The 72,089-nt window shown below is 33.0% G+C and overlaps 4 protein-coding genes and 1 pseudogene across 5 annotated transcripts in view; 3 read left to right on the forward strand and 2 right to left on the reverse strand.

Annotated features, from left to right (window-relative positions):
* Positions 1–19,922: 19,922 nt before the first annotated feature.
* Positions 19,923–24,016, reverse strand: LOC120143689 (ETO1-like protein 1). Its single transcript, XM_039157944.1, has 5 exons — positions 23,148–24,016; positions 21,336–23,045; positions 20,889–21,180; positions 20,467–20,776; positions 19,923–20,371 (listed from the first exon to the last, which is right to left on the reverse strand). Exons 1-5 carry the CDS (start codon positions 23,276–23,278, stop codon positions 20,151–20,153), a joined length of 2,664 nt encoding a protein of 887 aa, XP_039013875.1. The 5' UTR covers positions 23,279–24,016; the 3' UTR covers positions 19,923–20,150.
* Positions 24,017–34,231: 10,215 nt separating this feature from the next.
* LOC120143690 (sulfate transporter 3.1-like) lies at positions 34,232–38,193 on the forward strand. The gene is made up of 12 exons (XM_039157945.1): positions 34,232–34,640; positions 34,776–34,983; positions 35,586–35,757; positions 36,119–36,184; positions 36,291–36,404; positions 36,527–36,643; positions 36,744–36,870; positions 36,962–37,248; positions 37,346–37,536; positions 37,636–37,721; positions 37,827–37,903; positions 37,989–38,193. Exons 1-12 carry the CDS (start codon positions 34,310–34,312, stop codon positions 38,172–38,174), a joined length of 1,962 nt encoding a protein of 653 aa, XP_039013876.1. The 5' UTR covers positions 34,232–34,309; the 3' UTR covers positions 38,175–38,193.
* A 463-nt stretch (positions 38,194–38,656) lies between these two features.
* Positions 38,657–46,167, reverse strand: LOC120143687 (protein NETWORKED 1D-like). 2 transcript variants are annotated; one of them, XM_039157942.1, is made up of 5 exons: positions 45,916–46,167; positions 45,518–45,592; positions 45,127–45,401; positions 40,638–44,806; positions 38,657–40,156 (listed from the first exon to the last, which is right to left on the reverse strand). In XM_039157942.1, exons 3-5 carry the CDS (start codon positions 45,227–45,229, stop codon positions 38,957–38,959), a joined length of 5,472 nt encoding a protein of 1,823 aa, XP_039013873.1. In that variant the 5' UTR covers positions 45,230–45,401; positions 45,518–45,592; positions 45,916–46,167; the 3' UTR covers positions 38,657–38,956. The 2 variants fall into 2 exon arrangements, with proteins under 2 accessions (XP_039013873.1, XP_039013874.1); XM_039157943.1 differs by lacking the exon at positions 45,518–45,592.
* Positions 46,168–60,301: 14,134 nt separating this feature from the next.
* Positions 60,302–63,059, forward strand: LOC120143692 (annotated as a pseudogene).
* A 7,271-nt stretch (positions 63,060–70,330) lies between these two features.
* Positions 70,331–72,089, forward strand: part of LOC120143691 (F-box/kelch-repeat protein SKIP30-like) — a 2,888-nt gene continuing 1,129 nt past the window's right edge. Inside the window, exons 1-2 of the mRNA XM_039157946.1 lie at positions 70,331–70,465; positions 72,025–72,089. The exon at positions 72,025–72,089 is cut by the window's right edge and continues 1,129 nt beyond it. The gene's annotated coding sequence lies outside the window, so the exon portion shown is untranslated. The remainder of the gene's footprint in view (positions 70,466–72,024) is intronic.

Below are 72,089 nucleotides of genomic sequence, written 5' to 3' on the forward strand. Positions count from 1 at the left end.
TTAAACAAGGTTTTGAAATCATTTAGCCAATTGATTATATTTTAAGCTGCTAAGATCACAAGCAAGAAAAACGTTAGCCATTAGTTTCATAATCAATATTCATAGTTAATATGAAATGGAAAAATTGGTCATATATCTAATCATGAAGTAAATGATACAATAAATTTAATCACACCAAATCGATAAGTTCTAACCATTCATAAATCCAAAACAAATTCAAAGTCAATCAATCCACAAATTTAAACATTCCAAAATATTCAAAATGTTAAAACAATAAGTTTGGAGTTCAAAGCAAAACATAGAATCACATATCAGGATCAGGAGGAGGAAAACGAGCTCGCATAACGGTTATTTCGTGAGTGAGGTCATTAATACGCGCGTTGGTTGCTTCGTTGTTTGTACGCATCTCCCGAAGAATTTCTAATTGTTGATCTCCCATTGTGGATAAGTGGGATTCTATAGAAGTAAAGCGTGAATCCATGGTAGCATATCGGAAATCGAATGTCTCCATAAAGGATTGAAAATATGGAGGCATTTGATGCGTTTGTTGTGCTTGCTCCTCGGGCTGCTCAAGCTCATCTTCGGCTTCATCGATGTCTCGCATTAATTGCTCAAGCTCGAGATCTTCGTCAGCTTTAGGTGGAGCTTGTGAAGAACTAGCTCCCGGAGTATTTGCAGAAGATCGAACCCATTCACCAGTTTCCTTATCCTTAATCCATCACGCTCTCGTTAAGGAAAGAAGGTTAATTTGTTTCTTAAGGGGAAAAACGACATCTAGACCGACTCTAAGCCCAGCTTTGGAAAACAGATTACTCAAAATGCAACCGTAAACAAGAGATGAACAGAGTTTCTTGTTAGGAACAAGATTTATGGCTTCAACAATTTCAGCAAAAATAATCTGAGGTAGGTTAATTTTAATATTGTTTTCGAAACAATGTAACCACCAAAGATCTAAGGCTCTAAGAGTAGAATAACGACCTCTGGATGGTCAAACCACCAAGAAATCATTAGATGAAGAAAACGTTCATGAAGGTCTAAGACACTTGCACTATCCCTTCTTTTATAACGAGATCCTAAAACCTGTTTTTCAGTTGAAATACCATCATTATCTAATCCGAATGTATTGGCTATGTAAGCCGAGTCAATATATAAGAATTTTCTTAGGAGGTAGGAACGAATTCCTATGATTTCGGTTTTAGTTTGGTTTTTAACACAAACGGCATTAGAATAGAAAATATGAACAAGTTGATGGTAAACGATGGGTTCAAGGTCAAAGAGTTTATCAAATTTCTACTCTTGTAAAAGAGGAAGATATTTACAATTGATAGCTAACATAGCTTGACGAGAAAGAATATGTTCTTCCCGGATTTTGTAAGAGTCGAAATATTGATAATACCAAAAACGATGATTTCTAGGACCATGATGATTGAAACATGAATTTTGGATAGTCAAGTTAGGATCAATGGGATTAGGATTAGAAATTGGAATAAGAGGAGGATTTGGAGGTGGATTTGGTTGACGGTGTGAGCGACTAGATGATGACCTAGCACGTTTAGGATTGGACATGGTTTAGGAAATCGGAATAGAATTGATAACCTGCAATTTAGAAAACACATGTATGCAATTCAATCAATCCCAAAACTCAATTGAGTCCTCAATATTTCAAGGTTTTCTAAATCAATCCTAATGGGCAAAGTTTTTGAAAAACTTTTAAAAAATATGGTTTTGAGAAACAATATATGTATAGTTTTCATAACAACAACATAATTTAATCAAAACACAATAATTTGAAAATTAATTTTTTTTAATTTCGAAAATTTAAAAAAAATTGAAAAATTCTTGTGTTTTTGATGAAATTGGTTGTAATATCTAGTTTCTAATCACTAAACAATCAATGCCCGATCTAAAGTTCATCCTAGAACTAATTAAAATAAGTCTTATGTTCAAAATCAATAAAATAGAGAGTTTAGAAAATTTTACCTTGAAGGAAGAGATTGAGTGGATTTTGATGTTGTTTGCACGATTTTAATGATGATTACAAGTTTAGGAGATGATATTTGAAGTGAATTCCGATTAAAATCGACTTTATCAACCAAAGTCTACGTCCACTACCTTAGCTATCCATACTAAGGATTTTCCAACAAATTCACTAATTTGTTCTTTCTTTTGAGGTCAAAGAGATAACCTTACAACTCCCTCAAGAATATACCCCAATTCTTGAGAACACTCTTTTCTCAAAGAGAAATACAAATTTGCAAACTTACAAGAAAAAAACCTCACAAGGCAAATATGTTTGCACAATTCTAGAACAAAGAAAGAACACTCAAGAATAAATACAATTGAGCACAATAAGTGTTCTTGAAAGCAAAATGAATATTGAATGAAAAATAGGCTTGAAATGCTCAAACTTGAGGTTTGATGCTTTCTCTTTGATTCTCTCTTGATTCTAATTGCTTGATGTTTCTTGTTATTGATCAATGGCTTCTAAGCTTGCTTAAATACACCTTGAATCACTTTTGAACGTTGGGGATGATTAGAGAAAATAATATATCCGTTTTAGTGTGAAAAAAATTAATAAAACAGTTTGGAGCGTGGGGGGAATCGGTACCCCCTATGGGGAATCGGTTCCCTAAGTGTAAAATTTAAATATTTCGACCGTTATATAAGGGGGAATCGGTAACCCCTGAGGGGAATCGGTTCCCTCCGAGCATACTGGAATTCTCGGAGCCAAACCATTCAGGGGGGAATCGGTACCCCCTTGGGGGGAATCGGTTCCCTATGAGCAATCTGGAATTTTTGGCTTTGAAATGATTCGAAATACTTTGTAAAATTATTTTGAAATTGTTTTAAGATTAAAACTTAATTTTACACTTGAGTAAGGATTAAAAATGATCTTTAAAAGATTTGGAGTAATGTTTTTATATTTGAATAGTTATATTGAATATACTTAGAAAATCATTTGGAAAAATCTTAAAATTCATTTAACTTAATTTGTTATATCGAAATATCAAAATGTTTTCAACACTAATGTTAGGCTTTTTATTTTTGAAAATTTCATATAGAGTTTTCTTTAAAATTGGCCTAATCATTACTCGATTTACAACATAACAAGCGGTATTTGTGGCTTTCGTCCAAAAATATTTTGGTAAATTATTTTCACAAAGCATGGTTCTAGCCATTTCTTCTAAAGTTCGATTTTTCCTCTCAACATCTCCATTTTGTTTGAGGGGTTCTAGGTGCTGAAAAATTATGGCTAATACCATTAGAATTAAAAAATTCAATAAATCCAAGATTTTCAAATTCAGTTCCATGATTACTTCTAACATTAGTGATAGAGTAACCTTTTTCGTTTTGGATAATTTTTGAAAATGTGATGAAATGTTCTAATGCTTCATCTTTTGTACTTAAAAATATAATCCAAGTATATCTAGAATAGTCATCTACCAAAACAAATGCATATTGTTTTCCATCCAAGCTAGTAATTCTAGTTAGCCCAAAAAGATCTAAATGGATCAATTGTAAAACTCTACTAGTTGATACATCATTAATGGATTTAAAAGAAACTCAATTTTGTTTTCCTTTAGCACAAGCATCACAGATTTTATCATTATCAAATTTAAGCTTAGGCAACCCTCGAACTAAATCACCTTGAATTAGCCGTTGCAAAACACTCATACTAGCATGTCCTAGTCTCCTATGCCATAACAAATCATCATGCTCATCCCTAGCAACTAGGCACAAAATAGTCATATTAATAAAATCTAAATGCATCATGTATATATATATATCCCTATTTTATGACCAACAAGCATAATCGAAAATAGATGCAATGTTAATCATTTTTGCAATCATTTAAAATAAAACATTGTATCTTTTATCAAATTTATTTTTCAAAAGATTATGCTTTTAACCCATTCACATATAAAACATTATGCAATGTTGATTATAGAGATTAAGAGAACATGCATAAAGTTTTTGAAAATGTTATGCATTAAAACTTTATAATATTTAAGCAAAAAATCTATGCATAAACATTAAGAAAAAAATTTCAGGTCAAAATTTTGCAAAACTAAAATTCTTGAAAAATCGATATCAATTGTTAAAGAGATATCAATTACTTTTTAAAAACAATTTTGACCAAAAATTAATATGATGAACTAGAGTTTATAAAACATTACCAAAAATTACCATGTTCATCATACAATATTTTTCAACATACATGAGATAAAACATAATTCAACATTTTAAAACCTCATGCATGCATAAACTAAATGAGCAACCAAATAATAAAAACATTAAGTTTAGAGGTTACTCATTTCCTTTTTATGTGTGGCTTAGAGCATCTTGAATATCATCATCTTTATCACAATTGCTCTCACACACCTACAAGAGACATTTAAGTAGATTTTGGTATCCAAATTGCTTTGGATCCTTGAACATTAGTTTCAATGCCTCTTGTTCCTTTTGGAACCCATACTTGTCTAATTTTAAGTCGTTTTCCTTTCTATAAAGGACAAGTATGTTCCTTATGACCATGATAATGACAATGTGAACATATTGTCATTATTGAACTAGATGAATTATTTAGAATGATCTCTTTTTCTCTTGTTAAACATTCAAGCTTATCTTTCAAATTGAAATTTTCTTTTTCAATACTTTCAAATTTCATTTTTGAGAGTTCTAAATCCTTCTTCAAGATTTCATTTTGATTTTCAAAATCCATTTTCATTTCTAGAAGAAGTTTGTTTAATTTGAAAATTTCTTTTTCAAAGTTTTCAGATTTTATTTTTGAAAGCTCTAACTCCTTTCTCAACATTTCATTTTGATTTTCCAAGTCTGTTTTAGCTTTCAAAAGAAGATCATTTTTAGCAATAAATTTAGAAATCAATTTATTGTATTTGGAGTTCATGGTCTCAAACTCCGAAAATAATTTATCATAAGAATCTTGTAACTCATTAAAAGATTTTGAATTTGATATATTTGAGTAAGAAGATACCTTTGGCTCTGTGAGAGCTAATAGAGACATCCCTTTTATTGGTTCTTCTTCTTCCTTGTTGTTGAAAACATTTTGATATTTCGATATAACAAATTAAGTTAAATGAATTTTAAGATTTTCCAAAATGATTTTCCAAGTATATTCGATATAATTATTCGAATATCAAAACATTACTCAAAATATTTCAAAAATCATTTTTAATCCTTACTTAAGTGTAAAATTAAGTTTTAATCTTAAAACAATTTCAAAATAATCTTTCAAAGTATTTCGAACCATTTCAAAGCCAAAAATTCCAGATTGCTCAGAGGGAACCGATTCCCCCCCAAGGGGGTACCGATTCCCCCCTGAATGGTTTGGCTCCGAGATTTCCAGAATGCTCGGAGGGAACCGATTCCCCCATAGGGGGTACCGATTCCCCCTGTTCAACGGTCGAAATATTTGAATTTTACACTTAGGGAACCGATTCCCTATGAGGGGGAACCGATTCCCCCCACGCTCCAAGCTGTTTTATTAATTGTTTTCACACTAAAACGACTATATTATCTTCATTAATTATCCCCAATGTTCAGAAGTAATTCAAGGTGTATTTAAACAAGTTCTGAAGCCCTTGATCAACAAGAAAATATAGAGAAACAAGAGAGAAAGCATCAAACACCAAGTTTGTGCAAATCAAGCCAATTTTCCTTTCAATATTCATTTTACTTTCAAGAACACCATTTGTGCTCATTTGTAATTATCTTTGAGTGTTCTTTTCTTGTTCTAGAATTGTGCAAACATCTTACCTTGTGAGGTTTTCTTGTAAGTTTGCAAATTTGTAATCTTCTCTTTGGGAAAAAGAGTGTTCTCAAGAGTTGGGGTATACTCTTGAGGGATTTTGTAAGGTTATCTCTTTGGCCTCAAAAGAAAGAACAAATTAGTGAATTTGTTGGAAAATCCTTAGTGTGGATAGCTAAGGTAGTGGACGTAGACTTTGTTTGAGAAAGTCGAACCACTGTAAATCGCTGTGCAATTACTTTCAATTTTTCTGCAAAAACTTCCACGAAATTTTTAATTGCCAATTCACCCCCTCTTGGCCGATTCCGTCGATCGATTAACTCAACAATTGGTATCAGAGCCTAACTCATTTGAAGGTTTAATCGCCTCTTGAGTCGATTCGGGAAGAGTTATATCGATTATTAAAGTCATCAATGGCATCTGCTTCAAACTTCGACTCCGGTCTCGATTCGATGCCCGTCAACAAGCCTCCTTTCTTTAATGGAGCTAACTATGCCTATTGGAAGAATATAATGATGTACTTCATTCAAGCAAGTGACATGGGAGCATGGAATGTTGTAGAAGAATGATACATCAAACCTCTCACTCATCCAAGGTTGTGGAGTGAAGGAGAGACAAGAATGTTCCAACTCAACTCCAAAGCCATCCACATTATTTTTTGTGCTCTTGGACCAGATGAATACGGAAGAGTTTCATCGTGTACAACCGCCAAAGAAATATGGGACAAACTTCAAGTCACACATGAAGGTACAGATGAGGTAAAGAAATCAAAAATTAGTATTCTAACGCATAGCTATGAAAATTTCAGGATGAAACCAAATGAAGACATCAAAGCTATGACAGATAGATTTTCAACGATTGTCAATGGTCTCAAATCATATGGAGAGATCATCTCAAATGAAAAGCTTGTGAGGAAGTTAGTCTACTCCCTCCCAAAATCATGGCAATCAAAGAAGACGGCAATCATCGAGTCTAAGGACCTATCGTCCTTAACTCTTGAAGAACTTATCGGTTCACTCCTTACTCATGAGATGATGCTTGAAGATGAGGTGGACCTTGATAAAGTTGAAGAGACACCAAAGGAAAAGGAGAAGAAGAAAAATATTGGAATTGCTCTCAAATCCACAAAAGATGAGAGTGATTCTAATAATGATGATGATGACGAGGAAATGGCATTGTTTGCCAAACGGTTCAGAAAAATGATGAGACCTTACCAAGGAAGAAAATTCAAACGAAACGAAGGCCTCAAAAATGAACCAAAAGAGAAGGACCCAATCATTTGCTATGAATACAAAAAGCCGGGGCATGTCAAATATGATTGCCCACAATTGAAGAAAAAGGGTCAATCAAAGAATAAGCACAAGGCTCATGTGGCTACATGGAGCGATGAAGAAAGTTCCGATGAAGAGGAACAAGAAGTAGCAAACTTGTGCTTGATGGCATTCGGGGAAGATTCTAAGGTAACCTCTAACTCATCCAATTTTGATGATTTATCTTATGATGAGTTATTTGAGGAGTACAATGGGTTGGCTTCGGATTATGAGAAATTGTTTTTAAAATATAAAAATGATGTTTCAAAATTGAAAAATGAAAACAAACTCATATCTAAAACCAACAACGATCTTGAAAGTAAAATCAAGATTTGCAAATCAAACTAGAGAGTTTGAAAAGAAAAATTTAGATTTGCAAAATTTACTTTCAAAGATCAATGATGATCATCAAAAGAAAATTGATGATCTTAAAACTTCTTTTGATAAAGTTGGAACAAAACATCTTGAAAAATGTGGAAATTCAAAATCCAACTTTGTTAGAAAAAGTTTTAGAAACTACAATCATAGAGGTCCCCAAAGAACCTCTAATGAAAAAATCATTAGAAGTATGTGGGTTCCGAAAGAACTCATTACTACTAAAGATAAAAATATCCTACACAAATGGATACCTAAGGGGACTAGGATTTTGGAAACTAATGAATATGGACCCAAAAGAATTTGGGTACCAAAAATCAAAAATTAATCTATGTTTGTAGGGAAAGGAGCATTGCTACAAGGCACGGGAAACAAATTCAAATTCATGGTACCTTGATAGTGGATGCTCAAGACATATGACCGGAGATAAAAGCCGGTTCATTGAGCTTAACGCCAAAAATGGAGGAGAAGTGACTTTTGGAGACAATTCAAAAGGTCACATTGAAGGTATTGGTACAATAGGTAATACCTCTTCCATACAAATTAAGAATGTTTTATATGTGAATGGATTAAAGCATAATCTATTGAGTATTAGTCAATTATGCGATAAAGGATTCAATGTCTTATTTGAAATTAATGGTTGTAAAGTCATTGACATTGCATCTAATCGGATTATGCTTGTTGGTCATAGAATATGAAACATTTACATGGTGCATTTAGATTCTATTGATATGACTAATTTATGCCTAGTTGCTAAGGATGAGCATGATAGTTGGTTATGGCATAGGAGACTAGGTCATGCTAGTATGAGTGTTTTGCAACGGTTAATTCAATGAGACTTAGTAAGAGGGTTGCCTAAGCATAAATTTGATAATGATAAAATCTGTGATGCATGTGCTAAAGGAAAACAAAAGCGAGTTTCTTTTAAATCTATTAATGATGTATCAACTAGTAGAGTATTACAATTGATCCATTTAGATCTTTTTGGGCCAACTAGAACTACTAGCTTGGGAGGAAAACAATATGCATTTGTCTTGGTAGATGACTATTCTAGATACACTTGGGTTCTATTATTAAGTACTAAAGATGAAGCATTAGAAAATTTCATCACATTTTCGAAAATATTCCAAAATGAAAAAGGTTACTATATTACTAGTGTTAGAAGTGATCATGGAACTGAATTTGAAAATCTTGGATTTATTGAGTTTTGTAATTCTAATGGTATTAGCCATAATTTTTCAGCACCTAGAACCCCTCAACAAAATGGAGTTGTTGAGAGGAAAAATCGAACTTTAGAAGAAATGGCTAGAACCATGCTTTGTGAAAATAATTTGCCAAAATATTTTTGGGCGGAAGCCACAAATACCGCTTGTTATGTTGTAAATCGAGTAATGATTAGGCCAATTTTAAAGAAAACTCCATATGAAATTCTCAAAAATAAAAAGCCTAACATTAGCTATTTTCATCCTTTTGGATGTAAATGTTTTGTTTTAAACAACGGTAAAGAAAACCTTGGCAAATTTGATGCTAAAAGTGATGAAGGAATTTTTCTGGGTTATTCCTTAAATTCTAAAGCTTATCGTGTATTTAATAAAAGAACTTTAGTTGTAGAAGAGTCTATACATTTTGTTTTCGATGATAATCCCCTTCCGAGGAAGGATTCTTCTGTTAATGATGATGTAGGTATTGTACAAGCAAATGACGTTAGACATGACGTTGGAGAATCATCATCAAAGGAAGAAACAAAAGATGAGGAAACTCATGATCCCCTCGAGAATCCAACCAGTGAAGAAAGGGAAGTATCTTTTCCAAGAGAGTACAACTATGTCAAGGATGGTGAAATTATAGGTGATCCATCAAAAGGGGTAACTACTCGATCTTCTCTTAGAAATATCTGTAATTATGTTGCATTTATTTCATGCATAAAGCCTAAGAACATCAAAGAAGCATTAAAAGATGAACATTGGATTATGGCTATGCAAGAAGAATTAAATCAATTTGAGAGAAGTAAAGTATTGACATTAGTTGAAAGGCCTAGTAATAATTCACTGTAGGTACTAGATGGGTTTTTAGAAATAAACTTGATGAAAGTGGTAATATAGTGAGGAATAAGGCTAGACTTGTTGCTCAAGGCTATACTCAAGAAGAGGGCATAGACTATGATGAAACATACGCTCCCGTAGCTAGGATGGAAGCAATTAGAATGTTATTAGCATTTGCATGTTTCAATGAATTTAAATTATATCAAATGGATGTTAAAAGTGCATTTTTAAATGGTTTTATAAAAGAAGAAGTGTACGTGGAACAACCTCTAGGTTTTGAAGATTCAAATTTTCCGGATCATGTTTTAAAATTGGCAAAAGCTCTTTATGGTTTAAAACAACCTCCTAGAGCTTGGTATGAAAGATTGTCAAATTTTTTAATTGAAAAAGGTTTTTTAAAAGGAAAGGTTGACACTACATTGTTTTTAAAGAGAAAAGGTAAAGATTTATTAGTAGTTCAAATTTACGTTGATGATATAATATTTGGTTCTACTAATGATGTTCTTTGCCAAGAATTTTCTAAGCTAATGCAAAGTGAGTTTGAGATGAGCATGATGGGGGAGCTCTCATTTTTCTTGGGACTCCAAATCAAGCAAAGAAAAGATGGCATCTTCATTAATCAAGCTGAGTACGTCAAAGATATGCTCAAGAAGTTTGGACTGGAAAATGGGAAACCTCATAACACTCCAATGAGCTCTTCAACAAAGCTTGACTTAGATGAATGAGGTAAATGTGTAGATGTTAAATTATATAGGTCAATGATTGGCTCTTTGCTTTATCTAACCGCAAGTAGACCATATATTATGTTTAGTGTTTGCTTGTGTGCTAGGTTTAAATCATGTCCTAAAGAATCACATTTACTAGCTGTTAAGAGAATCTTTAGATACCTTAAGGACACTCCTAGTTTAGGACTTTGGTATCCTAGAGACTCTAGCTTTAGCTTGCATGCCTTTTCTGATGCGGATTATGGAGGATGTAAATTAGATAGGAAAAGCACCTCCGGTACTTGCCAATTCCTTGGAAATATGCTGATTTCTTGGTTTTCAAAGAAACAAAATTGTGTGGCATTATCTACCACTGAAGCGGAATACATTTCAGCCGGTAGTTGTTGTGCACAAGTCTTATGGATGAAACAACAACTTTTTGATTATGGAATTGAAGTAGGTACCATTCCTATCAAGTGTGACAATACTAGTGCTATTTGTCTCACTAAAAATCCCATCCAACACTCTAGAACTAAGCACATTGAAATAAGACATCACTTCATTAGAGACCATGTCACTAAGAAAGATGTAGTTCTAGAATATGTTGATACTTTGCATCAATTAGCGGATATCTTTACAAAACCCTTAGAAAAGGAAAGGTTTTGGACACTTAGAAGAGAATTAGGTTTAACTAACCTATCTTCACTTAGTGTTTAAAATAATTTAGCACTTTTAATAAATACTGAAAAATGCTTATAATAATAATAATATTTTATTGCATTCTTGCTATTAGTTAGGGGGAGTTTATGATTCTTAGTGAAAATTAATTTTATGTTCAAATAATGTTTAAAGATTAATTTAATTGTTTGAACATGATTATTTTTCAATATATGAGTTGCCTATACCACTAGAAAAAATTAATTTAGCATTTTATGTGCTTAAAAGTCGGATTTTAGCATTTTGGTGCAGAGGGAATCGATCCCCCCATGAGGGAACCGATTCCCCTTCGAAGGGGAACCGATTCCCCCCACAGGGGAATCGATACCCCCCTGGGGTTCTGTTAAATCGAGCAGAACACCCCCAAAAACCCCAAAACCCTCCTTTTCTTCTTCCGTCGTTCTTCACCTCTAAATCTCTCAAATCTCCATTTTTGCCTCAAATCAACGATATTAATCGGAATTTACTTCAAATATCATCTTCTAAACCTGTTGGAATCATTAAAATCGTGCAAACAACATCAAAATCCCCTCAATCTTCATCTTTCAAGGTAAATTTTTCTAAACTCTCTATTACATTGATTTTGAACATAGGATTAGTTTTAATTAGTTCTAGGTTAAAATAGTGATCAGGCATTGATTGTTTAGTGATTAAAAACTAGATGTTACAACTAATTTCATCAAAAACACAAGAATTTTCCAAATTTTTTTTAAATTTTCGAAATAAAAAAAATGTTAATTTTCAAATTATTGTGTTTTGATTAAATTATGTTGTTGTTATGAAAACTATACATATATTGTTTCTCAAAACCATATTTTTCAAAAGTTTTTCAAAAACTTTGCCCATTAGGATTGATTTAGAGAACCTTGAAATATTGAGGACTCAATTGAGTTTTGGGATTAATTGAATTGCATACATTTGTTTTTAAAATTGCAGGTTATCAATTCTATTCCGATTTCCTAAACCATGTCCAATCCTAAACGTGTTAGGTCTTCATCTAGTCGTTCTAGTCCTCAACCAAATCCTCCTCATATTCCTCAAAATCCTATTCCAAATCTTGATCCTAACTTGACTATCCAAAATTCTTGTTTCAATCAACCGGGTCCTAAAGATTATCGTTATTGGTTTTACCAATATTTTGACTCGTATAAGATTAGGGAAGAACGTATCCCATCTCTTCAAACTATGGTTGATATTAACTTTAAATATCTCCCTATCTTGCACGAATGGAAATTTGATAAACTTTTCGAACTTGAACCCATTGTCTATCATCAACTTGTTCGTATCTTCTACTGTAATGCTGTTTGTATCAAAAATCGTGACAAAACCAAAACCATAGGAGTACGTTCCTACCTCCTAGGTCAATATTTCCATCTTGATCCGGATTACATAGCCAATGCCTTAGGCTTGGATAATGAAGGTTTATCAAACGAAAAACAAGTTTTAGGGTCACGATATAAACGGAATGATAGTGCAAGTGTTCTAGATCTCCATGAGCGTTTTCTTCATCTCATGATCACTTGGTGGTTTCGACCATCCGGGGGTCGTTATTCTACTCTTAGAGCTTTAGACCTTTGGTGGTTGCATTGTTTTGAACACAACATAAAAATAAACCTTTCCGAGATTATCTTTGCTGAGATCGTTGAAACCGTTAACCTAGTGCCAAATAAGAAACTTTGTTCTTCACTAGTTTACGGTTGTATCCTTAGTAATCTCTTTTCTAAAGCCGAGCTTCGAGTTGGTCTAGATACCGCTTTTCCTCTTAAGAAACAAATCAATCTTCTTTCTTTAACAAGAGCGGGATGGGTCAAAAATAAAGAAATCGGTGAATGGGTTCGATCTTCTACAACTACTCCGGGAGCTAGTTCTTCACAAGCTCCACCCGAAGCTGACGAAGATCCAGAGTTTGACCAATTAATGAGAGATATCGATGAAGCTGAAGATGAGCCTGAACAACCCGAGGAGCACGCACAACAATCGACTCAAATGCCTCCATATTTTCAATCATTTATGGAGACATTTGATTTCCGATATGCGACAATGGATTCGCTCTTTTCCTCTATAGAGTCTCATTTATCCACAATGGGAGCTCAACAATTAGAGATTCTTCGGGAGATGCGTGCAAACAATGAAGCAACCAACGCTCGTATTAATGAACTCACTCACGAAATGGCTGCTATGCGAGCCCGTTTTCCTCCTACAGATCCGGATGCTTGTTTTTGTGTTTAGCTTAAAAACTTTGAACAAAATGAATATTGTTTCAACATTTTGAATTGTTTGATTTTGTGGATTGTTGGATTTTGGATTTATGGATGGTGTGAACTTATATGTTGGTGTGTTCTATTCGTTATTGCATCATTTACATCATTATTAGCAATATGACCAATTTTGCCATATCACATTATTTATGAATATTGATTACGGAACTAATGGCTAACGTTTCTCTTAATTGTGATCTTAGCAGCTTATGCATACATATACCTAATCAATTGGCTTAATATTCTTCACATTTATTTGAATCTTTTTGATTTAACAAAAAGGGGGAGAAGTGTGTTTTAAGTTTTAAGTGCGTTTTTAAAATGATAAATGGGAGAAGTGTTAAAGTAAGGGGGAGTAATTTCAAAACTTGATTTCAAAATCTTAAAATTACTAAAATGTTTTGTTATATCAAAAAGGGGGAGATTGTTGAAAACATTTTGATATTTCGATATAACAAATTAAGTTAAATGAATTTTAAGATTTTCCAAAATGATTTTCCAAGTATATTCGATATAATTATTCGAATATCAAAACATTACTCAAAATATTTCAAAAATCATTTTTAATCCTTACTTAAGTGTAAAATTAAGTTTTAATCTTAAAACAATTTCAAAATAATCTTTCAAAGTATTTCGAACCATTTCAAAGCCAAAAATTCCAGATTGCTCAGAGGGAATCGATTCCCCCCCAATGGGGTACCGATTCCCCCCTGAATGGTTTGGCTCCGAGATTTCCAGAATGCTCGGAGGGAACCGATTCCCCCATAGGGGGTACCGATTCCCCCCTGTTCAACGGTCGAAATATTTGAATTTTACACTTAGGGAACCGATTCCCTATGAGGGGGAACCGATTCCCCCCACGCTCCAAGCTATTTTATTAATTGTTTTCACACTAAAACGGCTATATTATCTTCATTAATTATCCCCAACGTTCAGAAGTGATTCAAGGTGTATTTAAACAAGTTCTGAAGCCCTTGATCAACAAGAAAATATATAGAAACAAGAGAGAAAGCATCAAACACCAAGTTTGTGCAAATCAAGCCAATTTTCCTTTCAATATTCATTTTGCTTTCAAGAACACCATTTGTGCTCATTTGTAATTATCTTTGAGTGTTCTTTTCTTGTTCTAGAATTGTGCAAACATCTTACCTTGTGAGGTTTTCTTGTAAGTTTGCAAATTTGTAATCTTCTCTTTGGGAAAAAGAGTGTTCTCAAGAGTTGGGGTATACTCTTGAGGGATTTTGTAAGGTTATCTCTTTGGCCTCAAAAGAAAGAACAAAATAGTGAATTTGTTGGAAAATCCTTAGTGTGGATAGCTAAGGTAGTGGACGTAGACTTTGTTTGAGAAAGTCGAACCACTGTAAATCACTGTGCAATTACTTTCAATTTTTCTGCAAAAGCTTCCACGAAATTTTTAATTGCCAATTCACCCCCCTCTTGGCCGATTCCGTCGATCGATTAACTCAACACTTGTCTCTATAGATCTCCTCAAGCTTATGCCACATTTCCTTGGCACTTGAACACGAAGAAACTCCTTTATATACATTAGGATCAATTGCACAACATAACATGTGCATAGCCTTTGAGTTTTGTTGAGCTTCCTTTCATTCTTGAACACTCCACTTCTTTGCCTTCTTAGTAGGAGAGGAATATCCTTTCTTGATTATCATCCAAGCTTCCATATCAAATGCTTTGATGAATATCATCATACACATCTTCCAATGACGATAATTTTTCCATTGAAGTGTAGAGGCACGTCAATAGGTCTGGATTCTTCCATGGAGAATGAACCGGAAGTAGACGCCATCTTTATCGATTTAACTCTTCCCGGATTGACTCAAGAGGTGATTAAACCTTCAAATGAGTGAGGCTCTGATACCAATTGTTGAGTTAATCGATTGACGGAATTGGCCAAGAGGGGGGTGAATTGGCAATTAAAAATTTGGTGGAAGCTTTTGCAGAAAATTGAAAGTAATTACACAATGATTTAGAGTGGTACGACTTTCTCAATCAAAGTCTACGTCCACTACCTTAGCTATCCACACTAAGGATTTTCCAACAAATTCACTAATTTGTTCTTTTTTTTGAGGCCAAAGAGATAACCTTACAACACCCTCAAGAATATACCCCAATTCTTGATAACACTCTTTCCCAAAGAGAAGATTACAAATTTGCAAACTTACAAGGAAAACCTCACAAGGTAAGATGTTTGCACAATTCTAGAACAAGAAAAGAACACTCACAAATAATTACAAATGAGCACAAATGGTGTTCTTTGAAAGCAAAATGAATTTTGAAAGGAAAATTGGCTTGATTTGCATAAACTTGGTGTTTGATGCTTTCACTCTTGTTTCTCTATGATTTCTTATTGATCAAAGGCTTCAGAACTTGTTTAAATACACCTTGAATCACTTCTGAACGTTGGGGATGATTAGTGAAGATCATATAGCCGTTTTAGTGTGAAAATAATTAATAAAACAGCTTGGAGCGTGGGGGGAATCGGTACCCCCTATGGGGAATCGATTCCCTAAGTGTAAAATTCAAATATTTCGACCGTTATACAAGGGGGGAATCGGTACCCCCTGGGGGGGAATCGGTTTCCTCCGAGCATTCTGGATTTCTCGGAGCCAAACCATTCAGGGGGGAATCGGTACCCCCTTGGGGGAGAATCGGTTCCCTCTGAGCAATCTGGAATTTTTGGCTTTGAAATGATTCGAAATACTTTGTAAAATTATTTTGAAATTGTTTTAAGATTAAAACTTAATTTTACACTTGAGTAAGGATTAAAAATGATCTTTAAAAGATTTGGAGTAATGTTTTGATATTCGAATAGTTATATCGAATATACTTAGAAAATCATTTGGAAAATCTTAAAATTCATTTAACTTAATTTTTTATACCGAAATATCAAAATGTTTTCAACATTATCGCTTATTCCAATTACACTACTAAATTTTAAATTCCTTACATTTCAATCATTGACCCGATGTTTAGGGTATTACAATATTGTTGGTGCTTATGTGATGATTGCACTGAAGTGCATTATATGTTTCTGTTTCAGTTATGATTGGCACTGAAGTGCCTAGTGCGTGTTTTTCAGTTCTACTCGCGTACCATATATTCCCATAAATATGCATTGAGCTATAAAAATAAATATGAAATTTTTGAATGACGTTTCAGTTAATAGAAATCATGATATTATTATTTTATCAGACAATATGAAAATGAAATGAAAAGTTCTGAAAAATGTACGAATGACTAAGATATGAATTGTTTATGTTATTTGATATTGATTTACATGATTTTTGATGAACTCATGAGAGGATGATTTTCAAGTTTTAAGGAAAAATCAACTTGATCAGCTCGGTTCTAAAGTTTTAATGTTTTTATTTAAATTACAATTTCATGTTATAATACTTTATGAAATTTATATTTTATATCATTTTAGTTATGTAGTTGCTTCACTAAGTTTTACGTAGCGCGTGATGGTTTTCATGCATAGGTTCGAATACAATAGAAGACGTGAAGTGAGAAGTTTGCCAGCATCTTATTGGAATCAAACCTACCGAAAATATCAATAAGACATCCTAACTTTGACTTATTAGTGGCATGTACATTATAATCATTGGGTTGCTTTATCAGATTTATTTTATAAAAGGTATGTAATAATAATTTATAACTCTTTTAATTTTGGATAATTTTAGCTATAATCGAATTTATGAATGAATATTATAAATAAATTTTAAAAAAAGTTTTAAATCAAGCAATATTAGGCATATGTATATAGATATGAAACAACATGAAACTGCCTAATTGCTACATAAAAATCAGCTTTGTTTGGAACAATAAATTATTATTTTATGACTATGCATACTAAAGAAATTACAAATTTTAAATTGTAAGAAAAAGATATTTTAAACCGCAACAAAATTTTAAGCATTTATGTTCAACAAATATCTATTAAGCTAATGTGACATCTTTAGTTCGTATTATGAGACATATATGGGCTATGGGTATTGCAATTACAACCACAACTGTAAACTGAACATATAATAAGAATATTTTTCTAAATACAAGAAAACTAGCCACTTAAGATCACACAAAGACCTTACAAGGAAAAGTTTAAAAAACCTAACCAAATAAACTCGAACAAGAGATAAATACAAATAGATTTGACTGCATCGAAAAATGAACCACAAAAGGAAATAAAGCTAATGAAAGACCACCGACATATTGCAAATCAGAATCGAGTAATGTGAAAATACTATTCACGAACTCAAATCGTATATCCAAATTCAATATGTGGGTCCAAAGCAGGGAATATCATAATGATAACAAATAAACACCATCTTGATCAGTCGTAGAGATGTCAAATCCAACCCCAAAAAAGATTAAATGAAAACAACGACCAAAGAACCGAAAATGTGCCATAGAGGCGGAGAAAACGTGCTATAAAGACATAAGAATACATGCTAAAAAGGCAAAATTATTAAGAATAAAAAAATAAGAAAAAACAAAGATACGCTATAATAAAGCAAAGGAAAAACAATTAATACTGGAGTTCGGTAATAGTACCAAGACTAGTGCCGTCGCCGATCATAAAGATAAAGATAAAGAAATAGCTACGAAGGAAGAAAGAAAAAATATGATATAATTTATTAAATTTATAAAATATTATATATATATATATATATATATATATATATATATATATATATATACATTAAATAAAAATAATTGTTAAATAATAAAAATGTAGAATACACAAAGAAACCAATATTTTAAAAGTTGTTAGTTGAAGTAAATTAATAGTGTTGTGAAAATAAATTTATGTTGATTGTTCATATTTTATCTTAAACTCAAACTGTAAATAAGCTCTTAAAAAATAAAACAATAATTATTTTGTATGCATAATGATTTAAGTCTTAAAATTCATTTTGATCTTGAACTATATTCATTTTCTATTTTAGTACCTAAGCTATTAGTTTTATCTTATTTCACCCCAAAATAACATTCAATAAAACATATTACATGTCATGTTCTTATTAGTAGCATTTTTAATTTAGGGTAAACCAAAGTGAAAGTGATAATTTAGATGCTAAAGTAGGATAAAAAACTAGGTACCAAAATAAAATAAATGTATAGTTGAAAGATCAAAGAATGAGATAATTTTACTCTTAATGAATATTGAACCCACAATCTAGAGAGAGAAGAAATGTTAACCAAGAGTTTTTGACCATATACTCTAAAGATTGTCGACGGATATTAAATTATTTTTAACTACACATAATAATAGTTGATTCCAGTGTAAGACTAATCTAACTTTTGAATGATTGAAAAATTGGTACATTTATTGGGGTCTCAATCAAAACCATTCCCTATATTTGGTTGCTATGTTTTTCCTTAACTTGCAATGCTTTGTTGTACTCTTATTAACAATTCCTTTTTTTTTAATTTAAAAATCTTAAATGGATAATTATTGAATTACAATTATATATATAATTTAGAAAATATAAACTCAAAAAGTAAAATAATTAATTCTTATAATTATAATATTATCTCATCATGGATTTAAATGATATTCCATTCCTTAACAATATATATGGTATAAACATTTTAAGCATACATAACTATAAAATTAAATAATAAAATACATGAAAACAAAAGCAAAGCCTTCAATAAAGAAATTTACAAATCAGAATTTTAAGAATAATACAAAGAATAAATTAATAACTTACAAAATCATAGATGAATTTCTCAACCTTTCATATTTGTTTTCTCGAATTTTTGCTCTTGATGGGTATTAAACCAACAATCTAGGAATAATAAATGTGTCAGCTTAGAACTTTTAACCACTTACTCTATAGATTATTGACAAGTATATTTAAAGTTGAAAAAGTAAATTAATATTAATAACTTTTATGTCCACAAAATATTTATTTATTGGATATATTTTTTAATAAAACACACATAATGCATCAACTATTAATAGTGTTAGAAACTATAAGAAAAAAAACAAAGAATTGCAGGATTAGGAGGCATGTTGAGCAAGGGCATGCACAGCGATATTTGCCGATCGACGAAGATAGGACACATCAATAAGAGAATGTGCATCCAAAAGACGTCGTGCTTCAACAAAAGTAAACCGGGCTACTGAAAGATCTAAGCAGCGATGCTACAATTGTCTAACAAGGTGGTTTATTTGATCAGTTCAAATAGAGTTGATGATAATATTTGATTATGGTAATTATTTGCGATTAATTTCTTTTAATTTGGATGGAGAGTCGGTAATTTTAATAGAAGTAAGATGTCAAGGATGGTGATCGTCTATGACCTTGGAGAGAAGAAAAAATCAAAAGAATAGGTGTTTGAGAGAGAGATTCCCTTAAGTTCTATATGAGGAGTTTATATAATGACTGTTAGTGTTAGCATAGATATATATGACTATTTGTAGATTGAATGATTGATATGATCTAATAATACGAGATGTCTGTATCTTATACAAGATTATGAAGGCAAATATATGGAGAGGAATGAGATAAGCCTTTTTCTTTAAATATTATTATTTTTTAAATAAAAGGGTGAACTTGCACAAAATCTGTACTTCAGTTCTTGGTTAAGAACTCCTAATATAGAGTCAGAGTCATGTATGAATAAACTTAAAAACAATATATTCCTACTAGAACTTGGAAATTAAAATTATACTCCTAAATGCACATTTGCATACTGATAGCCTAATCCCTCAGTAATCCACCAACGCCATGGCATCTGATTATTTGGCTGAAGATGAGTAACAAGGCACTGAACAAACTTCATAACCAAAAATTCTTACAGGGTAAATTTCAAAGTTTACTTATGGATGATGACGATAGTATCATTCAGTTCAAAATCTCTTCCCCCCCTCATTTATCCGAAGTAATTTCCATTTTTTCCCTTTAACATTCTTAACCCAAAAGAGAGAGAGAAAAAAAGATTTATGGTTCATGGCTGTTGACACGGCTGTGCAGTTCCAACATTTCTTGATGGTTAGGGTCAACAGAGAGAGCAGCTCGACAATCTCGGAGGGCCCCGAACACATCGCCAACATGCTCGTGGAAGGCAGCTCGTAGGTGTAGAAGATGAAGATCTGCTTTAAATGCGATTGCCCTAGACAGTTCGGCAATGGCTTCCTTCTCCTTGTGGTTATCCATTAACACTGTTCGTTCAACACAACCGAATTAGTATCATCATCTCAAGGGGGAAAAATACTAACAGCAGTATAATATACTATATATACATATATGTTCTGACCTGCAGCTCGATACCGGTAAGGATATACCCGGAGTGGATCTAGTCGAGTGACCATCTCCAGATCTGCCTTTGTGAGGTCACGATCACAGTACTCGGACCTTTTCTCATACGCTGATGCATTATTCTTAGCTTTTTCGATCAGTTTGGTCATTTCGACATATGCGGCAGCCTTATCGTTTTTTAGAAAATGGACACGTGCAAGACCTTGATGGGCTCTAGTGTGACGGATTTTGAGGGCATTGATGTAGCAATCAGCTGCTGAGTCTAATTTCCCACAATCAACAAAGACACTTCCAAGATTGTTAAGAGCCTGAGAAAAACAGAACTCAAACCAAGATTAGACATGCTGGAAAGTTAAATTTCCCGTTTTTTCAACACCAAAATTAGAACCGTGGACCATGAAGATTAAGAGGAAACCTTACTTGACCTTTCCGAAGATTATCCGAGGGACATTTCAAGGCATTTTCAAGCAGTGAAATAACTGTTGAAGAACAAGATAAATCGAGACTAGAGTCAGCCAATGCATAAGCTTTAAGGAAGAAGGCCTCGAAAGATCTACTAATTTTGATAGACTCTTCTGCCTTCCGAAGCCCTTCCTCAGAGTGACCAGTATCATATAGGATCCATCCCTCGTAAACCAGACGTTCATGCTCACTGGATGCACGTTCACGAGCTAATTCTAAACTTCGCATAGCCGCATCTGGACAGTTCAACCTGATCAAATAAAGGCATAAGTTCTTGCGAGTCATATAAGCAATGGGAACAATGAATGCTATAGGATGAACGAGCGGGAGTCGGGAGCATACATATTAGTCAGCAAGAAAATGGATGTTATAAAATGGGGAAAGAAAAAGAAAAGCAAAGCATACCTGAGGAGAAGTAATGATTGTCTGAAGTATAAAACACCTTTTGCCCCACCCGATTCAAGCATTTGGTAGATTACAGAGAGTGATCCGATATCATCAACAGAAGACCACCTATCATACAACTGCATCCAACAATCTGCAGTTGTCCAATTCCCAACATGCTCACGCACAAGCGTACGGAGCTGGGATGCTGCCACTCGTCCCTCAAACATTCTGTAATCTGGGGAAAGTGTTAGGATTGCCTGAACATCACGAATGGCTGCTTTGTAATCCTCAATAGCTAAATAGAGACAAAATCGGAGTTCCAAGCATTCCAATGCAAGTTTAAACCCAAGAACCCTGTTGATCTCAGCGAGAGCAGCTTGGACATTCTGTTTCATCATAAGAGAAGCAGCTCGATACCGGTAGGGGTATGTGAGAGTTGGGTCCAGTTCAGTTGCTTTCTCAAGGTCTTCCCACCTCTTATCACCTTCACAGTATAATGATCTTTCCTGATACATCCACCCTAGTGGGTTAACGGAAGAAATCACAGAGCTGAGCTTCTCATAAGACCAAAGTTTATGACCCTTAATGTAACCGAGTCTAGCCAAACCCGCAATAGAGTAAACATGTCCTAAACTTACAGCTCTCTCAAAAAGACTTTCGGCTTCATCATACTCTTTCCTCAGAAGCCTTGCACATCCCAACTGATGAAAAGCTAGCAATCTCTCTCTGTCAGTTCCAGCTGACTTAATCAACTGTTCTAGGAAACAAACAGTTTTATCAGATTGAGGATCTAGGTTCATAGCTACTTCACTTAATAAACAATACAATGGAAATGAGGCCTGTCCAACCATGATTGATCTCTGTTGTATATCGGCATTGCTAAATATTTCGACCACTCGTTCATCATTCAAACAATCAGGCAGTTCGTGCAATAAAACTTGCAAACATGACACAGCCAGGACAGGAGAATTCTGTTCGATGGCATATTCCATGAACTCTACTGCATCATCTTTGGTGCGAACCAAAGATGCAAGTTTCCTATCACAAGCATATTTGAGTCTTTCACAACAAAACTTGTTTGCAAAAACTAGTATTTCCAGCAAAAGATCAGGATGAACTTTGCTCAAACTTCCTGTGATGCTGAACTCAACAATTGTCCTCATACCCAATGGGGATATATTGTTTTTGGATAAATCTATGTCCTCGGAAAACGATTCAGTAAAGTAACCATTCAGCATAGCATGAAAAGGAGCTGAAAGAGAAGCAATTTTCTGCCTATCACAAACGATTTTCTCATCTCCAATCTTAAAGTTCACGTTTTTTGGTCTCTTGTTCCCATTCATCACAACAGTCTCCTGGGGAAAGCCACTCACCTCGACTTGAAGCTGAGAAACATCGACCGGCCCAAACTCTTGGGCACACGTATTGCAAGTTGCAAGCAAGTCAGCAATAAGTTCTTCTCCTTGCTTCTCATACTTCAACCATGCCCCAAATACAAGCCTGTCATGGACAGTGGCAGCCCTCTGCCAAGCCGAGCGGAGGCTTCTCCGCATCAATTTGGTTTCTCCAAGTCCCCTGAAGATCTGGAATTGTAACAAATAAAGAGTTGACCTCTCTTGGGGAGAACATGACTCCAGATCTTCATGAATTTGAGCTAAAACCTCTACATAATCAATAGGTTTAAAGAATGGCAACAATGGTGGCTCGGGAACCTTGATAAATGATTCTCTACAACAATTTCACCAAAACAATCTCAATTCATTTTTTTTTTCCAAAAACAAGAAAGAGAAAAACTATAAAAAAATACAGAAAATGAAAACAAAAACTTACATGGATGAAGAGGTGGTCGGGGAAGAAGATAATTTGGAAAGCTTCCCTCTTTCAACTTGGAGCCAAGACTGAGGATTGACAGCATTAAGCTGTGATTCTTTACATGAATCAGAGGGAAAGAAAGTTCTCATTGGGCATAAGAGATTAAACAAGTCCCAGATCTCCACAATAACCAAATGAGGTCTTCTTAATTTCCTCTCTTTACAAAACTCAAAAAAAAAAACCCAAAGATTTGTTTTTGAAAAAAAAAGTTCCCTTATCAATAATCTCACCACTACTATTTAGCTAAAAGACCCTTCCTTCCTACCTCACCAAGCAAGACATTTAATACAAGCAAACAAAACACCAGAAACAAACAATAATTCACTATATTTTCAATATGGGTATATATTAACAAGCTGGTACAGCCTATATAATTACACAAGCAAGAAATTACGGAAGGAAAAAAAGGATTCTTTTCACTGTAAAAAAATTCAACTAACCCTTGGTGTTAAGACACATACGAAATTAATGCTAAACTAGCCCTTAATCTACGATCTTTATCTAAAAGACAACCAAGCACACAATAAAATCAAAATACCTTAAGAAACACACTCATATGCTAAAGAGACTGGGAGAGAGAGAAAGAGGACGAAGAAAAAAAGGCTGGGGGATGTGTGGTATTTGGAGAAGGCAGAGGGAGATCAAAGTTTGAATCAAAAGTGAAGAGAGAAAAGATGGAAATTCCTGAGTCTCCATTGTTGTCTCCACTTTCCCATGCTGTTTGTAACGTTTTCTTTTGTTTGGTAAAAGGGAAAGTTATATACTTGTTTTTCTTTTTCTTTCTCCCACTCACTTTCCTTACATTGGACACCAGAAATATTACAGCTTGGAAGTGCACCCAAAAAAAAAAGAACGATAAACGCAACTAAGTTTAAATAATTATAATAAAATATTTGAAATGAAAAAGACAGTCACATAGAGAGAGGTGTAGTTGTAACTGAGACAGATAAAATAATTCTAGTTAGGATTATATAGTTGTCCCATGTACATCAACTTTGTCATAAAAATAATTAAATATAAAAATAATATAATTTTGGTACAAAATGTTTAGCTGGAAAAAAAATTACTTATTTTACACACTTTTAACAGAATAAAATACTCTTAAGTGAAAACAGGAATGTTGCACTTTTTAAGGTACGTTTGGTTCAAGGAATGTAATATTATCAGTGATAATAAAAGATTATCAGGAAATATAATTACTGAGAATGTTGTATTTTGTGTTTGGTTGGTTTAGCAAGAATGTAAGATTAACGTGTTTGGTTAAAAGAATAAAATATTATTAGAATGTATATTAGACTAAATTGTCCTTATTATATATTTGTATAATATTACAAGTTGAAAAATATTTATATATTTTCTTTAAAAAATTTAAATTCATAAAATTTATATAATTTTTTTTACAAAATTAAAAATATAAAAAATATTTAATGAAAGGGTAAAATTTTATTTTAACCCATGAACTTCATCTAAAATTTTAATTATAAACTTTTTTTTGTAAATCTAAAATAGTTTAAGGATAAATTTGTAATTTAACCTTTGTAGAATCTTTATTATTCAATGACAGAAGAAATATATTTTTGAAAAAAAAATTAAAGGCATTTCAGTCCAAAACGCCTATAATGTTACAATACCTAAGTGAAGGAAGTTAATGACATTCCCAGTAATATACCCCAAAAAATCCACTATTGGTAATAAAACATTACCGGGAATGATATTCCCGGCCAAACCAAACGGGGGAATGTGGATTCCATTGAATCCCACATTCCCCCATCAAAACGACCCATTTTTGTTTTATTTATTTTTTTATATTAAAACATATGATATGTTTCAAAATTTATATAAAATAAATATCCATTTATTAATACATGTGGAGTCATTTAATTTTTGATAAAAATAAGATTAAATATTTTTAAAAAAAATATTAGCATTCAGTTAGTATAGTGAAATGAACAATGGATTATTTAAGTAAGACTAAAGAACAATCTGAGTTGAGATGGTTATTCCCATATTAACCTTTGTAATACCTAATCTGAATGAATCGATTAGTATATCAATTTTTTTTAAAAAATAATAACATTAACAAGGATTTGAATTATAACATACAGTTATTTTATGTTTAAAACTTTTTTTAAAGTTTTATGATATTTATATTTTATATAAAATTAAACCCTTAATATCAAATAAAATAATCGATTAAACCTTTTATATAGATTATATCATCAACAGGTTACGAAAACAAAATGTAACAATTATCGTGAGCAATATCAATGAAGAGACTTGATTGTTTAAATTTAGTTAGAAAAGTTCAATTTGATATAAAAAATTACAAGAGTTTAACTATTTTCTATTGAAAGCTTCTACGAATAAATATTTTTTTAGAAAAAATAAGGTTTAAATTTAAATTTTTTAAATTAAAAAAGTAAAACAAAAGTCGGGGGAAAATTCAGAGGACTAAATTTGAAAACAAAAAATAGTTACTACTTTTAAGATATTTCATTTTGTGGGACAGACAGGCTTACTAATAATATGGGCCCACGTGGATCATGTCGAACCCAAAAGCCAATTAGTCAAAAGCTTATCTTTCTCCTTCCTCTTTTTCTTCTTTAAACAAACTAATAGCGGCAATCATCACTTAAAAAATAAATACTCTTTAGTATTTTGTTTTTAATTTATGTAGATTAATACATGTTAAAGTGTTCCACCATTGTTGGCTATCCCTTTCATTTGTAAGCAATGAATTTGTCTGCGACATAAAAGGAAAAAATTATGGTATTTTGTTTATGTTTGATTTTATAAATTAATTTCTAGAGAATTTGATATTTTGATATACTGAGATGCATGATCCACGGTATAGAATCAAAAATTTTATAAAATCCAATAAACTATCTGCTAGCATGAAACATGGTATTTTAGTTTAATAAAAGGATAACCATTTAGTTTTTTTTTTTTCTTCAATAAATTTTTTTAAAAAATAATCCGGGTCAAATAATTTAAAAATAAAATTAAAATGAATAAAGAAGTGTAAGCAGAATAAAAGGGATTCGGCGGTGGGTTGGGCCTAAAAATCTCGAGGGAAACGAGAAGGAAAATAGCATGTGAAATGAGCGAAGTGGCCGTCTTTGACAAATGCTGGCACCAACTCATCTTGGTCAGGCACCCACCCACCCTACATCTAACAACATTTTTCATTTGTTTTTTCAACGTCCCACTAGCATAAGGGACAAGCTCAATTATTTAAACGAAATTAATTATAATTTATGAGAATATAATTAATTTATTTAAATAAATAAATTTAATTTCATCAAACCTATATAATTTTTGATTTATTAATTGAATTAATTTAGGCCAAGTAGATTAAATTTTGGTTACATAATTAGAAAGATATAATTTCTTAAATGAATTAAACCGTTAAAAGTTGGTTAAGTAATAGATTAATTGAGTTTGAAAATAAACACGTATTTTTTTTAATTCTCAAATTACTTGCCATCTCACCAAGTAGTTTCAAACATTAAGCCATCCCTAAACCGAACACTCTGCATATCTGAAACCAAATCCAGTTGACAAGACAAAAGCTCCAATCTTAAGTTGACTTGCATCTCTTGGCTCCACTCTACTTGCTAATTATTTGGACAACAATCCTCATGCTCTTACCCATTACTCACTAGCAGTTTTTCACATTAAAATTTCAGGCTATCAATTATATAAAAAAAAAAATCTGTGAGAAGGCACAATTTTTTAAAAGCCATAATTAATGGTGATTTAAACACTGTGTAATAATGATACCCAGCCCAATGTGATGCATTTAAAACCGGGTTTCACCACTTGAGAAACGGTCTGGAAATTTTTTAAATTAGGCTTCACTTTATCAGATGCTCAAGACATCCGAGTATGGTATTTGGATAATCTATTTTAGAAACTAGCATCTTTATACCTCCTATCATTGAATATTATGTACTTTGATCGCAATCTAACATCTACAATAAAAAAACACAAGCATTCTAATTAATGTAGAATTTAAAGGAGGTTAGTGGTTGACAGAGTGTTGCTCTCCTTGAAAATTCTGAATCCGAACAATTGCATTTACAAAGTGAGTTTTATCGGTGGTCAAGAAATATTTAAAATATATATTATATTTTAATCGGTCTAAATTTTTTAAAAAGGAATTTAGAGGATACTTGCAACCCCACATTCCCTTTTCATTCGCATGAACAAATGCCATTTCAACTTTTCCCTTGTCTAGATTTGCACTCCATGTCGCCATGGACCATTATCTTTAATTCCATTTCTTACTTTTCGCCAATATTCCTTCTTTTACCAAAAACCAAGTATATTCTTAATATCTTTTATATATAAAAAAGAGAGTTACTACTTGAATTTAAGGAGAAATTTCAGTTGACATATACTGATGTAAAAAATAAATTATATTTAAATAATTTAAAACATTAAAATATTATAAATATGAAATTTACTTTCTTTATATTATCAATACATGCTATCAAAATATACCTACTGCATTGATCCTCCATGCACCTTGGCAACATATGTCATGAGACAAGAATCCATCAAAAACTGAAGATAATCGTACCAAGTATTTCATCAAAAAAGAATGCTTTTCACTGCAGTTTTCTCTGTGCATAGTTGTGTACAATCGTGACTGGTCTGTTAAAACCGTGAAGCTTTAATTTCATCACATAGATTTGCTTCAAAACATTACATAGCAGTAAACATTAGTCCATTGACTTGAAGGAAAAATACAACTTTTTTGGTTTTGTGTTCCCAGTTGCCTGAATGTGTGGCCAGACAACATAATCACGTTCCATCCCAACTTGAAGGTGAACCCATGGTAAGCTCAACCATTGTATAATCCAACTTAACCATCCCATAAATGCTGAATGAGAAGTGATAACCATATGTAGGGTCAAAATGATCCATTGAAGATCACAAAACAATGAAAGCAGCTGCTAAAAAGTAGGCAAGGCATGTTATGTTAGTGGAATGGGTTCTTCTTTGGAGGGATCACAGAAGATCCTACACCATTACTGGTTTGGACCACATGAATATTCCGATCCATGTATAATGTCTCTTAGATATGATTACCTTAACAGGGATGTATATATGATTTTATGTTCAACGAATAAGTTTATAAAATTTCAGGAGAACAAAAATAGATTATCAATAGAAAATACAAAGAAAATTCTTAAATTATATCATGAAAATTTAAAATTTCCAGGGGACGACTGCCCTACTAGTCCTTTCGGTCTATCCCTGATTATATATATAACCATGAATGTGGGTCACCTGAAAAATGACAAAAACGTTAGCAATATTGCAGACCAAGAGAGGGACATGTATGGGAATGAAGTTGGGGGGAACAAAGAGAAAGTTGTTTTTATTTGGAGTTGGAAATGTGGGCTAGCCATCACACTTTGGGTGATGGGAAAAAGAGGTAACAGGAACATGTGAAATGCGATGTATAGCTATAAGTTGAATGAATAGCAGAAAAGAAGTGGTTGTTTCTTTCATTGCTTTTGTTTTTCAAATTCCAATTTTAACTTTAAGCTCCATTATGTGTAGTCCTTTTCCATTTTGTTCCGTGTTTGTGAATTATTCTAGATCATGGTCCATGGCCATAGATGATCACCTCACCTTTGTTAAAACTTTACAGGCTCCTCCTCCTTGGAACTTACTGAAATTCTAGCCAACTCAAATGTATATCATCCTTTGCTCTCAACTTTTGGTTAAGGAAACAAAGTTTATAGGAATACATGACATTGGGAATAGTTAGGTTTTACTCATTGTTTGTATCTATATATATTATATATAAAGCTTGAGATATGAGGGGATGAATCTCAGCTTTCAAGGCTATGAGAAAAGCTAATCAAATGCTATCGATAAAATCTTGATTCAATGGTAAAATTAAGATATTGAAATTTTTAGATTCAATTTTCATAAATTATTAAAATCATTATCGATCGATGTAGTATCATTTTACGTTTACATACGTATTGCATGTCCGAATAGTTATATTTATCTAACATACATGGATGTATTTATTTTTTAAATGTACACAATTAAAGCGGAATCACAGTTTCACATATACAATCGAACCAAAATTAGAATTTTAATATATATAATTACACAAAATCAAAGTTCACGTATCAAATTTCACATCTCTTTAAAATTTACATCTCATAAATAAATTAAAAAATTACTTTTTAAATATATTTTTTATAAAGAGATGATATTTTACTGTTTAATCACTAATTAATTTTAATTTGTTAGGATATAAATAATAAAAATTATTTTCTTATAATATAATTAATCATGAGATAAATAATAAATGAAGGAGATAATTGTTGTATATTATTGTCTCTATCCAGCTTTGATAAACACAAATGAGGTACTTTATCCTTCAAGATCAAGTCTTGATAAATTATAGTAAATTTCATCGACCTAAGATAAAAACAGCTTTGCATCAATTCTCAAACAATATTAAAGAAAGTAAAATCAAGTCTCCACGGAAAAAATTTCCAAAAATTTATGTAACTCAAAGTTTATCTGTTTATGAGTACAATGACTTGATTATTTGATTCGTCGAAACCAAATGCAAGAGGTAATCGATCTTCTTGTTGAAATATTTGAGGTGTAAGGTGACGAAAACAATGTAAAAATTCCTTTGTTTCTTCACCATCATAAACAGGTCGGGCCTAGCACCAGCAACATCAGAATTAGAATGGGCTACTGTTACCTAATCAACCATGAATTTTGGTTGATGATTTTCATTTATAACCATTTTGTTTTTCTAGCCATAAACATTGTAATCATCATAGTTTTTATATCTAAGAAAACCCACCATTCTGGGGCCAAACCACGTGTTTGGTCTACGCAGAGATGATGACAGAATTGAAGCATGAAGAGTCTTACTCAACTTTTCGCGATTTCCAGTTTTTTTTCCTAATCTTTTTATGCGTCTCTCTCTCTCTCTCTTTCTCTCTGATCAATTATTCAATATCTTCACAGTTTATACAATGATATCTACACCACTCCTTTCGTCCGCAATCCTTGTTCCCAGATTAACTTGGACCTGTGAAGCAGCCAGAGAAGAGAGAAAGCTGAACCACAAATGGAAGTCGGTGCTATATCAGCCTCTACCACAGGGCTAAGTTCCCCACTAGCTACGATGATGATGCTACAACAACACAGAGATATTGAGATCGGTGCAGCATTATAATTGGGTGTCTCTGTCCAAATTTAGTGCCAAATACCTTTTGGTTGACGAAATTATATGTTGCGATGCGAGCTTGCGTCGTACTTTTGGAGTCAACTGTAAACACCCTTCAAAAGGTGTTTTGCAGTTAATTTATAAATATACTTTTCTGAGTAAAGTAAAAATTAAAGTCTCTTGTTGGATTTTTAAGTTACATTTTAGTTTTTTTTAGTGTTGTTTGATATATTTCTTAATACAATAATTTAAAATTTGTGAATTGAAACATATTCAAATGTATTTCGAGATAATTCATTCAGTGATCTTAAAGGTTCGAGATTTCTGTTTCGAATAGCTATGTTCATGTATATATTATCAATAATTAAAAAATATTTCGAATAAATATTATTTTTAATCACCTCAACTATTAAAAAAACTTATTTTGAGACGTTTAAACCTAAACTCTTAAAAATTTGAGAGTGGAAAAATAATTAAACTGAGATCAAAGTAACCTTTAACTAGCAAAAACAAAATTCCATTTGCTGCTGCATGCCTAGTTTTTGTACTGTTTTCATTTCCTCGTTTACAATTTTAGATCCTTCAGCTACTCATTCTGCCATTTTACTCTGTATATCATATAAAAACATATATTTAATTGTTTATATTTTGAGGTTAATTTAGATAAATGTATATGTTATATTTTTTTGAAAGTGGTTTCAACCTTAGATCACGAGTAGTTTGTGTTCAAAACTTCAAATATTTAATTTTTTATCGACTACGATTCTTTATTTAAATCAGAAGAATTAAATCGTCAAAGTCGTCCAAACCCAACTTTTCCTATCAACGTTTTATATTTTTTTTATAAACACTTAAAAACAACACTTTATCTCATCATATTTTAGATATGATATTTTTTAATTTTTTCAAATTAAGATATTTGTTGTTTCATTATGTTTTTTTGGCTAAAAATTAGGGTATCTATAATTGATAACAATTATTAATGTATTTGTACAGTTGGTGTGATAAATGATTATGAAATATGGTTCAGATCAAATCTCATATCATATGATTAAGGCAACATATCTTAAGTTACATAAATTGGTGCCCTTAATGATAAAGGCTATATAGGTTTTAATTAATAAAATAATTAAAATTGTTATCATTAGATAAAAAATTAAATATCTAGAGTAAGTATAAGATAATATATATTTAAATATAACTCTCAATCATTTGACATCAAGCATTGATATTTTTTATTTTTTAATACTCAAACCTAAGACATTAGTGAATAACAACAAATCATATATCACCAAAGTCGTTTATTCGATTTTAATTATTTTCTATACATATTTCACACGTCAATAGCTTATTTTTCCAAGTTATTTGGTTGGATTTTTTAATATTTTTTATGATTTTCTTTTTATTATTTAATGACTACTTTATAATATTTGTTTTAAAGAAAATAATCAATTAATGTAATTAGTTTACCATTTTTTTGTATACTCCTTTTTTTTTTTGGAATTATGAATTCGTTATATTCTCATTATTTATCCAATAAATTTGGTTGGTTTCATTAGTTAAAAAAATATGTACATTTTTAAACATTATCTAATAATAATGTATTAATAATTTTTGTCAATTTAATAGCTATTGAAGATAAAAATAAAAATAATTAATATTTGATGTGCCAATGAGTCATGTAATCATAAAATTTTAAAATTATTTTTCTTAAATTCACTTTTGATAATTTTTCATTATATAATTCGTTAATAACATATAAAACTGTAAATCATTACTACATCAAATATTCATAAAAAAAAAAATATAAAGTAAACAATTCACACTAATAAACACAATAAACTTAGATGAAATAGGAAGGTCTAACATTGCAGACGTAATAATGCGAACGTCATTTGTGGATGAACTTCTTAAGGCTAAGATCAAACCATTCGAAATTGTGTTGGCTTTGTCCTCTTTCATTAAGTTTAGACAAAACAGAATACTCCTGCTCCAGCTATCTTTATCTATTACCGACGTTGTTGCTTGTCATTTCAGCCATCAACTTTGAGTGCCAATGCAGGCTAAATTTGGAACCTTGAAAGTGGGGTTGTTACAATATATGTAAGTCTTAATAGAAAGATTTTATTGAAAATGTTAATATTTTTTAATATTTTTGGTGAAGTGTTAATAAAATATTATTTTTATCGAAAATGTTAATTTTGTTACCTAATTTTCAGTAAAAAAATAATATTTTAGGTAGCGTCTAATATTAACATTTTCGGTAGAAAAAAAATAATGTTTGAACTAGCGCTTGACTGGAAATATTAAACATTTTAAGTAGTACCCAATATTAATATTTTCGGTAGAAAAATAATATTTTATGTAACGCTTTACCGAAAATATTAAAAAACATTAATATTTCTAGTAGTGTCTTTCCTTAATCGTATATTAAGACTGTCGTACATTAGACATTCAATATTATCCATTCATGTCTACAAATTGGTTTATGATTTCGGCTACTAGAAGACAGAGAAACAACAAAAATGGATTAATGTCTTGTAAGAAATAAATTAGCGCCTCTCGAAATATTCAATTTTTAGTTAAACACTTTAATCACACGGCCAAAACAATCTATTGTAAGTAACAGTCTATATGACACGTACTGTTGGGTCTTTTAACAAAAATATACACATATACCAACACAAATTGGAATATTGGATCAAGAAAATTATTTCAATGTTTTCCTTTTTAAAAAAAATTGAAATCAATTTTCTTTCAATTTATGAATACTTTATCGTATTTATCATCAATAATTTTAAATTTGACAAAATAATAAAAAAAATCATAATAAATTTAAAATATTATATGTGTAACTTAAATTTATATCTTAATGTTTAATCTATATTTGTGATCTTATCTGTCTCGACAATATTACTTTGTCTTGTTAACTCTTTCCGCTACATTATTCATGATACATATTAATGAAAACCGTCCACTCCGTACATTTTTTTTATTATATTATCATTTTTTATATATATTTTTCCTGAGTGATTATTTGAAAGTTGTGATTTAAAGAGATGATGATGTATTAATAAAAATATTGAAATGAACGATTTTATTTGATAAAAATTATAAATAAGTTAAAAATTACATAAAACGATTAATCATTAAAAGGAAAAAAATATAAACAAATCATCAATAATTAATAAAATAAAATAAAAATAATCAAAATGTTCTTTACACTTTTCTTATAAAATTAGTTTTCATAAACCATAATCACCGATAGTATTAAGTAACTGCCATTAATTTATGTGTCAATGAAGAATTTGTTTTCCTGTATTATCCAATGACGGTTCAACACGTTGGATAATAAGCCACGTCGCCCATTAGTAGTCTTCCCAACAAAGTAGAATTTTGAAAACCCTCCCCCTTCACGGACAAAACCTGCACGAGGTGAGCAGCCGAAGAATTTATTTTATTAAAAAGATTATAATATACCAATGATAATTGAACTACTCATATTTTTTTTAAAAATATTTTTAAATTAATATATAAATCAGATATTTTCTTTTAATTTAACAATAAACACTTAAACATCTATATAAATATTATATTTAAATTTTTAAAAATAATAACTATTTTTAAACTACATATCAATTGATTCATGTTTAAATATATATTTAATTATATTGAAGGGAAAACACCTTGAAAAGCTGAAGTAGAGAAAGAAGAGAGGGAGTTAACACTGAGGCGGGTCCCTTACCCCACTGAACCGAGTGAATGAATATGCATGATTTCCCTCCTATAAAACCACCCCCAAGGTCTTCCCATTTCCCATGTACCCTCCTTCCACCATCTCCTCTCTCTATCTTCCTTTGAATCTCCTCCACTTAAACTAAACGCAAACATTACTTTGATGGGGAACTCCGATTATGTCTACCCCGACCGCCACTCTCCTCACCAAGTGGCCGTTCCTCCGCCGCAACCGTTTTTCAAGTCATTCAAGAACTCTCTCAAGGAGACGTTCTTCCCGGATGACCCACTCAGGCAATTCAAGAACAAACCACCTTCTCGCAAGTTTTTACTCGGACTTCAATATGTCATGCCCATTCTCGAATGGGGTCCTCGATACAGCTTTGAGTTCTTGAAATCTGACCTCATGTCTGGGATCACCATCGCCAGTCTTGCAATCCCTCAGGGTATTAGCTATGCTAAGCTCGCTAACTTGCCGCCTATTCTCGGCCTTTGTAAGTACTAAAAATATTAGTACTATTTACAACCAACTTAATCAGTCAATGAGATAATTAGTAATTACGTAGTTGTTTAAAAGGTACTGATCAACTTCTTTTTTTTTTTTGGGGGGGGGGGGTTGGAAAATAAAGATTCAAGCTTTATTCCGCCATTGATTTATGCGATGATGGGGAGTTCGAGAGATCTGGCCGTAGGGACTGTTGCAGTTGCATCACTTCTCATGGGCTCTATGTTGGGGAACGGAGTGAATGCTGCTGAGAATCCCACGCTTTATCTTCACCTTGCTTTCACTGCAACTTTTTTCGCCGGCATTCTGCAAGCTTCATTAGGCCTCTTAAGGTATATAAACTGATGACCCCCACCCCACACACGTATATATATAGCTCTCTTCTCCTTCCCCTTCCTTCAGGTTCTGTAAAGGTTTTTGAGGTCGACTTCTGTTAATTAGATTGAAAATTACACTTAAAAAAGAAGTCAAGTATATAGCGTAAAAAACAGCAATTAGTATTTTTGGTTGCAAGGTCTTAATTTGACGAAAAAAAGGATAACAGGAGAACATGTTGTACTATGTCGTCTCGCTGCCGGAACTTGCTGCTGTCTGGATGGATATGTGTTTAAACCTAAACTTCACGAACCTAACATTACTATACCAGTAAGAATTTAGAAAGAAATAAAATATGACTATATATAACAACGAGAATCTACACAGAATACGATTGAACCATTGCTTTCCCAATCCCGATGACAATCGTCATGTATTGTCGGATAGGATTTGACACCCAAAGTGGTACAATTTATTAACGTAGAACAATTCAAAGAAAAGAGAGAAAAAAACCCTTTTCATATATGTATACATAAAAGTAACACAGTAGATATTCTTGATGGTAAAAATGAAAATTTAATTGAATGATTGGTGTTGTATTTTTTGTTTCTTTTTGCAGGCTAGGGTTTATAGTGGACTTTCTTTCGCATGCGACGATAGTAGGGTTCATGGCAGGGGCAGCCACCGTGGTGATATTGCAACAGCTAAAGGGAGTTCTAGGACTCGAGCACTTCACTCGTTCCACCGATATTATCTCCGTCTTGCGCTCCGTCTTCTCCCAAATTCACGAGGTCAGTCTTTATTTTATAAATTTTTATCCGCAGTAAAAAATATATATAATAAAAACACTTATAATTCTATCGTTTTATCCTCTTCTGAAACCTATGATAAGTATCTTTATTGAAAATAAAATAATATTTTTCTATAAAAGTGAGGAAAAGGATTAATGTGCCATGGTTCACGGGTACTTCAATATTTATAATACAATTATAGTCTTATAGACAAATGATTATTGTTATTATTTTTTATATATGCATGTTCACATCCACGGCCTGATATTTTGAGAAAGAGTTGTCTGACAATTCACTCATAATAGTATGTTTGGTGATAATATATAATAGTCTGACAGTCGTAATATCTAATATTTGACAGTGGAGATGGGAGAGTGCTGTGTTGGGCATTGTTTTCCTCTTCTTCCTCCTCATCACCAGATACTTCGTAAGTAAATCTTATTTGTTATTATTATTAAAAAAACACAAATATAGTTTATATAATATATGTTCTAAGATAACACATAATCTTTGGACTCTTCCATGACAAACAGGGCAAACGACGACCCAAGCTATTTTGGATATCAGCAATGGCACCTTTGACATCAGTCATTCTTGGAAGTCTTCTCGTTTATCTCACACATGCCGAAAAACACGGAATTCAAGTGGTAGAAAAACACGGTTTATCTCACAGTCATTCTTGTCATAAAATTTATGTTTTTGTTTTTATTTCGTGGAAGTATGAAGAGCTTCTGACTTTGTTGCAACCTTATTGACGTGACAATGGCAGATAGGGAACTTGAAGAAAGGGTTGAATCCACCGTCGTTTGGGGATTTTGTATTCACCTCTTCGTATTTGTCAACAGCCGTGCAGACCGGCATGGTCACTGGCATCATTGCCCTCACCGTAAGCTACCTTTCTCGGTTCTAACTTTAAATGACATCAATTTCATTAGTTTAAAGACAATACGTAAACTGATTGTACTTGCTGTTTGGTGTTAATACAGGAAGGAATAGCAGTGGGAAGAAGTTTCGCCATGTTCAAGCAGTACCACATTGATGGGAACAAAGAAATGGTAGCTATTGGGACCATGAACATTGTTGGTTCTTGCTTTTCTTGCTATCTCACAACAGGTGAATCTTGCTGCTGGTTTTCCTTTGAAGCACAAAGAAATGGTTTTTGATAATTGGCTAATTGTGGCATTGGTGTTGATATGTTTTTCAGGGCCATTTTCTCGGTCGGCTGTTAACTTCAATGCAGGATGTAAGACGGCAATGTCGAACGTTGTCATGGCCTTTGCAGTTATGGTCACATTGATGTTCCTAACACCACTATTCCATTACACTCCCCTCGTGGTGTTGTCTGCAATAATAATGGCTGCAATGTTTGGCCTCATCGATTACGAGGCTGCAATTCATCTTTGGAAGGTCGATAAATTTGATTTCATGGTGTGTATGGGCGCATACCTCGGTGTCGTTTTAGCAAGCGTGGAGGTTGGGTTAGTCATAGCGGTACGATCATGCATATATCAACAAAAACACAACTGAAAATAAATCTATTTCCTTCACCAATAACAAAATCTTCTAATGAGTCTGTAATAAAATGCAGGTTGCAATATCTGTGCTGAGATTGCTGCTGTTCGTTGCAAGACCGAGGACATTTGTTCTCGGAAACATTCCGAATTCCACCATCTACAGAAACGTTGAGCAATATCCAACTACAAACAGTGTTCCTGGTATTCTTATACTTGAGATTGATGCGCCAATTTACTTTGCTAATGCAAGCTACCTAAGAGAAAGGTACTTGAATTTGATTGTAAAAACTATCTTAAAACTGCACCAAATCCATTTCAAGGTTATCAGTTATCTTAATTTGATCAAATGGATTGATCTTATCAGGATTTCAAGGTGGATTGATGAAGAGGAAGACAGGCTGAAATCTGCAGGGGAAACAGGCCTACAGTATGTTATACTTCATATGAGTGGTGAGTGATTTTATCCATCCAGCAAGAACTGCAGCCATATTATGTCAAAGAACAAAAAAATTATATAGAGAATCTTACGAGGATATTATATTGTTGGTTTCATAGCTGTTGGTAACATTGATACTAGTGGAATAAGCATGCTTGAAGAAGTGAAGAAAACTACCGACAGAAGGGGGCTCAAGGTATTTTCTCCTGCAATTTACTTGGCAACATTGTGTAAAAATTAATGGGAAAAAACTTACCAAATTTATCATTCTACTTGCGTAGCTTGTTTTGGCCAACCCTGGAGCCGAAGTGATGAAGAAACTGAACAAATCTAAGTTCATAGAAACGATAGGGCAAGAATGGATATATTTGACAGTAGGAGAAGCTGTGGAAGCCTGCCATTACAAGCTTCATACATGCAAACCAGACTCCACCAATGAGGAACCGCAGCCATGGAACAACGTCTAAAGCTTAACAGGAACATAATTTTTCTTTTCATGTATTGATTATAATTCACTTCTGTCATCCAAGAATCAGGTTGCAAAGCCATATTAAACTTTAGATGCTTCCATTGGATCCAAAAATAAGTTGTAGAGTGATACATATCATGGCAATGAAGTTTCAAGAAAAATGAGCATCAACGAATGCTGTTGACTACAATGCTACTGTGTAAACAATCAGTATTTTGTTTTCTGAATAAGTTTCTAAACTCGAGCAAAGATTAGAACTATTTGGAAACAAATCAAACGACATTGTTCTTGACACTGTAAATTTCGTGTGGAAGTTTGGAAACTAAAGCCCAATCTGTACGAGTGCTGTAATTTTGTAGAAATTTTGTACCAATTTCCAAGCATGGTAATTCCCAACCTTCCTTGCCAATGAGCTAACACCACCCCACCATGGAATACTTAAATAACTCTTAATGAAATGCACAAAAGATTGAAGCAAACGAAACCAACATATATCGATTTTGAAGAAAATAGTTGGTATTGAAATCCATATTTATGCCAAAGTAAAAACACATATACAGAAGGAAACTTTTAGGCTATAAAAGTGCAGCTTCTTCAATGAGATAGTGCCTGTAATATACAGCAGGAAATCTCTTAAAAAGTAAAAGAAGAAGAATGCTTGTATAAGAAAATAAATATAAGTAAAACACAACTAGTAAGACAGATTTATGGACAATGCAACTTAAGTTAAATTACTGGTAAACTACTTAAAATGTATTGTGCCGATGACGAGTGATAGCCTCATTTTTCTTTAGTTGGGGGTTGCACGCATGAGCAAAAGTGTGATTTCGTCTTCTTCTGACTGGTTTTTACCCCACCATAAAGATAGTCCCGCAATAAAACTCTTCTTTTGTACTCAGAAATTCTGGTTTGTGCTTTGCTTTTTTGTTTATCATCAATATCCAATAAGAGAAACTGTATCTTCTGCACCTCCAACTGCAACCGGCCAATCTTTTCAGACCCCCTTCGAGCTTGTTCTGATATTCTCCGCCTCGTTACATTCAAATTATCATCTGGTTCTAGTGCAGATTTCACATCAAAAGACCAGGAACCATCTTCAACATGTGTTATGAAATTGCGGGTCACATCAAATAGCTTCATGATGGCTTCCTCAGCTTCTTCTAGCTGCTCTTTCACTGTACCATATTCAATTCCTTTCCCCTTATTGCTTGTCTCGGTTATCTCTACCTTCTTCTTCAGGTCCTGCACAGTTATTTGAAGGTTAGCCAACTTTTTTGCATCAGAATCAAGTCTTTGCAAAATCTTCCTCTTGCTTCCGTCGTGGTTGGGCTCTGAAAATCTATTAGAACTCTCTTGATCTACACCCAACTCCTTCACAAGAGATTCTGTAGACGGAGTTCTGCCTTTGCGTGCCTTCACTGTTCCAATTTTTTGGTAGTCAGTTGGTGCAGTGGCCATTTTTTGGGCCTTGCTTACTTCCAAGTCAACATTAGCATCACAGTTGGTAGTTTCCCACGATTCGAACATCTGAGCATCAATCTCTGCAGCGGTTCTCCTACTTAAATTATAGGATGAACACTCAGATATCTGATCAAGTATGATATCTTTTGTCATCATCTCGTTTTCCTCAGATATTTCAGGAGTTGGTCTCTGGACGTTGACATTGTTACTGAGCCGATAGCCAAGTTCTTCCCCTTCTTGTCTAGCATTTATCTGCCTCTTTGCTCTAACACTTTCTCGACTAGAGCTGCTTCCAAATTTTAACTCTTCAATCTGTTTCGTAGCATTCTCTAGTTTGGAATTGAGATTTAAGTTTTCCAGCATTGCAAGCTTTTCCATTTCCAGAACTGCTTCTTCAATAGCTTTAATTCTCATATGGATACCCTGCAAGTCGGAGAAACCATCAGGAACCAGGGCAATTTGACCTTCACTTGTTTGTTGAGAGTTTTCAGCATGCAATTCAGCTCCCAGATCGGCATCCTGTAAAACAAGACAATTGTAAGGCAAAGAATCAAAGCTCAAAACCATTTGAGATCCATGGCACTGTTAACATAAATGATAATTTACCGACAGAACTAGCTTTTATGTCCAACTTATGAAGATCTATATTCTCAACAGAACTAGCTTACACTTTGACAAAGTTCTGACATACTTTCAGTAATGAAAAACTTGGTAAAAGTGCCAAGCATTAATTCAATAAAAATACTAAACAACTTTCTCATGGGAACAAGAAGTTTCAAAAAGTATCATGTTAGTAAACATATACTGGTGCAAACTCGGAAAACTAGGGGCATGAATTTGCTTGTGTAAATAAACCACGAGATGCTCGCATAGGTCAAGGAGGTATATGGTTGGCTTAAAACTTAAGTTGTATATTCAACCAAATAGAATGGAGTCCATATTGCTTTGGTTTATTAAAATTTAAAAAGAAAATATGAAATCATAAGCAAACAAACATTACCTTTAATTCAGTATGATCTGAGGGAAGTTTAGGGTGCAGGAGAGTTCGACTCTCCAAAGATGTCAAGCTGTCCATTAGAGAAACAATTGCAGGAACATATGCTTCCAACTGAGCTTTAAGCCCTTCATTCTCACTTTCCAAGATTCTAACACTTCTTTCCAGCTCTTCTACCTCCATAGCTTTGGAATTTCTTCTACTTTCACGGACATCACACTCCTTACTGAGCTCACGAGCCTTCTCTTCAAAAATTGCTTCACGGACAGCTGAAGTATGTAGCTCACCAAACCATGCAGCAGCCTGAGTTTCCCAAATTTCAACTTCATTTCTTCCCTTTTCTAGTTCAAGGCTCAAACTCTCCTCCGTATGTTTGCTTTCTTCAAGTTCCTCGTTCAATATCAACAGTTCAACCTCAAGTTTCTGATTGACCTGACGAATGCTTTCAGTCTCCTTACTTTGATGATCATAGTCCCCAGAGAGTTTCATAATTTGCTTCTTTTGATCTTCTCCTATCCGCTTGACCTCCTCATATTTAGTCTGCAGATCCTCCAAAACTTTATGAAGTCGGGCTCTCTCCTCTTGAATTGCACCGAGCATTTGTTCTGCTTCCAGTAGTGCAATCTCCTTCTGGCACAGCAAATCCTTTCTCTTTGCAACTTCAGCATTTAACTGATCACCAACAGATCTAACTGAAACCAGTTCATTGTTCAATTTTTTCATGGCATCATTGAGATTTGAGTTTTCCATTTGTATATCTTCAAGCTGCTTCTCCATTATCTTCAATTTTCCCTCGAGATCACTATTGACACATTTGAGTTTACTCAGATTGTCACTGAGATACTTTATATCTTCAAAATTATCAACAATAATATCCTTCAAAATAAGAGAAATGTTACTTTGAGATATCGCTTCAGAAATTACAGCAGAGTTTTCCTCTTCTAGATCATGTTTCTGCTTGTCCAAGTCTAAAACTTCCTTCATCAAAGATCTTTTCTCATTTAGCACCTTGCAGTTGTCTTCCAGTGACGTCTGATATTGCCTTTGCAAGGCTAACAGTTGCCCACGAACACTCATCAATTCAGTCTGCAAACTTTCTTCTCTTTGGCCTCCCTCTACCACTTTTGATCTCAGTACTTCATTCATATCCGCAAGTTTTTCAGCTCTGATCTGCATCTTCAAAAACTGCTCAGACTGAACATTCAACTCCTTGAGCAGTGAATTCTTCACTGCAGCAAGATTTTCAGCCTCTAGTTTCAGTTGCCCGAGCAGTGCAATAAGAACTGAATTCTCAATTATGAATTGCTGATTTTCTTCCAGAGACTTTAGAAGTGAATTTTGCATCTCTTGGAGTCTGCCAAATACACGTTCAAGAACTGATTGGTCTTGACTGATCTTATCATCGTAACCATGGATACCATTAGCATCAAGAGTCCTCAACACCTGATAAAGCCCCACTCTCAGTATGGTAATTTGATCAAATAAGGATTTTATCTCCATCTGCTTTTCACAATTTCCAAGCTCCAATTCAGAGATAAGTTTTTCTGATAATTTGGAGGCTTCCAAGAGTTTCGTACACTCGAGCAATAGGGACAAATTCTGCTCTTCCATATCTTGTGCACATTTCTGCAAGATGAAAACTTCTACTTGAGCATTCATGGCCTTGTCTTGCTCCTCTTCAGATTCTTTCTTCCTGAATAGACTTTCACCTTGCAGAAAATGGATCTGAGATTCCATAGCAGTTTCTCGGGTTTTACTCAACTGCACAAAACTGGCATGTTTTTGCATTTCAGCCCCTAATGACTTTTGCAGCTCTTCCACTTCACGAAGTGTTGATTCTCTCACTTTCTCCAGAACTACATATTTTTCTTCTAGTCCCTTGTATTTTTCCTCTAAATCTTCCAGCCTTTTCTGACTGACATCCAACTGAGAAACCAAACCTTCTCTCTCTGTTATCAGACCAGACTTCTCATCATCAAGCAACATGCAGGAGTTTTCTAAGCTCCTTAATATTTCCCTCGACCCTTCAAGTTCGGCATTAACATCAGAAAGGGTATTCTCCAGAAAGTTATTCTTCTCAGAAAACTTCTCCAGATTCTCTGTTGCAGTCTGTAACTGACAAATGAGTGTGTCCTTCTCAGCAGCAAGGGTGGTTTTCTCTCTCAAAAGTGATTGACAGGTTTCTTCCAACGTCTTTACTCTCCCCCGAACACCTTCTAATTCGACATTCAAATCCGAGAGTGAATTCTCTAAAAGGGCATTCTTCTCAATAAGTTTCTCCATGATTTTCAGCTTCTCCAGGAGGGCCATCTTTTCATCTCTTTCTTTTTCGCAGACATCTTTAAGCTCCATGTTCTCATCCTGCAATTCCTTCACAGAGGATGCAAAGTTTTCTGGATTTAAGCAAACTGACTCCAGCTGCACTGTCATATCCTGGTGTCTTTTGTTTAAGTCATTGAGCTCCTCTTTTAAACAGTAAATTTCTTGCTGAAGAGCGTTTCTTTGGTCCACTCTAAGTTCAACTTCAGCCTCAAGTTTTGCTATAGTCTCCATTAAGCTTAAAATCTCATCTTGCAAATTCTTGATAGACACAGCTGAACTTAAACTGAGTTCGTTCAGGCTCGAATTCTCCTCCTTGACCTTCTGTAGTTCATCCTCCAAACCCTGATTACGAGTTTCAAAGTCCTGTAAAATTTGAGTCCTGTTCTGAAGCTCCATGGCGAGAAATCTGAGTTCTTCCTGAGATTGAGAGTGCAAATGCTGCAGAGTTTGAAATGCTGTTTCAGCCTCCATAAATCTCAGGCGTTCCTCTTGTATGGAGGTCCAAAGTCTCCCCAACTCCTTCTGTTTCTCTGTTAATTCCTGGCTTTGATCCCCCATCTTCTTCACCAAAGACTCCACCTCGGTATGCAGACTCTGATTGGTTTTCTCCAACAGGCTACACCTTACTTCAGCACCTTTTAACTTATCAGCCCCATCATCCAACTCACTTTTGAGCTTTTGAGCCTCCTCCTCCGCACATTTAAGTCTTTTTTCCAGGATATCAAAAATCTCCAAGCACTGCTGGTACTGAAGAGCTGCTGCTTCCTTATCTTTGGTCAGCTCAAGAACTACTTGCTTTAAAGTCACAACTTCACTTTCAGCCTTCTCTGCTCTTTCTGCCATCCTGCTGACACTTTCTTGAGCATTCAATAGTTTTTCTTCCAGATTGCTTATTGCCTCTGAACACTGCTTGTATCGAGCAAGAGCATCCTCCTTTTCAGCTTCTACTCTAGCAAGGTCCTGCTTTAAAGCTTGAGCTTCTGTCTCGGATTTACTAGCTCGCTCACTCAGTTCTCCAGCATCTTTTTGAGCATTAGAAATACTATTCTGGAGATTATTGATCTTCTCCAAGCACTGCTGGTATTGTGCAAGATTAGATTCTCTTTCGGCCTCTAATTTGGTGAGGGCATCCTTCAAAGTCTGAACTTCAGCTTCAGCTTGACTTGCTCGTTCATTAAGCCCCTTGGAATCTTCTTCTGCACGAGAGAATTCTTTCTCTAGATTGGACAATCTCTCCAAGCTCTGTTGGTACTCAAATAGGCCAGCTTCTTTTTCAGCTTCTAATCTCGCAAGAGCATTCTTCAAGGTAAAAATCTCCATCTCAGCTTTACTCACTCGTTCAGACTCAGAAGGGACTCGAACCCTGATGTCAGAAACCTCGTTGTCTTGCAGACTTCTTTCTTTCTCCTCTACATCATGAAAGAAATGTTTAAGACCTTTTCTGACCACTGGAGAGTCAGATTCTTCAGTGAATGCTGCAATCCTCTTGGTAGAAAGTGAAGAGATTCCAACAGCATCCTTCTGCAACTCATCAGGCTCCAAATATGCACGTACAAGTGGTGTTATCTCAGGTGTACGGGGATCTACATCAGTAGCAGAAACTCCCGGTTTGTCATCTGCAAATACCATGGGAACTTGGTTAGGGAACACTTCTGCCATGGTCCGATGAGCCTGACGAATCACCCCGGTTGCATGATCATATCTGTCAGCCAATGCACGGTATGCCCGATAAAACTCTTCTACCAATTTCATTAATTCCGGGCGCTTCTTGTAATACATCTCTGCTCGCCTAGCAAAGGAATCAGCATCTTCTTCAATGAGCTTGATCATTTGCTTGACCTTTGTATCCATATCTGTTCATGCATAAGATATTTCGATGGGTCAAAAAACAGATATACAGAGAAAGAATGAAAATTCCAATGCAGCAATCAAACAAAATTATGAGACCAGAGAAAGAGGAATCTCATTACCACCAGGCAAAATCTTATTGGATTCAATAATCAATTTTGCTCTTTCAAACTCGGTTCGATTAATGAAAGCCACCAAGCAAACTCAATACAGAATCAAATACATTATCAAGCTTCTAAACCAAGTTCCCATACGCATTTTAAAAAATCTTTAACTGTTACTACTCAACTGTTTATAGTTCATCATACCATTATGATCGGATTACCTGTGAGATTCTCCTGGAGCCATTTCGAATTTTTCCGGCTTATGTGGCTGTTCCACCACCATGAGTACATGCCTTTAGAATCGGTACGCTTCACAGTTGCCATGACTTTAGTCCTCAACAATACCGATTCCTGATTCCGGCCACGGATAAGAATTCTTAATTCAGAGAACTCGGTGATGGATCAACCCGAAACAAGTTTCTTCTACTACAAACTACCCACTTTAAGATTGAGAAATTAAAAATCTTGAAACCTCTCAGCCCTCTGTGCTTATTTCCTGATATCAACAAACAAAAAACAAAACAATTCAGTTTTGACATGAAGGAAAAACATTACTTGATCACATGATCAGGAACTTAAAAGGATAAAAAAAAAAGGAGCACAAAAAATAACCTGATCATAATAATCCAACGGTCCAAATACGTCAAGGAGCAGCCTAGTAACCGTACAAAACTACCACAAAGTTGCCTGATCAAAATAACGCATAATTAAAACAGGTGGATTGAAAAAGGTAAGGTAGAATCTGATCAACAAAAAAATGCTTAAAAATAAATTTCAGATACAGAATCAGCTGCATAACATAGAAATCATCGAAAACCATCTGGTCATCATGAAACTAGTTAAATTTTATCAACTTAAGCATAATTCAACAACTAAATTACCTGAAAAAGAACTATAAGAATAATGAAGACTAACAAAAATCATCGACCATAAAAAGAAAGAACAATTTGTATGCACAAAACCATTAAATACATCAAACATGAGTTGTAGAATAGAATAAAAAAGCTTACGATCAATTTTATTCTTTTTGAAGAAAAAATGGTTTCTGGGTTTTGATTATAAGCATCTGTTGATGAACAAAAGAACAACTTTTTCTCTGTTTCAACCCATTTATCGAGTGATAATCCTCTGTTACGACTCAAGCTTCCTTCTTCTTTTTCTGTCGGTTTGGTCTGGCTGGTTTATTATCTGGGTTTTTGGTGCTATATGAGAAGGTTGTCAATGAGGAAAAGGAAAGAAAAGAAGGACAAAAAAGGACGGCGAAGGATAAAGACTACTATAAAGACACGGTAAAATATTAAGCAAATAAATAGAAGACGGAAAAAAAAAGGACTTGGTACTTGTTCACTTTGTAGCTTTTGAAGAAAGAATCGACCATTTTGGTATAAGGAAATGACGACGCTATCCCTTTGTGTTTAAGATTTCTTAATTGTTAGGAGAAAATTATATCACAAATCACTCATTTCTTAGCAAGATTACAAATGAGTCACCTAACTTTTACAAGTTACAAATAAGCCACTTAATTAATAAATATCGTGAAAATGTGAAATCCTTAAAAATTAAAAGGATTTTAAATGATATCGTTAGGAAACATTTTTAATGATTTTCTTATTGATTAAATTATACGTTGTCCAATTATTAGTAAATTTATAAACAACTCATCTAATTTTAAATTAATCGAAAAAGAAAATTCATTTCAATTTTTGGTTTCTCAAAAACTAAGAGTTCATTTTTCGAATGGTGAAGAGATTGTCATCAGTGAGAGGAAGAACCTATCTCAAGACAAAGGACATCTGACAATTGATAATAAAAATCGATGATTTCATGGCTTTTGATAGTGATTCGCAAGAATTTAATCTAATTAATTGAATGAGAAGATTGAAGTGAATGTTATAGTGAAAATTAGAGTTCATTGTCCATCATCATATATGATGGTTGACAGTGATTATCCCATTGACATATGATATGACTGTTACAATTAATTAATGGGGTAGGTGATCAAAACTCTATGAAATGTAACATGTTTAAATGAATAAAATAATTCACAACACAAAGTCATATAATATTTAACGTTAAAGTGACATTTTTGTAATAATCGATTAATTGAGTAATTAATTTGTATTTTATAAAATTAAAAGATCATTTATAATCTTATTAATAAATTAGTGGCATGTGATGTGATTTACTCAAATTTTAATTAGGTTTGTGTTTTGCATGGATTTTAGGAAACTGCGGAAGAGATTGTGTTACCATAAAAGTCAAAACCACTTTGCTTCTTTGATTTTATCGAGTCTGATTATGACTAAAATCTGTGGACTGAAATTATTTGAAATTTATAGGAATAATCATTTTTTAAAATAATAAATTTAACAGTAACATTTAAGAGTACCAAAATGTAAAAAACCTTCATTTAGCTTTTTATGTTGAATTTGGTTTTCTACCTTTTCTTATTTTATTTTTCAAAAAGTGATTTTGTTATATATTTTTACAATACTGATAGATTTTTAAAGTCATTTCATAAATATTTTTAAAATGATTTATATAATAAAAATGATTAACAACCTTTTATAATGTTCTAAACACATTTTCACTATTTAAATAAAATAAAAATTAATTATAAACTAAATAAAAATATGATTTAATTTTTTTATTTAAATAATTTTAAATCATAAATCATTTTAAAAGTTACAATTTAGTTTGATTATTGATTTTCTTCATTTTCTTACTGTGTTTTCTTGATTATCATTTAAAAAATAACATGATGTTGAATTTAATAATATTCCATAAATAAAAGCTCCTCCAAAGATCATATGATCTCTTTTTTATAATCGTTGGTTAGTACGTAACTTGCTAGTTTAGTAAAATAATAATAATGTTTTAATTAAAAAATTAAATGATTCATTAATGGCCCCTACAAATTTCAGACCCTCAAAAAGTAGCTAATCCACGAAAGGGTAGTTTTGGTAAATGAAATGAGTGAGAGTCTTGAACGGTAGGCCAGGCTGGTGAGGCTCTTTTGAAAAGTGGACTTTGGTTCCCTTTATTCTTTGGGCGGTTGCCCGCCCGAGGACGGTCGGCTTTCGTCACCACCACTAAGAAAATTCCTCCGGACAATTATGACCACGTGTACATCTCCAATGTTTGACGGCCGCTGCCAGCGGTGGCATTAGTCCACTTTTATTCTATGGCAAAGGATTATTTGACGGTGCAGATGACTCAATTATGACACCACATGATAGGCATATGAAGGAAAAAGGCACACTTCAATTACTATATTATCATGTGCTACTAATGGTTCATGTGCGTTTTTTTCTAATAAAAAACATTTAATGTTTTTGGAAATATAATTTTAAAAAATACGCACCATTTTCAAAATACTTAAAAAGTTTACGTTTATGATTTCTATGGGAGGAGTGATCAATTAATTAATTTGAATGATATATATGATGTTGATATTCATTGCTTTCTAAAGTCTAATTACGGGGGAGGTCGTATAATTATAATTCTATGGACTTTAAAACAGGTTTGAATCCTAAGATAAGAAGCCTTGGAATTTTGGGTTAGAATATGTACTCAATTACGCGTTCTACGTTCATCAATAAATTAATTTTATTTGATAAAATAAAATATCAAAGATACAGGTATAGTACAAAATCTTAACCCATAAGCTGAACCCCAAATCCAAATAATTACGTAGTTTTCAAACGAACAGCAAGTTTATAAGCATGTAGAAAAGTTGGTAGAGTGTACGGAAGGGGGAAGCTTCCTAAACATGAACGGAAGTGGATTACTGAAACAGACTTTTATCTTTCGACACCAACTTCTGCCGATTGTTGGTGTGGGTGCGTCCTCTATGTTAACATCATGGACAAATAATCTTGGAGTTGATCGCTAGGGCAAAAAGCTTTTATTATAATAAGGTTGAATGGGGCCATCTTGGCAAATTTCCCTTCACTAAATGCATGATTACATCCCTAACCAAACTCTAATTAAATCCCTGTTTCATGCTACATTTCTCAGCCACATGCATTCATTTCCTTGATAGGGGAGAAAAGATATGGCACTTGAAAATTAAATGCTCCAATCCCAGTAATGGTTTAAGGAAACACAAAGTAATGGCATCTCTTGTATCCACCATTATCTAACTTCAGGATTTGAGCCCACAGTTGGTGGCTAATTAATTATAAAGATTAACTTTATAAGTAGTGTTTAGGCGGTGTAAAAACATTTGGTTATTTGTTTTCAAAAAAATTATTATTTATATTAACGGATGATATAAATTTAATCAAACTTTTACTGATTGTATACATGATAGAGTGCAATGAAATGGGACAACAAAGGTGATGTGAATGGGTCCCCTATTGGGTGAAAATCAAATAATTTGGAAAGCTACGACTACTTGATTCGCCCACATGGAAGATTCTAAAAGCTATTATTATGTAATAATGTTGGTGAAGGAATGAGGACCTCTCACCCAGCGCATGTGAAACTTCGAATTGCTTTTACTACTACATTATTTTTGTATCTTCAGCCTCTTTTTTCAATATTTTTAATTGTGTCGTGTAATAATATTTTAAAATTTAGAGTTTAATGTGTGTGAATAAGCTTGAAGGGAGTAGTTGAACCCTGTTTAATTAACATAAAATCTATTAATCATCTCCTTCCGATGGGATTATCATGAAAGATAAACAAAGGTATGTTGAAATATCATAAATCCTTGCTCGGGTTTGAGCATTCTTCCGTACCGTAGATGTGAAAATGAAAAACTATTCTTTTATTTGGGTGTAGTAAGCCCAAACACGATCCGCCTAAATCCATTAGCAATCTGAAGATTCTTGTAAAATCAATCAAGCCCAGTTCCATTTAAGGAGCAATAATAAGAACGACGAATCAATGATTAAGGGATGTTTGTTATCTTTAGAAATCTTGAGTTTGAACAAGACATATACATATGTGTTTGAACGTTCGAGCAAGATGGAATTCTATAAATTTTAGGGTTTTTGTTATTAATTCAAAGATAAATGACAAGAAAGTTGTTTATTACAACTTTATTTATAAGATTTTTTTACGAATAAAGTTTTATTATTAACTTCAATAAAACTAATACTCTTAGCTGTCCGAAATATCTAATACTAAATAAAACAGAAATAATACATTTTAAAATTAAGCTCAAGGTTGTTTGATTAGTTAATCCTTTAGCTACCAGCTTGACCATGAATGATTCTTCTTGAGTTTTTATTAATTCAAGACGTAAAAACCCTGACATTTTCTTTACATTTGGGAAAACCGGCGTCGTTCAAGGACGTTTAGCCGATATAGCCACTCAAACAGGCCATGGGATTTCACAACTGCTTGACGCTGGACTTGTTCACCACGTCAAGCATGCTGACCAGAAATGGAACTAATCAGCTAGTTAATTGTTGTAATTTCCTTAACTAGCTTCTGCTCTGTAGTTTAATTAAAATTTTGTTCAGCTTTCATAACCTCGATTGCTTTTGTCCTTGTGGATTTTGGTCTGAGCTTGACATAACGCTTCCCGAAGACAAAGCTGTTGACTTGTACGTCCTTGAAGGAGCCCCGATTTCAATGCATTCTTCGTCTTGGGAATGTTGTAAGCAACAACTTCCTTCTATTGGCTTTGCCTTTGATGATATGATGTTAGTATTAGAAATTGTATCACCGTAAAATGAAATGTTAGTATTAATTGAAACTAAGATAACAGACATAAATAAAGCTTTGATTGATGCAATTCTCAAAATAGACGACGCTTCATAGGATGAAAGCAAAGGAAGCCAGAATACATTACATAAGTTTCAAGCTTCATTGATTAGGCATTTACATGTGGCATTGATATTTTTATCTGAAAAATAAACATAAAAGCACAAACAAAAACAATCACATTATTTTATAACCTAATCAAAAAAAAAGTTTTGGGGTACTCTATAGGTACTCCTAACTTTAGTAATATAAGATAAAAGTGAGATTTTAAGTATTGGTCCGGTCCTAGTAATATCTAGTCCTAGAAGCATGCCATTATAAATAAGCGGAAGTAGAGTTAAAAAGGTAGGTGTAGTGGTTTTGTACCACGATTTCTCGAGTGTTGGTATAATTTTGCAATCAAAATGTACTTTTCAAACTTTATATTGCAACAAAATTGACTTTGTGTTGATACCCCCCACGTGACAGCATGTGAAGGGATAAGAGGATTGAGACAGTAGACTGCTACACACCCTTACACTGTTTAATGCTTACTCTGCAAAGCATCAATGGCGGACGGAGGAGCTTCTGTTGAGAAAGCGATGGAATGGAGGTGGCCTCCGCATAGGTGGAGCTATATTCAATGTTGCGTCACTTGACACCCCAGTTTTATATGTATAGACAGAGAGAAATTTTATAGGCTCAAACTCGCATAGTCAGACGGATTTGAATGTGTCCAAGTTCAAATTGATAATGAAAACGTCTGCAAGCTTCTTATGACAGTTTCCTCCCTTAGTCCACTCTCCCTTATATACGCTCACATAAACGTGATTCGGCCACTACTTACAGTTTCCACATAGCAGAATTTCACCTTCAAAACACTCAACATCATATAAAGTACCTCAAAGAAATGCACAGATGAGCCAGAATACAGTACATAATTTTCAAGCTTCATTGATTAGGCATTTACATGTGGCATTGATATTTTTATCTGAAAAACAAACATAAAAGAACAAACAAAAACAATCACATTATTTTATAACCTAATAAAATAAAATTCGGTGAAACATAAAAAAAAACTACTTGGGTGGTGTTGCTAGCGTCAGACTGCAGCACCTCGTCTGGGGGAATTACAAACTTGATACAGTCCGAAGCATTTGAACTGGCCAGCTTTGACATGCAATCTGCAGCTTTATTTCCATTCCGAGCCACATGTTAAAATTTCACGATCCAGTCAAACTGCATCAATTCAATAACGTAGTTCAAAATCGTCAAAAAAGGCGCAACCATCACCAGCTAAACGAATCGCCTCTAGATATACTGTGGGGATACATGACATAAATACAGTTTCGCCTGCCATATTTATGATTTTAGACCAACTCCAGCGCTGCGTTGGAGTGAACTTCAATCTCTACTTTGGAGACTACAACCCATCGCCATTTACAATCTCTACTTTGGAGTGGCTACAGTTGCACGTTACATCTGACGGGCAACTGTAACTGCTTTACATAATTTTTTTCTTCTATTTTTTTTATTTTTGTTATTTTTTTAATTTCTTTTATTATTTTTCTTTTCTTTGTTATATTATTTTATCTTATTCTATCTTTTATGTTTTTTATTATAATTTCTACATAATAAAATAAAAATTAAACATAATATTATAAATTCAAGCATATTAAATTGCAAGATACATAAAAATGTATTGATATTTATTTGTATTTTAACAATGTTATTTATGAATGTTTTATTTATGTTTTTTATCTTGATATTTATTAGAAATATATATGTTTTATTTTATATTTGCAAAATCAATATTATAATAGTTAAATATTATGAATAAAGTAGAGTTGATAGTAACGTAGAGATAATGTTGGAGATGAATTATTGTTTCATCTTTAGAGTAGAGATAAAAATGCTGCAAAGTAGTGATGAGGGCTGGAGATGCTCTTATATTTCAATCACCGGTCACCACCACCCATATGTCTTAATTTGTCTTCTATTCATGGGCACTTTTAATAATTATCGCCAAATTAATGTCCTTCAATTGACACAAAATTTGTTAGAAATATTATAATATTACTATAAAATATAATATTAACATTGACTAAAAAGATAATATAATTAGAAAACAAAAATCAGTTCACCGTATCGTAAATTAATGTATTATCGCCTCTAGGTTAACACGATCTTTTAAAATTGTGTACATCCAAACTTTTGAAATGGACAACACGTATGCAAGGAACATATCCATCAATGCTAAAAAAAGAGAGAAGAAAATGATATATAAATTATTACCAATTTCTTTTTATTATTTCACATGAAATTAAACTTTAATTTTTTTATTAAATAAAAATATATTATATTTTAAGGTAAATATCAATTTAATATGAACATCACTTAATCACTTGACCAATTAATAGATATTAAGATTAAATTTTATTAATTCTAAACACTACTAACAAAATTTAGACATTTTGTCTACATACAGGACATGATATGATTGAAATATGTACTAAATGATTTTTTTTATAAATTGGATGAACTTGTAAGCATAAAATCATTCACAAAAAGGAATATATGAATGTGTATTTTCTTTTTTGCTATTACATTATTGGAAGTTGAATAAAATCTCATTGGACCGGCCAAGTGGAAAATTTCAATAGCTTATTTGTCTAATTTAACATTATTGTTCCGAAATATGGTATGAATTAGTTTCCTAATCCACAGATATGGATGGTAGTTTCTGCTTAATTAGATAGGGAATCTGAATATATATATATATGGAATAGAACAAGACCCAAGAGGGAACTTTCCAACATGAGTTTATACTCCATGCAACATGAAAATTGATGATAAATTTCATTGTTTAATAATAATAATAATAATAATAATAATAATAATAATAATAATAATATCCAACTGTTTTGTTATATAGGATAGGATTATTATTATATTATTTTAAAATTCAATAAATATAATATATGATATACAATGTTTTAAAATAATAATGATGGACCCATTCCAATAAATGCGGCAAACCCCATAATCTCTTAGGATGTGCTTTGTTTATAAAATACAAGATTATCGGCGTAAATAAGATTACTTGTGGAAATAGGATTATCGGCAAGAATAAGATTACTGAGAATGTTATATTTTGTGTTTGGTTCATTTAGTAAGAATGTAAGATTACAGTGTTTGGTTAAAGGAATAAAAGATTATTGAAATGTATATTTTATCAAATTGTCCATATTATATATTTATTTTTTTAACAAGTTGAATTCTAATATAATATTACTATAATTAATTTATATATTTTATTTAAAAATTTTAAATTCATAAAATTTATATATTTTATTTACAAAATTGAAAATATAAATAGGTTTAATGAAAATGTAAAATTTTATTTTAATCCTTGAACTTTATATAAAATTCTAATTATTGATTTTTTTTGTAAATCTAAAATAATTTAAGGATAAATTTGTAAATTAACTTTCGTAGAATTTTTTTTATTCAACGACAAAATAAGGATAATTTTAAAGAAAAAATATTAAAAACATTTTAGTCTAAAATGTCAGGAATGTAACAATACCTAAGAGAATGTGTAGTCACATTCCCAATAACCTACATTAAAATTTCACGTTGAGAATAACTTAGTACCGAAGCTGAGAATATTTACCAATCAAACGAATGAATAAGATTTCATTCCTCTAGTAATATAAGATACCCTAAACCAAAGGTCGCTTAATATTCTTCCACTTTCAGTTGTAGTCCCAGTCTCACCCATGTCTTTTCTTTTGTTCTCTCCCTTTTTATTTTTCTTCTGTTCTCTTCAACCTCTTCAGCAGCAGAATTAATAAGTGAAAGACCAAATAAAGAAAAAATAATGGGGAAAACCCCTGTTGGTAAAATAGACTGCTGCAAAACGAGGCATTAGCACTGACAAGAAAGATATATATTGAAATATATAAATAAAGAACCGATTAACCGTGTCGTAGTATTAACCACTGCCTTAGAAACGAATTCGCCCCGATGTGTGTAATCGCTGCAGTAGGCGGACCGTCCCCCGAGGTTAACACGGTCGCTCCGAATTCCGTACACCCGAAACCGGAGTGGACTTGGTGGTATTGCTCTTCTCTCAACTCAAACAACACTCAAAAGAGAGGAGTGTTTCAAAGCAAATGATTGCTTGGGATTATCACAAAGTGAATGAAATTACCCTCTATTTATAAGCTAAATAATGAGGGTAAAATAGTCACTTCTAAATCACAATTTAATTCTATTAAACATAGAATTAAAAACCATTAAAAGTCTGTTACAAATTGAGCATTACCAACATTCCCCCACTAATGCGAAAGAATTCTTTCGTAAAGATGAGAGCAATGAAGTTAAAACACGAGAAGAGCAATAGCGAGATCAGTTGCTTAAGCACTAGTGAACGTATCTGGAACTAGTACATAGTGATGATGAGCAATCCTTCTCTTAGATAAGTGAAACTAGTCTGGAACTTTCTAAGATGGGGGTAAACTCATAACACACAACTAACCCCTTCATCCACCTGAGTCCTCGATGTGTAAGATATATATATATATATATATATACAAAAGTATATATTTGGCCATCTTACCTCAGGATTCTAGTAAGTGTGCTAGAAAAATGGCCCAACATTTTTCATAGAAGGCGACTAACCCTTCTCACTTACATAGGTTATTTCATCAAGTTTATCTCAACATAAACCACCCTTTAAAAAAAAAAGGAATATGAAATAATTAAGAGCTTTTATAATAGCTCAACCTCACAAAGGGTATGGTGACTTTTTTCAAGTTCATTATAAATGAACCACCCAAACTCTGGGCTAAGAAGTCATTAAGAATAAATATTCAACCTCATTTATCGGTAAATTCAATAAGTCCTTCTCACTAGAACCGTCCAAATACTTGGATTTGAATTTATTAAGAGTTTAACAAACTCAACCTTTCTGTCGGTAAGTTCATCATTTCCTACCCACTCACTCTGGGTTATGAACTTATTAAGAATAGATATTCAGCCAAAATCGGTAAATTCATCAAGTCTTTCTCACTAAGACCACCCAAAGCCTGGGCTATGAATTTATTAAGAGCAATTAAGCTCATCCTGGGCATGCACATTATTCATCATAGGGATAGGCAGTAGGAATGTGCACTATGAGTCTTTTCATGGTTTCGTTTGACCACATGGAACTTAGATAACTAAGTTGGGTATCCACCATGAATTCCTCAACCAATGGGCTTTAGACCCATCCCCCTCGACGAATCTAGGACCAACTTCCGACTTAACCCTTTGGTAAGTGGATCTGCTAGGTTCCTTTCCGACTTCACATACTCTAAAGAGAGCACTCCATTCTTTATCAAGTGTCTAACTGATTCATGTCTTATGCGAATGTGTCTTATCTTACCATTGTAAGCTTGGTTCTTAGCCACATATATCGCAGCTTGTGAATCACACAACAATAAAACTGGAGGAGTCGGTCTTCCCCACAACGGAATATCTGCTAACAAGCTTCTGAGCCACTCGGCTTCTTGCCCAGCTAGGTCAAGAGCTATAAACTCTGACTCCATGGTAAAACGAGCAATACAAGTCTGCTTTGATGATTTCCACGAGATCGATGCTCCACCCAAAGTAAAAACATACCCGCTCGTAGAGCTTACCTCATCATTATCAGAAACCCAGTTGGCATCACAATATCCTTCCAGTACCGCAGGAAAGCCAACAAACTCAAGTTTCCAATCCACAGTACCCTTAAGATACTTCAGTAAGCGTTTAAGCGCAATCCAGTGCTCACCACTCGGATTATAAGTATATCTACTTAGTCTACTCACAGCATAAGCAATATCAGGCCGAGTATAGTTCATTAAGAACATTAAACTTCTGATTAATTTAGCATATTCAGTTTGGGAAACACTACTTCCTTTATTCTTAACTAGATGTATGCTAGGGTCATAAGGAGTTCGAACAGGGACGACATAAAAGCTGTCAAATTTCTTTAGCACTTTCTCTTTATAATGTGCTTGACATAAAGAAAATCCCTTCTCAGTTTTGGTAACTTTGACTCCTAAGATTACATCAACTTCTCCCAGATCCATCATCTCAAATTTTGTGAACAAGAAACCGTTTGTTTTGTTAATGGACTCAATGTTAGAACTGAAAATCAACATGTCATCAACATACAAAACTTATGATGACGCAATCAGTATCAAACATCCTCGAATACACGCAAGCATCCGAACCATTCAATACAAAACCAAAACTAAGTATAGTTTTATGAAATTTCTTGTACCATTGTTCTCATATAGATCTCCTCATCTAGATCTCCTTTCAAAAATGCAGTCTTAACATCTATTTGATGTACTCGCAACTTATGAATGGAGACTAGTGCAAATAATGCACGGATCATTGAGATGTTCATAACAGGAGAGTAAGGATCAAAGTAGTCTAAAACAAACTTTTGAGTGAACCCTTTGACAACTAGCCTTGCCTTATACCACTGGATCAAACCATCTGGTCTCATTTTCTTCCGGAAGATTCATTTGTTACAGATTGGTTTAAATCCTCTAGGCAAGTAAACTAATTCTCAAGTATGATTAGACATTATCGATTCTAGTTCATCATTAATAGCGCTTTTCTAGAACTAGTATCGATAGATCTTATAGCCTTTTAGGATCCTCTTATAATATTTAAGCTATATGATCAGAAAGAGAGTCTAAATCATTTATCTCAGAAATAAAGGAAGTGATAAAATTTGGTCCAAATAGCCTTTTACTTCTTCTAGTCTTGAAATCAATTTCTTGAGAAGACCTAGCAGGAATACTAGAAGAAGTTGATAGAATATTTTCTATTTAAGTTTAAGCATTTAATCTACATTTTAAGACACCCCCACATTTCTAACATTTTAGGATATCCATAAGTGTCTTGTAAACGTGTAAACAAATACTCAATCATACTAGAGTAAAGTTTGTTATGAGTTTTAGCCATAAAACTATATTTTAACAAACTAAAGTTTTGTTTACACATAATTATATTCTCAAAGTTTTGAGAAGTTACAAATCATTAAGATTAAAATGCATAAACCATTATGAAATAGATAATCTCTTTTCTTTCCTCTACTTAGGAAATCACTTAAAGAGATTTAATAGCTACAACACACTCTTAGTAGCAATATTGTCTATCATATTTCATTCATGATATTCAACATATTAGCCTTAAAGAGATCATCATATATTTTATTTACTATGACTAAGTTTGGTATTCCACTCAACCAAATTAATCTTCACTCTTTTAACTTCTACACTAAGTTATAAGAGTTTTTTATCTTGTCATAGTATTGGAATAGTGAGCAAAGTAATGAAAAATGCACCAGGTAGGTTTCTATGAAAGAGAGGTGGTGCACTAGGCACGCTTAAGTACCAAGTCTTCATAGAACCAATCCTAGACATGCATTTTCATACTCATCACACTACTTTCCAATAAATCATTTGTGAATTTTCTTTCTCTTTAAATAAGATCTCTTTAAAGAATTATGCTTGATACTTTTACTCACAATAGTATCTTATTAAGCATATATGTTTTTGGGCTCACACTACCACCTTAGCCTTAGTAGTACTACCTTAGTCTTTACTAGTGGTTTTATCTCATTTCATAGTATCCACTAAGTTTTAAAGACTAGCTTAAAGGCTCACACAATCTAATTCATGTATTTAAAAGGCATGAATTAATAGGAAACAAGTCTAAATAAACTGACCTCGTAGGTAGAATCAAAATTACAATTAGACTTGTTCATTCTCACCATGCATGCAACTTCATTCTTTGCATCATCATCTTCATGATTCTCCAAAATTGTAATCATCATGTTGTCTTTATAAATTTCTCAAAAGAAATTATTAGTATGATAAAATAGTTGATATTTATTTTCACCTTAATATTCAGAAACTGAATAATCTTACCCCCACATGAAAATAAATAGTTACTTTTCTCCACATATCAACTAGCATACATGCAAATTAAAACTTTTGTCATTCGACCATTCCAATGTTTTGAATAACATAACCCAAAATATTTATGAGCTTTTAATAAATATTTTCCATAACCATTTGGCCTTTAACAATTATAAATGGTTATTAATCTTTCACTAATCTAACCATTAAAATTGTTCTTCAATTCAATAAACCATATTAAAACCAATGTTTTCATGGCCATTATGAAATTCATTAAAAGCTATAAATAAATTGGTTCTATCATAAAATATTTATAATGTACCTTGCAATTGGATATATCATACTGTATTAACACATTGCACTAAAACATGGAAATGTAACATACTTGCAACAAAAATTGCAATTCTCACCTGCAATTCTTTCATAAGTGCATACTTGAATGTAATTCAATTGCCAAAGTATAAACAACAATTCTCACTATTTTATTATAAATATCGTTAAACTTTAATACCATAATTAGCATTAAAAACTGTCTTAATTATGATTATAAATCCGTTGAATATTAATTCATCTCAACGTCAATACCATTTATAATCCATAAGTAATATCATTTCAAACGTTAAGACAATTAATAACATTTAGAGATTTTCAACGGCTTTAAAATTTTAAAAGTCATTAAAACAGAAGTTTTAATCATACTAATAATGATATTAAATATTTCACCAAAAAAAAAAACTTACCAAAGCCCCAACGCCACCTAAACTCGGGCTAATTGTTGACGTTTAAAAGCAATAACCGACGAACTATTTGGCCTTTTATTCAATATATAAAAAACTCATAACATTTGGTTTTAACGCATATCATGCATTTTTTTTTTAAATTGCAAAGAATTACTCACTGTTTTATAGCCTTCGCACTAAAGATTAAACTCGACATATTTCTTTAGCAATTTTGTAGGCATGTAAAACATATAAAAACATTTTTGCTTCCATAAACAAGATAGATCAAACCTGAATTCGGATTAAAGATCCTTGTAACGATGATCAATCATGACAAGTATTCTTTCAACAGCAGTAGAAATTCGTTTCTAAATTGTTGGTAAAATAGACTGCTGCAAAACGAGGCATTAGCACTGACAAGAAAGATATATATTGAAATATATAAATAAAGAACCGATTAACCGTGTCGTAGTATTAACCACTGCCTTAGAAACGAATTCGCCCCGATGTGTGTAATCGCTGCAGTAGGCGGACCGTCCCCCGAGGTTAACACGGTCGCTCCGAATTCCGTACACCCGAAACCGGAGTGGACTTGGTGGTATTGCTCTTCTCTCAACTCAAACAACACTCAAAAGAGAGGAGTGTTTCAAAGCAAATGATTGCTTGGGATTATCACAAAGTGAATGAAATTACCCTCTATTTATAAGCTAAATAATGAGGGTAAAATAGTCACTTCTAAATCACAATTTAATTCTATTAAACATAGAATTAAAAACCATTAAAAGTCTGTTACAAATTGAGCATTACCAACAACCCCAAACTCGGCATTCCTGAGTTGCACTTTCACCTTTTTTAAAAACAAAACTGTAATGCAGATGCAACACCGGACCTGAGGAATGCCTTTGTTTTCAATCTCTTTCTCCATCATTCAAAATTACCCCATTTTTTCTTCCATTAATTTCAGCTTAAAAACTGGAAACCTTCAAGCACTGTTTTCAAGATTGTTTTTTTTTTTATGTTTTCTTGTTGTCTTTGTTTATGTTTTATAAAAGGTAATATCAAGTCATAGTTGAGGGAAAAAGAAGCAACTTCATTTAATCATAATCATTGCTGCTCAGAAATCTGGGTAGGCTATATGAAAGCTGTGGCACAATGAGAGATGGGAACTCCAAGAAGAACAAGGTCATTTAGAGACAAGCCAATTACTCATTTGATTCTTCTGTCATTTTATGTAAACTATGAGATTGCTGTTTATGTTTAACTGTGTTTTCTCTGATGAAGATTTCATGGCCTAAGACATTGGTCAAGAAGTTGTTGAATATCAAGAGTAAAGCTGAGGACTTTCATGCTGATGATATTGATTATGGAGGTGATTTGACTGGCTTTTAAATCCTTTTTACTCTCTTCTAGAAGATATTTCTTTTCTGAAACCGAAAAATGTCTTCATTTTTGTGAGTGATTTAATACATGCCGTTAACAATTCAAGATCAACCCGATATGTTGATTGCTTTGGACCACATATCTTATTTATCTATTCTTCCAACATTTTAATTAGAACCCAAAATGAGAACTTGATATTGTTTCAATCAGGTACATTTTTCTTCTCTGCAAATCTTTCTAATTAGTTTCATGAATGGACGAATGCTAGAGAGATTGAGCAAGAGGTATTCTCGTCGAGTTCGACTGAGTAAGATTGATCTTGTTGGCTCACAAGTTAGAGATGTGCATAATTATAGGTATGTGTTGTACTCTTAATTGATTTCTGGTTTTGAGTTGTCTTGTTGAATAGGAATTTGGTTTTCAGAGGGTTGTTTTTTGTTCCATATGTGCTCAGGATTTTTGTAGCTACATGGAATGTGGCTGGAAAATCTCCTCTCAGTTATTTGAATCTCGAAGATTGGCTTCATACCTCTCCTCCAGCTGATATTTATGTTCTCGGGTGTGCGAAACTAGTCTGGATTTCTTTATATCTCAAATCTCTTGGAAAAACAAGTTTAATGATTTTAACTGGAGCCTCTATGATTCTTTAATTTGGCCTTTTAGGTTTCAAGAAATTGTTCCTTTAAATGCTGGCAATGTTTTGGGCACTGAAGACAATGGACCAGCCAGAAAATGGTTAGCTCTCATTCGGAAGACTCTGAACAGTCTTCCCGGCAGCAGCGGTGGTTGCCACACACCTTCACCGACACCTGATCCACTTGTAGATCTGGATGCTGACTTCGAGGGATCAACAAGGCTGAAAGCTTCATCTTTCTTTCACCGACGATCATTTCAATCCTTGAGTCGTAGCATGAGAATGGATAACGACCCAGAGATGTCACAACCCTCACTTGATCGTCGATTCAGTGTTTGTGATCGTGTTATCTTTGGACGTAGACCTAGTGACTATGACCCTGATTTCAGATGGGGTTCCTCTACCTCTGATGATGAGAATGGACTTGGGGATTCACCAAGTAAGATTCTGTATTCGCCGTATTCTCCTGCGTCCTATGGTGGATCTTTTCCCATGGAGGAAAGCAATAGGCAAATGGGGCATTCAAGGTACTGTTTGGTTGCCAGCAAGCAAATGGTTGGAATATTTCTAACAGTGTGGGTGAAGAGCGATCTTAGAGATGATGTGCACAACATGAAAGTGTCCTGTGTTGGCAGAGGACTGATGGGTTATCTCGGAAACAAGGTACATTTTTACCTACGGAACTTTCTCTGATTTGAGAGTATATGTTGAACGTGGAACAAGGAGGCATACTCATTTTTTCGGATTTTTTTTCCAGGGTTCCATTTCTATTAGCATGTGTTTGCATCAAACCAGCTTCTGCTTTATCTGTAGCCATTTAAGCTCGGGGCAAAAGGAAGGTGATGAGCTGCGAAGAAACTCTGATGTTATGGAGATCCTCAGAAAGACGAGATTTCCCAGGGTTCATGGAATGGGAGAAGACAATTCTCCCCAAACGATTCTAGAGCACGAGTAAGCAATGCTTGTTCAATAAAGATACTGCATTATTTTCCAGACATTTAGTCTTAGCATTTGGCATAGACTAATAAGTTTTGAATGTCTTGACATAGTCGCATTTTATGGCTTGGGGACTTGAATTATCGGGTTGCTCTTCCATACCAATTTGCAAAGGCTCTGGTTGAGATGCGCGATTGGAAAGCACTGTTGGTAAATGACCAGGCATGTTTATCCTTTATCTTCATGTCCATTTGTACAGCTTTTAGTTTCATTCCTATGAGTCTCTGACAAAATTGATGGTTTTCCAGCTGCGGATAGAGCAGAGGCGAGGCCATGTTTTTGGGGGATGGAGTGAAGGAAGAATATGTTTCCCTCCGACATACAAATATTCAAATAATTCAGACCGATATACCGGGGAGAAGAGAACTCCAGCATGGTAATCTCCCTATTTACCTTGTACATCTTTTAAGCAATTGGGGAAATTGGAGTCATGAAGTTTATTTTGATCTAATAATGATAATACAAGCAAGCAAGGTGTTATTTGTGAAGGTGTGATCGTATATTGTGGTACGGAAGAGGCCTCTATCAGTTATCTTATGTCCGCGGTGAGTCAAAGTTCTCGGATCATAGGCCTGTTTATAGTGAATTTTCAGCCGAGGTCGAGTCTATTAACCATAGCCGAGTGCGAAAAAACTCAAGTTGTTCCAGTGCCAGGATTGAGGTTGAAGAATTGTTGCCAAGATCACACAGATACACTGAACTCAGCTTCTCTTGAGTTAATCTCTACCAATCCATATTCTATGCTACACCCTTCAGAGAAACGGAAAGGACATGTATTTTTTCTCTCCTTGATCAGTCGGGTACTGCTGCTGTAAATCATGTATTTTCCCTTGAGAATATCTGCTGCATATTCTTCTTCTTATCCATCACTCGTTACTTCGTTTTACAGGTGTATGAGAATGTTAACAAAAGAGGTCAATACAATGAACCAATACTCTATCTTGTTATTGAGCTAAAGGCATACTGCTATTTATACAAATGTTTACAGCCAGCTTATAACCAAGTAACTGCTTGGTAACTAACATAACAACTAACCACCATTCTAACAACTTGCTAACTACACAACTAATTATAGTGCCAATCAGCTAAGCAACTTCATCATTTAACATTCTCCCAGCTTCTTCTTCTTCCCTCCAAAGAAAAGACTGCACATTCACCTTGGCTTAAATACACCACACTTACTCCTCGTCATCATCGAATGGCGGTTAACCACACTAACACCATTGCCATCACTCGAGGAGGTAGCATTGTCAACAAGATCAACTACTGCCACAGGATGCCTCAGATCTGCTGACTCAACAACTTCAGCTGTGGCACCTCCTACATGCACATCTTCACGAGCAGCAGTTTCGAGTGAAGACTCACCATGATCAGATAAATCCTGATCCACATGACCAGAATTTCCATGCATAACATCTTCATTTGCACCAATCATTTCTTGTGGAACTGTTTCAGACAATCCAGCCACATCCTTATCAGCAGAATCTGTTCCTAGACTCGAACCAACTGTGTTACCACTCAATTGTCTCATGTCAACAACAATTTCAAGTTCAGTAGATTTTCGTTTGTTGACTTGACTCATGTTACTCGACTCTCCAATGCCCTATGGAATCTGCACCGTGGTGGTGATAACGACGTACTTTTGGCCGCATACCAGAGGAAGGCCGTCCGTCCTTTCGGTAATTTGGATGTAATTTCTTATCCTAAATTCATTCTTCTAGTAACTCTGTACACGACTTCTCCCACTTGCAGCAGGTACAGATTGTATAGTCTTCAATAATTCCAACTCCAGAAGTTCACAGCATACTACAAACCAAATTCCCAGCTGCCAAACTGAAAAAATTCCAGCTTCAGAAAGGCATCCATGAGCAAGCAGTAACAATTTATAAGACAAGTTGTTACTGTCTTCCTGTCCAAAATCATTTGGAAACTCCTTATTGTCAGGTTCTGGAACACTACTTGAAAAAAGAGAGACAAGTGTTTGATTTCTGTGAACCTTCTTTTTTTCTGTTGCAGCTAATCATTTTACTAATAAAGTGTAACTAGATTGAATGTCATGTTTCAAGGATGTTATAATTAAACTCGGATTTTAACTAATTACGTACTTAATCCACAAGGGACCATGCATTTTCCAATAGGCAATGATGTATTAATATCTATTTTAAGGCGAATTCGGAATGTGGTAGCTAAGATATCAACTCGGTGGAGAAACATCAAGAAGAGTCTAAACTCTAAACTAGGTGCTAAAGAAAAACATGCAGGGGGGACCCGGGAATTCCCCATGCCCTGCCTGCTTTGCTTTCCTTATTTTTACAACTCTCTGTTCCTTAAATTCCAACATAAAAACTCCCCAACCTCGACAAAAGTGAAAGATAGATGCTGAGCCGTATGGTGTGATATAGTGATATCCTAGAAATTAGGTTAATTTCAAGGCTTTCCTTTAGGTTATATAGAGCAAAATTTGAATTACATACTTTGCTCCCATTCTGGGTTCAAAAGTTAAAGCAGGATATAATTCAAAATTGATTGAACCTTTAACTTTTGGTTAATGTTCATAGCAGCAAAAGGAGGAGACAGGAAATCAAAGTGAGGATGGGGGGCTGCATGCATGCACGGCCGATACCTGAAAAATGGCACTTTGGTTTCTGTTTAACAAAGTTAACAATCCGCCTTTAAAGTATATGTGTGATGACATGAAGAAGCAGCAAAAAGAAAAGTAAAGACAGTCAACAGTCAAGCGAGTGTGTGTAGAACTGGGGGATGAACACTGAACTTTTACCTAAATAATTTCGTTGAGAATTAATTATCAAAACAGACCTCTTTTATCATTATATTTAAAACATTGGAATATAATTCCTATAAAAAATAAATAAACTCTCACAATAGTTGAATTCATAAAAAAAATAATTAAATTAGTTTGGAGATAAAGATCAAACACTACAAGGCAGTGATGTAAACCTGGGAAGATGCACACAAAGCAAATGGAAAAGGTACATCTTTGAGTCTTCCAGTAGTGGTATCTCTGCTTTCCCCTGGGACCTGATGAAGACGTGACTCCGGCCACTGAAGGTTGGGAATCTCAAGAAAGGGAACTCTATTTCTCTGGGGACCGTACTGTTGGGGGAATTCAAGAGGTTGAAATAATGACGCAAATTTGAATAATTTTGTCCGGGAATTAATGTATATAAACCAACCAAATTAATGGACATGTAATTCACGCTTTGCATTTAACCGTTAGTTGTGTGTACGTAAAGGCTATATGAGCCAAAGTTTGAGCTTGAAAACAACATAACACCGTGGAGCTCAGTCTTTTGTCATGTTGACTCCCTAGGGAGATTCAATTTGTCCAATCCTACCTGGGAAAATGGTACAATAATAGTACCGAAAACAGATTCATCTTTTCAGTAATACTGCTCTTGATCCATACATCATTTGGAGGACTTAACCTCATCAAAAATGTCTTTAATGAAGCACCAGTTGCGTAGAGATAACGTCTTTTTACTTTCCTGATAAGATTACAGTATGAGACAAGTGAAACTATTGCTGTTGCATGCAGGGAGCAAAAGCTGAAATTCCAAGACGGTAACTAAGCAGATCCCTTTCAGAAAAGAATGTAAAATGATTCGTGATATTAAAATTAAATGCGTGCAGTTCCCAATTAAGCATCGATTAGATTGAAGTGATGCCATGTTTAGCTGTGTGTTTTGGACACAATGTTGTTGCTCGGTTAACAACTCATCAGTAACCAGAAATTAATCAAACGGGACGCGTTGGAAGCACATGACAGTTGTAGGTGTAAATGGTGGCGAAACATCATCTTCTTCGCTCTGAAACCGACTGCAGATGTCAAATTATGGCCCAATAAGCCTCGTACCTACCATTTAAGTTCAACTGAACAAAACACCTTGGCCCATTTACCTGATTAATTGCCCTAATTTAAAAACCAACCCAACTCGGCCTCCTTCCCACCGCCTTTCTGGTTTTATTTGGCGTTGTAAATTGTAAAATACTTAAATTCGTAATTTTCAAAATTAACAAAAAAAAAAAGGTTGGTTGGTATTGTAAAACCACGGTGTGAGACCGCACATTCCAGAATATTTAAGCTCCAGTTTTTGTTTTTATTTTTACACTTGGTTCTTCCATATCACTGGACTCTATATAATCTCTTGGTCATAAATGTTGCGATATAATAGGAATTTGTTAATTTTATTTAATAATATTTGTAAATATTTTTTATGAAAAAATTTACGAGAGACAAAATAATTAAATTTATATTATTATTAATAACCAATTGTTCCTTTAAAATGTAATTGCGAGTTTATTGAAATTAATAATATTAATTATATTATATGGATCAAATTAAAAAAATATAAAATAAGATGAAAATTTTATTTTTTTAGTAAAATTAACTAATGTCATATTTTTGTCTAAATGATCAAAATTTTAAATCAAACATATTAAAAATTAATTTAAATTATGATAAAATTTTAAATATTTAAAATTAAAGATTAAAAATATATATTGGGTCGAAATGATGATAAGATGTTTTGCTTTATTAGCGTATAAATCTTTAAAAGTTATGTCTTTTAAACCCCCAACTGCATTTTCATATTTAATCCACTGTATGTAAAATTTAATGTTAAAATTTTATATTAAAAGAACGAATTTATAAATTTTTAGATGAAAATAAATTTATAAGATTTTAAGAAATAATAGTAAACTATCACTATAATATACGTAAAAAGATCTAAAATATAAAAAAATGAAAATTTTAGGGGATGAATGCTATTTATCTCACTCGATCCATTCTTGAACTTTACCAACTTTTATTGACGTTTGTTTTAATTAGCTTGCCTATTTTTGAAGCTTAATTGTTTTTTGGATAAGTAAAAAATAATCAATCGTCGCCTTTTTTGAAGCTTAATTTTGTTGTTACGGTCCCTCTGATTTTTTTTTTCAAAATTAAATTCAAATTGGTACAATATTCTTTTTAATGTTATAAGGTGATTAAAATGTAGTATCTAATCAAAATCAGCTTTAGTCATTAATAATGTATACGTATAATGTAGATATGACTGGTTGAACTTAAAATATCTAAGAAGAATGATACTATTTTACCATTAAAGTCACTCGATCTTTAATTCGTACAATAGTTACACATTAAAACTTATTTTTAAAAATTTAGATCAATTTAAAATAATAAAATATTGAAGATTTAATTTATTATTATACAAATCTTATTAATCTCTGATGTTGATTTTTACTTAAAATTAACAATTATTTTATGGTTTTCGATAACTCAAATTATTAACTTGGCATACGGTATAAAATTGAAAAATTATTAATAATAAAATAATTAAAAAATAGAGACCTGACCCATCTTTATAAAATGAAGAAGATATTTTGTCACAAAAAAACGGGCATACATGTACCTAAAATTTAAGAATGATCATGTAAGATTAGTTGTAAATTCCTACTACCGTCACTCTTGATAGGTAATATGTAAGTTTCTATGTAAATCACAATTATGTCTTAAGTATATCTTGACCCTGGATTGGGAAAGTCATCCCTGACCTAAATTTATTTTAAAGAAAAAGGATTAAATTTTTATTTAGTTGACCATATGACAACAGTAAGTAGGACACATAATAGCGTGGGACATGTGAGTTATGTTTTGAAGGCGTTTTGAACCGCCTTGGCCCCGCACTTGGCATCACACTTCATATCACAAATCGCCTCGCTAGTCGCTACTCCCTTCTTTTTTTTTGCGTTCTTCCTCACCTTCCTTGATACATTTATCCAATAATCCTTCTTCCTTTTTTTTTTCATCATCTCCTTTTTCATCTCTTTTTCCTTCTTCTTCTCCTTTCTCATCTCTTTTTCCTTCTTCTCCTTTCTCGGCCCTCACACACATTGCTACTCCCACTACAATGCTCACCACCAAAAATACTATCACAAATTTGTTGCTCATTTCTCTCTCTTCTCCTTCATTTTATTTATATATCTTTCAGTGTATTTTATGAAATGTGTTGATGTGACGAAGTATTTATAGATGCACACAATATTTTATTTTATGTTGTGATCCGCATGTTAAGGAACTTTAACTGTGAAATCGTTGTCCGTTACAAAATTAATGATGATTGTTTTTATTTATTTATTTGACATGATTTTTATTTTCAATAAAATTGTTAATTGCATTATTTTATTCGAATGGTATTTAATCATAAATTATTAGAGGAACCATTTTGTTATTTCAAACTATTTGCTTAACTAAAGCTCCCATCTGATGCAGCAGCCAAAACAAATGCAACTACTTAAAAAAACCTTCCTAATAATAAGAAATATAAATATAATTTGATTCGTAATAAAAGTTAAACCCTAAACAAAAAACTGCGAAACATGCATCAATAATACTTACCATTAAAGTATGTATGTAATCTAACGCTAATATAAGAATATAAGAGTATTACGATCCTATTATTTACTGTGAAAATACTTGCATAATTAAATATCTAATAAATTTAAGTTTTTTACTTTCGAAAAAACAAATATAAGAAGTACAATAATATCAAAATAGAATTCAGGTCAAACATTAACAAGTTTTCATATTGATGCGAATTCTAAAAATACAATGAGTTCAAAATAAACTATTCCTCTGGACGAATAAATTTTTCACATCTTCTACGAAACTACTTAAAAGGTATTAATCAACAATGATTGTCAACTGGATCTAAACTATGTTCAAGTGTTGACGTACGCAATAACTTACTCTTCACATCATAAGCTCATCAATCATAAGTGTCAATTTTATTCATAATTGTATCATCACTAGTAATATCATGCATAACACAATCTCGATTATCAGTGATAATTTTATCTTTCTCGTTATTTATTCTTTTGACGAATTAGACTTTTTATAAACAATTTTTTGCTTATTTTAGTTAAGACATCTTTACTATTAACGTCATCACCCAACATAAAAAAAGAAATAACAATTACCTTGTCTAAAACAATTGAATATTGCAGAACATAAAATTTGAGAGTCTTTTTGTGTTTTTTCATTACAACAAAAGAATCATTGTAGATTTTCACAGTTTTATCTTTATTAGATCATTCCTACCTTTTTAAATTTAGAGTACCTAGAGGAATTATATTTATTCTCAAATATGTCACATGCCTCACACAATCAAGTGTTTGAACATATTAATCTTAATTATGTTAATATCTACGACCTTACACAAGATAATTAAAAACGAACCAACACATGTAAATATATGTTTATACGTTACAAATCAGTCTCAATTAAGACTCATATGAAAATTACTATCGAAATTAAGAATCTACTTATTCCTAATGTTTATAAAAACTAATTACATAAAAATTTAAAATATTTATTTAAATCAATTTAAAAACAAATAATTTGATTTCTTTTATAAAAATCGTAATGTTGATACCTATACCTAAGTAGTCATTGGTGGTGCACATTTATGAGTAGTGGTAAAATGTACATCAAACAGTAAATGTGGCATTGTCATAAATTTGATGATGCCGTGCCCAACTATTTATTTTACTTCTAATTACTTTCTTTAGGAAATTTCAACTTTATATAATAATATAAATATAATCCTCATTTTACGTGTCAAGGAAGACTGGAGCAAATCAAACGGCATCCCGCGTGGAATATCCACTCCACTTTTCCACACGCCTTATGCTCCTTTTGTTTTAGATTTTAAAATGTCCATAAATTGAAAAACAAATATATCCTTTTTATCATTTTATACATTATTCGATAAAGTAAATTAAATATATTTGATTTTAAAATTTTACTACAATACATAATTATCTTATTTACTATAATTCATGGAGACATGAACTAATAATTTTATTTTTTTCCCTTACCAAATAAAGTCTTTGTAATGCTCAATCAAATAACCAAATTAGAAAAAAAAACCAAAATTTTATTTTGGTCATGTAAATTAAATTAATTTATAAATAAGTAAGATTGATTTAATATTTCAGATAAAAAAATCATTTGTTTTTGTAACTTCGGCGTTTCCTTAGCTGTGAAAAGTCTCTGGCTGTATCTCCTTCTATCTCGAATATTATCTCTCCGCAGGCAAACATCGGAGCTCAATTTTTTTTTTCTTTTCCGAGTCTTGGCTTTCAGGTAAGGAATCGTTTCTCTTGTTCATTTCAGGAGCTTTAAAATTTGAACCTTTTTTTCCCTATAGTACAGAATCTTGATTTGATTTTGGAATTATTCAATACCTTTTTTCCTTTAATGGTGAGTTAGAATCTGGTTTGATGTGAAGATGAATGAACGGTGGTTGTTTTCAAGATAAATATTAATTTTCTTGAGCTGAAATTTTAGGGTTTTGTTCTCAATTTCACGAATTTCTCTGGTTTATCATCTCGTTCTGGGTTTTGGATTAACAAGTTGATCAAGTGAATCAAGTGTGTCTTTGATGCTGAAATTCAATCGATTAGGGGCAATGAAATATATTATGCTGTCACGTTTGCTTGTAAATGTGCTTTTTATTCAGGGCAGAGTCAGAAAATTCGTCTGTAGGCCAAAAAATTAGTACTGTAAATCGAAATTTTCGCATGGAATTTTAGATCTATGTGTAGAAATTTTAAATAAATTTTACATGATTTCACTTTGAAATATTGTTAGATTTTTTTTATGAATGCTTTTAGTTGAATTTAATTGCTCCAATCTATGTTTTTTCTAGAATATTTCCTTGGTTAAAATAGAAACACAAACTTAGAAAAATACAATATATTGTAATTGTAGTACGGAATAAGAATTCTAGAAGCATATTTTCTAGTTTTCATAACAAGTACTAGTATTTTTATAAAGATAAAATAACTAGTAAATCACTAAATTTAGTAGTTTAGCTCATCTAACAACCTAATGAACATTAAATTCATCAACTATTTAATTGTAATTAAATTATAAAAATACATAAATTACTATACTCGTAAACATTTCATCTAACAATCTAACATACACCTAGCATTTTATATATCAAGTGTCGAATTATATCATCTAATACTAATAAAACTTAAGTTTAAGTGATAAAAAATATAACATTTAATTCTTCTGGAGCTATTATTCAGAACTAGAATTTTTTGGTCCATGAATAGACATCTGATAAATAGAGCTCCTATTTTTCCCGTAAAGTAACTTAATTGATGGTATCTTACTGTCGTTTCTGATTTGTTTTGTTTGATGAAAAGCATGGTAATTAGAATGTCTTCTGAACCTATTCGTTTCTTATTTGCTTGTTGCAAATGCAGCAGTCACAAACATGGAAAATGGAATCTTAGAAGTTGAGCACATTCTATTTGATCATATTAGTAACTAGTTTATGTGCAGACAATTCCCATCGTAGCCCGTTTGTGTTGTGGTTTATCAGTTGGTTTGTCCTTCCCTTCTTAAACCACCAAGTCCTTTTGCTTCTTCAGGCACTTGAAAATTGTTAATGAGATGATTTCTTGCGATTGAACTATTGATAGAAAAAAATTTACCAATAAACTATCCTTAGCCATGCTGTTTCCAATGCCCCTTGATAATTAGTTTTCATTGCTATAAAGAAAACAAATGAAATGGAGCTAGTTTTTTTTTATTTAACATAAGGAAAGCAGTTCAATGTTTTGTTTGTGAGCTATGTTTTATAACTGCTGATTTGGTTTTTACCTACAAGTCCATATCTTCTCTTTCAGATTGCATGTTCCACTGCTGTGATTGACATAACAACAGTTTGTCAGTGAAGAGTCATTGAAATCAA

The sequence above is a fragment of the Hibiscus syriacus genome, unplaced genomic scaffold (genome assembly GCF_006381635.1).
Source record: "Hibiscus syriacus cultivar Baekdansim isolate YM2019G1 unplaced genomic scaffold, ASM638163v2 tig00110860_pilon, whole genome shotgun sequence".
Taxonomy (NCBI): domain Eukaryota; kingdom Viridiplantae; phylum Streptophyta; class Magnoliopsida; order Malvales; family Malvaceae; genus Hibiscus; species Hibiscus syriacus.

Bases quoted from the DNA above. Each gene is read 5' to 3' on its own strand.
- LOC120143690 (XM_039157945.1), top strand. From the start codon at position 34,310: ATGGGGAACTCCGATTATGTCTACCCCGACCGCCACTCTCCTCACCAA. The intron at 37,537-37,635 runs GTACTTGAATTT...TGATCTTATCAG, and splicing joins GCAAGCTACCTAAGAGAAAG to GATTTCAAGGTGGATTGATG. The intron at 37,722-37,826 runs GTGAGTGATTTT...TTGGTTTCATAG, and splicing joins TGTTATACTTCATATGAGTG to CTGTTGGTAACATTGATACT.
- LOC120143687 (XM_039157943.1), bottom strand. From the start codon at position 45,229: ATGGCAACTGTGAAGCGTACCGATTCTAAAGGCATGTACTCATGGTGG. The intron at 44,807-45,126 runs GTAATCCGATCA...ATGCATGAACAG, and splicing joins GCTCCAGGAGAATCTCACAG to ATATGGATACAAAGGTCAAG. The intron at 40,157-40,637 runs GTAATGTTTGTT...CTTGTTTTACAG, and splicing joins CAGATCATACTGAATTAAAG to GATGCCGATCTGGGAGCTGA.
- LOC120143689 (XM_039157944.1), bottom strand. From the start codon at position 23,278: ATGAGAACTTTCTTTCCCTCTGATTCATGTAAAGAATCACAGCTTAAT. The intron at 20,777-20,888 runs GTAAGGTTTCCT...TGTTTTTCTCAG, and splicing joins ATAATCTTCGGAAAGGTCAA to GCTCTTAACAATCTTGGAAG. The intron at 20,372-20,466 runs GTCAGAACATAT...TTGAACGAACAG, and splicing joins TTACCGGTATCGAGCTGCAG to TGTTAATGGATAACCACAAG.